Here is a 72,089-nt window from a genome sequence, read left to right as displayed (position 1 = left end):
TGAGGATTCCTTAAAGTGTGTGAAGTAATTAATAGCTATAACTCATGACATACATAAGTTAAATGATGCATGAAAATCTGCTTTAAAGAAACCTTACAGCAAAATCATGTATGTAATTACATGCCTTTACACAAAATACTGACAATTGTAAAAAAAAAAAATTGATTGAAATGGAATAAAAAAATACACTTTATTTGTAACTAAAAGATTAATGTCGAGGGAAAACAAAGAGAGTCTGAATATGGGGTGAATAAAATTTTCTCTGCTATGTGATTTTTGTGCCATAATATATGAACATCATCATATAGCAAAAATAAGAATTTAAATCTCAATGCTTTGCTATTTTTATGTTAAATTATGATTAATTCAAATCCTACCAAACAAAGAAATGGCCCCTTTAAATTCTACAAAAATTTGAGCACATTTTTTTGGCTTAAACTCCACAAGATAACAAAATAATAACTCAATTCGTACAGGAATCTTAAACATTTTTTTTATATATATTATATCCCAAACTCCACCAAATGGAAGAAGTAAATAAATCTTTTCAGACAGCAAAATAATGACTTTGAACATTTTAAATTCACTTATTTTCTCCATTTTACTTTAGATATGCATTCTAGATGGAGAAATATTATTACATTAGCTGGTCAATTGGTGAGATGTACAGTGGCTGTGGCTTAAGGCACAATATCAGGGTAAATAATAGGATATGACTAGGCCGATGGAGGCTAGCTTTGGGCTAAGAGGTTGATAAGATGGAGATTGTTGGGATGTCTCGGGTTGGTGGTGGACTGAGCTGAGTGTGGTATCGTAGAGGGAGTGGCTTGCACTATACCTTGAAAGTTCATGTAGGTTGTTAGAACTTATAGAACTATCCCAAGGCTAACAAAAGGGCGGGGGGGTTGAATTGGTTATTAAAAAAAAACATTTTTTTTAAACAACCTTTTTAGATCTTTTAGAAAACTAAATCACTAATATTAAAATATTCAGTTGTTTATAGAAATGATTATCACAAAGGATTTTTCAACCACAAAAAATTTAAATGTAGAAAATAAAAACATGAGAAAAACTAAAAAAAATATAAGAACATCAAATTTTATAGTAGTTTGGTTCAACTTGACCTATATCCACTCCATTGAGACTCCTTCTCTAAGTATTGCACTAAATAATAGTGACTCTCATTTTTCCCCCACAATAAGGCAGAGAAGATCTTATAAACTCTCTTCTACCCACTCGGTGTGGCAGAGAACCATCAACTTTTACACTCTTAGATTGATGGAAGCATACCTTCATATCCTTTTTTACCCTCCTGATGAAGGAAGAGTACCTAGATCCAATATTAAAGATCTTCTCTCAAGAGCCTTCAAAGAAGTTGGCTAGAAACCTTAAGAAGATAAAGAGATCCTCACTTTCAGCAACCTTGTGAATCTCTCATAACTCACTTTCACTAGATCTCTCACTCTTCACTCAAAAAATTTCTCCCAAACATATTCTTAATGGTCACTCTTAAGACAAATTTCACACAAAAGGATTATTGAGACAATTTGTAGGACTCTTTATATAGAAAAAAAGATGAAAAACTATTCAAAAACTAAAATTTTTAAGAGAACCATTCTAAATTTGTATTATACGATCATGGATTATCTAGTATGAAGAGTTCAAAAAATTAGTGCTTTATTTTGTATGAACTTGGATGAACTCAATTTCATACAGTATCAGTCATTTGTACAAATGTAGATCACACTATATGAACAGTTCAAAACATAAATGTGTTTGATCGATATGATCTAGAATGAACATAGTTTCATACTCTGTTAGTCGTCTGTATAACCTGCCATCGTACAGTATGAACGGTCAAAAAAATTCAAGTCATGGTTTGATTAACTATAGTCTGGAGGAAAACTATGTCAAATCGTACAACACGATTAAATATTGTATAATACAATTAGCCTTAAAAAATAATTTAAATTATATCTCTCTCGCCCTGTGTGTTTGTATGGTTATCCAATTACAATGACACTTACTTAGACTCAAGAAATAAAAATAGAGATATACAGACTCTATTACATGAAATCCTATTCTACCTTATCTTAAAGTCTTCAACAATTTGTAGTATATGATTTCTCTGAAATGTAAATACACACAAAAAAATAGAAATATTTAATATATGCTAGGAGAAATAATAAAATCATCAGAACAGTAATATTTTATTAATCATAAAAAATCACAATCTCAATCTTGATTCCTGAGGTTCAACAATCTCCCCCTTTTTTATGTTGTTAAAACTAATTATTATTTTAATTACAATTTAAAGTTCTTTTCTCCTAAGCTTCCTCTCAATGAATGATAAAATAAAAATCATGGAAAAAAGTAATTTTGTCCTCCCTTTTTTGTTTAATTTTTATAAAAATCTTTTATACCAACTCACAAGAAATACACAAGATAAACACGCAAAAATATAAACATCAAAATAAAAACATAAAGCCAAGAAGACTTCAAACAAACACAAATTATCTCCCCCTTTTGATATCATCAAAAAGAGGAGAGAAAAAAAGTAATATAGAAATCCATTGAATATATAAGATATTATGGACGAATATAAAAGTCGATATAGAAACAATTTTAAAATTTATAAGAACAACATTAAGCTCATTTTGTGCCTCTTTTCAAATTTGACACACTTTATGCATCTTTTGACATTTTGTTCTTTCCATAACCTAAATCAGTAAATCTTAACTTGTATGAACATCTTCCAAACAAAATAAAAACTTCCTTGTATAAGGAAGATTAAACCATTAAATAAAACTCAATAGATAAAAATAAAATCAACGCATTGAACAAGAAAATAAAAGAAAAATAATTCACATTTTTGCAATAGTTATAACTATAAGATAAATATTTATTAGAACATGAAGTTGATCTTTTTATCTAAATCTAATTATAATTTGATTTAAAGTTTGAGAAAAAAAAATTTTACTGAGGAAATAACATTGTAGTGCTAAAAAATTTTAAATTTTTAATTCTTTTGATCAACATTCTTGATTAGTCAATAGTAACTTATAGATGACTTAAGTGGATTAAAAAATAAAACATGTTAACAACATCCACTCTTTTTTATTTTTATTTATATAAACCATTTTCTTAAATGACATGGACTCAAACATAAAGAAAATACAACTAACCCAAAATAAAAGCATCTAAATGCAACATCATAAAAACTAAATTATCAAAACATACATTAAAAATAACCAAACTAAAACTTTGGGGGATCTTTATCTAGAGGAGGCCCTAGAGGGCTGAATTAGGTAAAGTAGTTGTTGATTATAGCTACTTGAGTATTAAGTGGATTAAATTGTTCTCTAATCGAGCTCATATCCTCATTATATCTAAAGTCCTACTGGTCTAAACAAGTCTCAATATGATCAATTCATTGATCTATATGTAACTCGAGGTGATCGAATCTCTAGATCAAATCTTTGTAGAATTGATGCTTAGGTTCAAGAACAAGAGCAGGTGCAGGTACTAGAGTAGTTCCCTCTTCTTCACCAAACTAATCTCCCTTATCCCCTTGATCATGATGGAAACATATATGAAATGAAGCATTAGTAATAAAGATTGGTAGATTATTTAGGGGATTTGGATGAATAAGATTGTATTTATTCTCAAGGATGTAGGCAAACAAGTATCTTAAGGCCATATTCCTCTTCCTTCTAGTGATAGGGATTCTAATGTCAGTAAGGTTATTGATAAAGTCCATAATCAATTGAGCTTCATCAATTGGAGTGATTGACATTATGTAGTATGTTACTATAGTAATCAAAGGAGTGATATTGACTTGATCACCATCTTTAGGAACAATGGAGGTTCTTAAAACATGCTAGATGATTCTGCCATTTTAATTTAAAGTATGAACAAGGGGTAGCTGTTTGATTAAAGGTGTACCCCTAAGAGTTTGATTTATAGTAGACCAATCAAAATATTTTCTTGAAATCATAGAATGTTCCCTTACTCCTTTAGTTTTAAGATGTAAAAATGTGCCTAAATCCTCTTTAGTGATTTTTACTTGTTGGTGAAGACATATGAGGACATTCTGGTGTTATGCTCTCTCATTTTCATATTTAAAATAAAATAATAAAACATGTCAGAGTGAAATGCATAGATCAATATGAGAATTAAAGAAAATGGAGTGGAGTCAAATAGAGGCATAAATGAAAAATTGATGCTTCTTGATAAGAAGACAAGATGGAGTAATTTTTGCTTGAACAAAATGATCATAGACATATTCATTCTCTCTTGAAAGAAAGTGATAATCATGTTAAGTATAAGATGAACTTCCTTTAGAGTGACATACCCTTTTGCTGCTGCCTGATGTTTTAAGAGGAATTAACACAAGAGAATCAGAATGTGAAAGAGATTGTGAACAAATTCAAAGAATAACTTCCAATTTATAAGAATCAGATAATTTTGTATAGTACAAAATTGGATTCATATGTATGACTTTGAACTTCATATAATTCAAATAAAATTTCATACATATGAATATAAACCATCAGGAATAATTATTGCAGTGAAATGACTTTTCATAAAATTACCTTCCTGATGAGTCGTTCCATACAACCCTTGAACAAAATGGATTGTAAAGATGAACAGGGATAATTTATCAATAATGATTGACTTGGTGATTGAATTCAACCTCATACAAACTGACAAGTAGATTTTATAGATGAATAGGTGTTCGTCTAGGATGATTATCAAATAGTATCCGGCCTAAACCCTAAATGAAGTTGTTCTAAAGTGTTTTGCCACATGTTTATACAGACAAAGAATTGATAATTTATATAGATGATGAGGTGTTCATATTGCACAATTACCATAAATAGTTATCAAAAATTCATCTGTCCAACTCAAAAAAGTGATCATGAAAAATATAAAGAATTCAAATAGTCCGAAAGTGGTTTGTACAATACGATTGGAAATGGAATTTTGGATTAGCACATGATGATCAAGATACTTTTTTATAATAAACTAAACAAGACCCATTAAACATAAAAACAATAAAAGGATAAATCAAAGACAAAATAAGATAAACCAAATATAAAAAATAAAATGCAATCATAAATATAGAAAAAATAATATAAATAATCGCATTTTACAGACTTACAATTTTTCAAGCATGAATATTAATAACACCCAATCTAGTTCTTAAGGTACTGAAAGTTTCAAAAACCAGTGTTTTTATGAAAATATCTACAAGTTGATTTTTAATAGCTATATAATGTAGCTTAATTTCTCCTCTGGTGACATGGTCTCTAATGAAGTGATGTCCTATGTCTATATGCTTAGTCCTAGAGTATTGGATTTGATTCTTTAAAATGCAAATGGCGCTTATATTATAACGGAAGATTGAAATATTGCCAATTAAAAAACCTAAATCCATAAGTTACTTTTTAACGAAAGAACCTATGCCATAAAACTTTGAATGATGAGAATGTCATCTCCTACTCTTTTTATGAAGAGAGTTGTGTCCACAGTCCCTTTAACAAAAGATCTTTCTAGTAGCAATGTGCTTTGCCTTTGATACCATTCCCTAGGTGCCTGTTTTAGTTCATACAATATCTTCTTGACACATGATTAGAAAATTATGAATTTTCAAAACCTAGAGGTTACTCAGCATAAACATCCACTTTTATCAACCCATTAAGAAAGGCACTTTTAACATCCAATTAAAATAATTTAAATAGTATAAAACAAACAAAAGTTAGAAGCACCCTTATTTCTACAAGTCTGGATACAAGTGCAAAAGTCTCCTCAAAATCAATTCTTTCTATTTGATTGTATTCTTTGGCCACCAATCTTTCCTTATTTCTAATCACTAAACCTGAATTTTTCATCTTATTTTTGAAAACCCACTAAGTTCCAACAATACTTTGATTTGTATGAGTTTCTGCCAACTCCTAAACATGATTTCTAACAAATTAATTCAACTCTTCTTGCACAACTAGAATAAAAAATTCATCTTAAAGTGCTTGATTTATATTAGTGGGTTCAATCATTAAAATAAATGCTAAGTGGTTCCCTTCTTTGCTAAGTCTAACCTAGTTCTAACATCTTCACTCGAATCTCCTAAAATCAGTTCTTTAGGATAACTTTTAGAATATTTCCATTATCAAGGCAATGTATTTTGTATTCTATCTTTCTTTAAGATTTGTATTTTCAATTCCTTGGGTAATTTCTTCAATATCTTCTTATCAAATTCATAAAAAATAATATGAGTGATTTCCTCTACTACCAAAGTCCTTTTATTAAAAATTCTATAGGATTTTCCAACACTTGAATATCCTAAAAAAATTCTCTTATCAGATTTACGATCAAATTTTCTTAAAAGAGTTTTGCTATTGATATGAATAAACACTTTACATCTAAAGACATATAGATGTGAGAGGTTGGGTATCCTACCCTTAAGAAGTTCATGGGGTGTCTTATTCAACTTTGAGCTAATGTTCACCCTATTTAGAACATAATTGGATGTATTAACTACTTCAGTCCAAAATTATTTATAAAGTGAATATTCAGCCAATATGGCTCTAGCGGCTTCTACCAAAGTTTTATTCTTTATTTCAATAATCCCATTATGTTAAGGGGTCCTAGAAGCTAAAAAGTTGTGATCTATCCCTTGCTTTTTCCAAAAAACTTCAAATTTATTTATTTTCAAATTCTCCATAATGGTCAGTAAGAATTATAAGAATTTTCTAACCTATTTTCCTCTAAATCCAAGTAGAAAAGTTTTTAAACTCATCAAATTATTCAATCTTATGTGATAAGAATCTAATCTAAGTGAACCTAGAATAATCATCAACAATCACATACCGAAAAGCTTTCCGTCCTAGACTTATAGTCCTAATAGGTCCAAAGAGAACCATGTAGAACTTCTAAGGGTTTGCTAATTCTAAGATCTTTAATGTAATGAAAGGAGGACTTGACTTATTTCCCTAATTAACATGCATCATACATGTGATCCTTAGTGAAGTCTATTTTGGGTAAGCATCTAACCAATTCTTATTAGGTAATATTCCTAAGATTTTTTATGCTTGCATGATAAAGTCTTCTATTCCATAATCAAGATTCATCAGTAATAGTTTTTAGATAAAAAGTATGACAAGATTTAACACAATTTAAATCAAGCATGTAAAAATTATTTACCATATATCCATGCAGCACATCAACTCTATTTTAGCTTATAATATAGCTTGTAGGAAAAAAATTATATTAAAGCTCTTATCACAAAGCTGACTAATACTTGGCAAGTTATCTTTTAATCCTTATACCAATAATATATTTTTAATATGAAAATTCATCATGAAATTCATCATGTTACCAATCATAACTGAGCCTACCACTCTCATAGTGGTGTTATCTACAAGTGTCACTTAGACTCCGGTCATGGCCTCTAGTGATATAAATTAATTTGCATCTCCAGTCATATATTTTGAACATCTACTGTCCATATACCAAATGCTCTCATGAGGGCTTATATGAGAGCATTTCTACAAAATTATCAAACATTAGACTAAGGAGCCCAAATCTATTTAGGTTAACCTCTTAACAATGATAATTTAGATGCATGTTTGATATGCTCTGATTGATGCATCTTAGGTCTCCATACAAAATGTGTTTTATTATGAATAGTGCACGTGTGGGAAATATACCCCAACATGCCACATAAAAAAACATTTAACACTAGGAAAAAGATTTATTAATTTATGTGAGTTAAAATATTTTTTTTGAGGTTTTAAACATATAAGCTTTTGGTTAGGACTGTGAAATTATTCAAGTGTGGGAGATGACTTATTTTCGTTAATATCTTTCAATTTTATTTGAAGATATGAGTTTGCACTTTCCAAAATCAAATTTTTAATCTTCAAATCAGGTTCCCTTCGATTAGATTCATCCATAAATTCTTTAAAATCATTTTCAAGCTCAATATAAGATGGTTTCCATAGTCCATATTTCTTATTCAAATTATCAAATTCATCTAACAAAATCATGTGATTGCTATCTATCTATGCATGATCATTCCTTAGATTTTCATTCTCTTTTTATAAATTAAAATACATTATACTAAGATTAGCATTAAATTTTTAACTTTCCTATATGTATTATAAATTTTCTTTGAAACTTCAAATAAATTATCGTAGGATAGGTCACATACCTTCTTTTCAACTGAATGATCAAGTTTATCTTCCATTAAGCACAAATTTATAATCTTCTCTTCTGTTTCTATTTTTGAAGAGTCTGAAGCTGAGTTAACCTAGAAAGTTCTTCATATTCTTTTCTTGCCCTTCGTAATATTAGTTTTCTCCTCAACTTTCTCCTTGTTAGGATTAGCTTTGATATTTTGGCACTCAGTCTTTTCATAACAAATGATTCATTAGAAACTTCTGGATTTTTATTGAACATACCATTGTTCTAAGGCTGACATCATCATTGCTTTTTCTTAAGAAAACTTTTGAATTTCTTAGTCATAAGTATAATTAAAAGTTCATCAGGGATGTTAAGCCCTTATGAACTAGTCTCGAGGCTAACCCAGAGGTGGGGGGTGAATTGGTTTTTAAAAATGTTTCTAAACAAAAACATAATTTTAAATCAAACCAAGATTCACTACAAGAGAAACGAAGTGCAAAAATTAAATGCTAAAGAATAATAAGAAAGAACACACCATATTTTATAGTGATTCGGTCAAATTAACCCATGTCCACTCTCCGGAGCCTCTTTTCCAGGTATTACACTAAACTCAGTATCTCTCCTTTTGCCCTCATAGCAAGGTGGAGAAGCGCAGACAAAAACTTCTTTCCACCTACCCCGGTTAGGCAGAGAACCTAACTCCTTTTGCTTCCTCAAGAAGCAAGCAGAGAACCCAACTCATTTTATTTCCTCCAGAAACAGACAAATAACTCAACTCCTTTTGCTTCCTTCAGAAGCAGGAAGAGAACCCAACTCCTTTTATTTCCTCCAAAAGCAGGTAGAGACCCTTGATCAGTTGCTAAAGTAGACCTCTCTTGAACATCTAAGGAACTAGGGACAATGACCGAAGAAGACGACTCAGATCCTTTCTTGGAGCAACCTTTGTGAAACCCCTCACAAACTCCCCCTCACAAGATCTTCTCTCTCTCTCTCCCTTAATCTCCCTCTCCTCTTAGCTCTCTTAGGTCAGAACAGTAGCAAAAGATTTTCTCTTGAGAAAATAAGAGATCTTTTAAACAAGGGCTCCAAATTAGCCCTAATTAGCAACTAATAGTTAAATATCATCTAAGACAATCTACCAATTATCTTGTACAATCAATTCAAATTTAGCTCAATCAGCCATGATGATTTGGAAGAGTCTGGACGGTTAGAAGGTTATTTTATTTAGATCATCCAGGATGATAATATATCATTATGTATGATTTATTCAAGTCATCGAATATCGTCCAGCCCATCGCCTTGGATGGATGTCTGGATAATAGAAAAATAACTAGATCGTCCGAGTTGATTAGTACAAAATGACAAATATCATCCAGAACTTCGCCCTAAATAGATGTTTGGATAATAAAAAAATAACTTAATTATCCAAGCTGATCTCATGATCATCCCAAATGATTAGTTCAATTAAGTACATATCACCTAGAGTATCATCCTGAATGGAGCCAGGCTGATTATTGATCGTCCAGAATAAACTAAGGTTTGTGAACTTAATGTCCCATACGATCCTGTGATCGTCCAAGATGATATGATAGAGCAATAAAATATTAATTACTTTTCTTAATTACCAGATTAATTTAGACATAATTATACTGCATCATCTAAGATAATATCTTGGATGATGTCTAAAAATAAAATATTCCTAAATAGATCTGGCAGCTGATTCTTTCTAATTTAAGCATATCTTCTTGGACGATGCTAATATCATCCATGATGATTCACTTAATTGCAGCTTCCTTAACTAGGATACCCTAATTAGGGTTTATATTTTTAATTGATCATCTAGGATGCATTTTGGATCATCCTGGATGATGTGATCAAAACAGAAAATACTAACAAAAAGATATAAATTTTCCCCCAAATGTGTGTGTGCAAGGTTACTTAGCATCAAGACCCACAATATTATAATGGACTCAAGAAAGATAAAAGACACTTGACGTACATCTTGGCCTGGTTCGATTTATAATTTGATCTTGTGGACCTGAAATGTTAGTAGGCAAGGCAGTCATAGAAAAATAAAAATGTTTGCTATCATCAAAATTATATTCTATGGAATCATATTCGCAATAATCTCCCCCTTTTTTATGATGATAAATAATCAAATAACACAAACAGAAGTAAAATGGTACAACAAAATAACTCAACCACTGCCCACAACTCTCCCTTTTGACATTACAAAAAGGAGGAGGAAAACCAGAAAAGAAAAAAAGCAGAATAGAAGATGAAAAAAGAAGAACAAAAGCAAAGTTTTTTTTTTATCAAGGCATGAATATAATAAAGTCTCCATGTGATTAAATTAAAAAATTATAAGAACAATTAGTTAACATCGTCAAAATATGAAAAACGGTAGAATAGCCGATCATGTTAGCCCTTGCTTAGACTTCTCTTAGGGTAGAATCATCTTTGAAAATAAAAGACCTAACTTAGAAAACCTAATTGGATAAGAAAAAGAGATCCATTCAAAAGTTGATTTCAGAAAAATATATTATAGAATAATATACTAAAGTAATTTGTCATAATTACAAAATTTGAAATTAAGCCTTTGACAATATCAAGTGACACATAAATTCTTCTAAGAATTAAAGGTTTGAAAGAGAAGGAAGCTTGTCTTTTGTGGGCTCATTTTATGCCTCTTGTGAATTGATTGGTGCATTTAGCACATCTTTTGATTTTTGATACACTTTGTGTATCTTTTAATTTTTTTGATGGTCATTATGCATCTTTTCAATTTTTCTTCTTTTTGGGGATCATTTTATGCCCTTATAATTTTTGCAAGCTAGATCCCTTTTTAAAACTCTTAAATACTCTCAGTTGTAAGCATATCTTCCACGTATTAAAGAAGAAAAACTCACTCTTTAATATAAGGATTATTAAGTCATAAAATAGAATCAAATTCATATGATAAATGCAACGACAAGATTTCAAAAAAATTGAAAGTAATATAAAGACTTTGAACATTATATATATAAGATAGATTATTGTAGCAAGATAGAAAAATCTCAATCGCAAAGTCAGGTTATTAATTTGAGATAGACTTTTGTTTAGAAAAGAAATTACACTACTAAAGGAGGTTAGAGGAAATGAAACAATCAACGACATTTCTCCCTTTAACTAATTTAGATATTAAAATAGAGGAAATGAAACAATTAACGGTGTTTCTCCCTTTAACTGATTTAGAGATATAAAACATTGACTACAAATTTTCAAAATAAAAAACAAGGCATAAAATATCATTTCAATAGTGATCACAAAGAAAAGAAGTAAACCTAAAATAATACAAAAAAACATAGAAAACAAAAGCAAGTAAAAAGTAAAATAAATAAATCTGAAATAAACGAAAGTGTAGAAAAATAATAATAAGTAATAAAACAGAAAATTTAGAATTCAGTGAACATCAAGCTGATGCATTTATGTCTATCTCATTATTTTAGAAAAATTATCATATAGCTTTTTATCAGAAGATCCAAAAAATATATCATCAACATAAATCTGAATAATGAGTAACTCATCTCCTACTTTCCTTAAAAAAGGGTGGTGTCTATGCTCCCCTTAACAAACACCCTCTTTAGTAAAAATGTGCTAAGCCTCTCATACCAAGCTTTTGGTGCCTGTTTTAATCCATATAAAGCTTTTTCTAATTTTAAAACATGATTTGGAAATTGGGAATTCTCAAAACCTCAGGGTTGTTCTACAAACATATTCTCTTTTATTACCCCATTTAAAAAGGCACTCATAAGATCTATTTGATAAAGCTTAAATCCCTTATAACAGGCAAAGGCTAGTAGCACTATAATGGCTTCCAATCTAGCTATAGGGACAAAGGTCTCCTCAAGATCAATTCCTTCTATTTGGTTGTACCCATAGCCACCAATCTCACCTTATTTCTATTCACCACACTAGAATCATTCATCTTATTCTTAAAGACCCATTTGGTTTCAATTATACTTTGTCCCTTTGGTCTTTCTACAAGCTCCCAAACATCATTCCTAATAAATTGGTTTAATTCCTCTTGCATGGCTAAGATCTAAAACTCATCAGACAAGGCTTGATTAATGTTTGTGGGTTCAATCATTGAGATAAAGACAGAGTGTTTCACTTCCTTCCTAAGTCCATACCTAGTTCTAACTCTTTCAAAAGGGTCTACTAAGATCAGTTCTTTAAGATGACTCAAAGGATATCTCCAATTTCTAGGCAAAGTATGTATAGGTTCAATCCTTTCCTCTAGATTTACATTCTCTACTCCTTGGGTAATCTCACCTACTCCTTCAGTGTTTTAGGACTCTACCCTCTTCTCCAAATTTTTAATTCCTTTCAAAATCTCTCCAACACTATCTTAATCTTCAACTCTAGACTCATTAGGATCATATTCATTAAACACTACATGAGTAGTATCCTCCACCAATGTCCTCTTATTAAACACCATAAAGGGATTTGTCAATACTTGAATATCCTAAGAACACTCCATCAAATTTTTGGTCAAATTTCCTTAAGTGTGACTTCCCATTATTAAGAATGAAAACCTTACAGTCAAAGACATAGAGGTGGGAAATATTGGGTGTCCTACCCTTAAGGATCTCATTGGGTGTCTTATAAACTTTGACTCTAACATTCACCCTATTCAACACATAACAAGTTGAATTTACTGCTTCAGCCCAAAAGTATTTTGGAAGTGAATACTCAATAAGCATGACTCTAGCTGCTTCTACTAAGGTCCAGTTCTTCCTTTCAGCTACCCTGTTCTACTGAGGGGTCCTAGGAGCTGAGAAATTGTGGATAATCTGCTTTTTCTCACAAAACTCTCCAAATCTCTCATTTTCAAACTCTCTCCCATGGTCACGATGGATGGTCAAGATCTCACAACCTAACTTTTTCTGAATCCAAGTAGAGAATGATCTAAACTCATCAAAAGATTCACTCTTATGAGACAGAAATTTAATTCAAGTGAACCTCGAGTAGTCATCGACAATCATAAAACCATAGACTTTCCCCTCTAAGCTTGTAGTGCTAATGGGTCTAAACAAATCCATGTGAAGGACTTCTAAAGGTCTAGAGGTGCTAATGTTCTTAATGGAATGAAAAGAGGATTGGACTTGCTTCTCTAGTTTGCAGGCATCACACAGGTGGTATTTGATGAACTTAACCTTGGGGACACCTCTAACTAGGTCCTTTTGGGCCAGTCTTCTAAGGGTTTTCATACTGGCATGATATAACCTCATGTGCCACAACCAAGAATCATCAGCAATAGTTTTTAAACAAAATGAAGTAGCACATTCAATATTATTTAAATCAAGCATATAAATATTGTCGATCCACTTTTCCATCAAAATAGTGTTGTTATTCAAGCTAATAATGCATGTATTTGCTAAAATTTTTATGATAAAGTCATTGTCACACAATAGACTGATGCTTAGCAAGTTGTATTTCAGTCCATCTACAAGCAAAACATTTTTGATTAAAAGGTTCTTGGAGTTTCCAATTATACATGCACCCATCACTTTCCTTGTGGTATTGTCTCTAAGAGTGACCTTGCCTCCAGCTCTGGCCTCTAGCAAAATGAATTTGTTGGCATCTCTAGTCATGTGTCACGAGCATTCACAAGTACCACATGCTCTCATGAGGTCTTTTATTAGAGCAAGCCTGTAAATTTATCAAACATCAGATTCTGGAACCCAAATAGGTTTGAGTCCCTTCTTATGGAAAGAAGAATATAATGCATGTGTGTTATGATGTGAATCATGCAATTTGGGTCTCCACACCCAATGTGTACTATGATGAACAATGCAAGTGTGTGAACGTGCCCTAGCAGGCCACATGAAAAACTTCTAACTCCAGGAATAGGATTTAATAATCTACTCAGGTGGTGATGCTTCTTCTTAATATTATGAGATGCCATACAAAGTTAGTTTATCATTTTCAAGAGCTTTGAGTTTTTCTAACTTCTTAAACTCCTTTTCTAACTCAACATGAGATGATTTCTAGGAATCATGTTTATCAGTTAATTCAATATCCTTTTTATTTAATACATCAAACTCATCAAGTAAAGATATATGATTGCTATAAATTTGGATATGATCTTTACGTAAAACTTCATGCTCTTTTTATAAATTTAAAAACTCCAATTTCAAACAAGCATGCAATTTTTTAAGTTTCATATATTATTTTTTTCAGAAACTTCAAGTAATTGATCATAGGTTAGTTCACACACCTCTTCTTGGTCAGACTGACCAAGATGATCACTGAACATTAAGCAAAGTTTGTTGTCTCCTCCTCAGTTTCAATCTCAGAGGACTTAGATGCAGAATTCGCCTAGAATATCTTTTGGAACCACTTCTTATCCTTCCTGAACTTGGGTTTCTCCACATCCTTCTCCTTGCTTGAGTGATCCTTAAGTTTAGGACAATTATCTTTGATATGTTCAGGCTTCCTATATTCAAAATAGATCACATCAGAAGAACTTTTAAAATTTTTTCTATCCTTACCTTTTTTCCACTTCTGATAATGCTTGTGATTTTTCCTTAGAAAGCTTTTGAATTTTCTAATAATAAAGGCAAAATCATCGCTTTCAAACCTGGAAGAATTTATATGCGTATCATTAGCCTTTAGGGCCATAGTTTTTCCTTCTTCTTCTCACCTGCATCAAGTTATCTTTGGTTCACTCCTTGCTCAGAGGTAATGAGTGATCAAAGTAAGTTATCAATAGAATAAGTATTCAAATCTTTAGATTCAGAAATTGTAGTAATCTTCGCATCAAAGGAAGAATGCAAGCATCTTAAAATTTTATTGATTCTTTCATAGTTAGTTAGCTCTCTTCCTAAGGCATACAATGAGGTGACAATTTGAGTAAACCTAGTATATATATCGTAAATCAATTGAATAGGTTTCATATAAAAAAGTTTGTAGTCATACAATAAAATATTCAACCTAGATTGCTTAACTTCATTTGTTCCTTCAAAATAATACACAATATATCCCAAAATTCTTTACCAGAAACACATGTTGAAACACACATATAATCTTTCAATTTCAAAGCACAAAAAAATAGTTTAAACCTTTTGCATTCAGTTGTACTAAATCCCTATCATCAAAAGTTCATTCAGTAAAAGGAAGTTCAATTTTAATTCCAATAATTTCATGTAACGAAGGTGAATAACCTTCTTTAATAAGCATCCACATGCGATAGTCATTCGATTATAAAAATGTAGACATGCGAGTTTTTCAAAAATCAAAATGAATATTATCAAATAAAGATGGTCGGGTAATAGAATACCCTTTTATAGTATTACGATTACCAAAGTTAGCTATTAATCAAAATTCAAAAGTTTTCAAAAAACTCATTTTTATGAATCATGCTCTGATATCACTTAAAAGTTTGTCAGGGATGTTAAGCCCTTATAAACTAGTCTTGAGGCTAACTAAGTGGGGGGTGAATTGGTATTTAAAAATTTCTTCAAACAAAAACATAATCTTAAATCAAACCAAAATTTACCATAAGAGAAATGAAGTGCAGAAATTAAATGCGAAAGAATAATAAGAAAGAATACATCAAATTTTATAGTGGTTCGGTCAAATTGACCTATGTCCACTCCCTGGAGCCTCTCCTCTAGGTATTGCACTAAACTCAATGTCTCTCTTTTTGCCCCCACAGTAAGGAGAAAAATCTCATACAAAAACTCTTTTCCACCAACCCCGGTGAGGTAGAGAACCCAACTCCTTTTGTATCCTCCAAAAACAGGCGAAGAACCCAACTCCTTTTACTTCCTCTAGAAGCAGGCAAAGAACCCAACTCCTTTTGCTTCCTACAAAAGAAGAAAAAGAATCTAACTCCTTTTTCTTCCTCCAGAAGCAGGTAGAGAACCCAACTTTTTTTTCTTCCTCCAAAAATAGGTAGAGAACTTGATCAGTTGTTGAAGTAGACCACTCTTGAAGCTCCAAGGAACCATGGATGATGACTGGAGAAGATGACTCAAATCCTTTCTTGGGGAAATGTTTTGACCTGAGAGAGCCAAGAGGAGAGGGAGAGCAAAGGTGAGAGAGAGAGAAAGAATCTTGTGAGGGGGAGTTTGTGAGGGATTTCATAAAGGTTTGATGTTTAAGAAGATATTCTCTTGAGAAAATAAGTGATCTTTTAAACAAGGGCTCCAAATTAGCTCTAATTAGCAACTAATCGTTAAATATCATCTAGGATGATCTATCGATCGCCCTGAACAATCAGTTCAAATTTAGTTCAATCAGCTAGGATGATTTGGAAGAGTCTGAACTATTAAAAGGTTACTTTATTCAAATAGTCCATGATGATAAGATATCATACTGTACAATTATTTCAAGTCATCAAATATCATCCAGATCATCACCCTGGATGGATGTCTTGATGATGGAAAAATAAGTAGATCGTCTAGGACGATCTCACGATCGTCTGGGCTGATTAGTACAAAATAGCCAATATCATCCAGAATATCACCCTGAATAGATGAAAAAATAACTTGATCATCCAGGCTGATCTCATGATCATCCTGGATGATTAGTTCAATTCAGTCATCCAAAGCACCCTGGATGGAGCCAGGCTATTTATTGACCGTCCAATATGAACTAAGATTTATGAAATAATCATCCCGAACAATCCTGTGATCATCTAGAATTATATGATTAAGCAATCAAACCTTAATTACTTTCCTTAAATTTAGTAGATTAATTTAGGCATAATTGTATTGCATTGACTAGGATGATGACCTAGATGATGTCCAAAAATAAACAATGCCTAAATAGATATGGCAGCTGATTCTTTCTGATTTGAGCCTATCATCCTGGATGATACTAATATCCTCGAGGATGATTTGCTTAATTGTGACTACCTTAATTAAGATGCCCTAATTAGGGTTTTTATTTTTAACTGATCTTCCAAGATAATTTTTGGATCGTCCCAAATGATGTGATCAAAATAGAAAACACTAACCAATAGATAGAATTTTTCCCCAAGTGTGTGTGTGTAAGGTTACTTAGCATCAGGACCCATAATGTTACAATGGACTCAAGAAAAGGTAAAAGACACTTGACATACATTACAAGATGACTCAGTCCTAATCTACCTAATATTGAGCTAGTTCGATTTGTAATTTGATCTTGTGGACTTGAAATATTAGTAGGCAAGGCAGTCGCAGAAAAATAGAAATATTTGCTATCATCGTAATTATATTTCCTGAAATTAAATTCACAATAATAATAGCTTCATAATTATCTGGTATTGATTGATCACTCTCTAAATCATAAACTTTCAAAACTATATTTCTCTTTCCTTTTGTTACCTGCATTGATCTATCTTTGATTCACTCCTTGCTCGTAAGTTAAAAGTGATCCAAGCAAATTGTTAATAGAATATACATTCAGATCTTTAGACTCAATTATGGCAATTATCTTTACATCATAAGAAGTAGGTAAATAATGTAAAATTTTAATAACTTTTTTTTAATCTATAAGTTCTCTACCTAAAGTATGCAATGAGATAACAATCTGAGTAAACCTTATATACATATCAGAAATTAGCTCATTTAGTTTCATGCAAAATTGTTCAGATTCATGTAATAAAAATTTCAACCCAAATTATTTTACCTCAATTTTTTCCCTTCATAAGTTATGCAAAATCTATCCCAAATTTCTTTTCCAATTTTGCAAGTATAAACAAGCATATAACCCTCAGATTTTAAAGCATAAAAAAATGTTTAAACATTTTACATTTAATTGCGCTAATTCTCTTTCTTCTAAATACTTTTCTATAAATGGTGTTTCAATTCTAATGCCATCAAAAATTCTAGTAGGTCTAGTATAACCTTCTTATACTAATACTCACATGTGATAGTCAAGTGATTGTAAAAAAGTAGATATGTGAGTTTTTCAAAAGTCAAAAGGAATGTTATTGAATAAAGGTGGTCTAGTGATTTAATATCCTTTAGTAGTATTTTGATTCTTAAATTAGCCATGATCGTTTTTAAAATAGTAGTCTAAACCTTAATTTTTTAAATTGGCTCTAATACCACTTAAAAATTTATGTAGGTTGTTAGACCTTATAGAGTTATCCCAAGCCTAACCAAGAGGGGGAGGGGTGAATTGGTTATAAGAAAATGAATTTTCTTAGATTTTTTAAAACTTTTTTAGATCTTTTAGAAAATTAAATCACTGATACTAAAACAAGCATTTATTTATAGAGATAATTATCACATAGGATTTTTCAATAAAAAAAATTAGTTGGAGAAAATAAAAATGCAAAAATATTTTGAACTAACAGAAGAACACAAAATTTAATAGCGTTTCAATCCAACTTGAACTATACCCACTCCTGGAGACTCCTTCTCATGGTATTGCACTAAATAATTGTGACTCCCATTTTTGCCCCCACAGCAGGGCGGAGAATCCCTTACAAACTCTCTTCACCAACCCGGTGTGATTGAGAACCATCGCCTTTTATACTCTCCAAGTGATGGCAATGTAATGTCATATCCTTTTTCACCCTCCTAGTCAAGGTAAAGTACCTAGATCCTGTCTCAAGAGCCTCTAAAGAAGTTAGGCATAAACTTGAAGAAGATAAAGAGATCCTCACTTTGGACAACCTTATGAATCCCTCACTAGATCTCTCACTCTTCACTCACAAAATTTCTCCCAAATATACTCTCAATGGTCACTCTTAAAAGAAATTCACAACAAAGGATTTTTGAGACAGTTTTTGGGATTCTTTATATAAAAAATACATGAAAAACAATCCAAAAACTAAAATTTTCAAGAGAATCATCCTAAATTCATATTGTATAATTGTATATCAATTGTTATGAGTAGTTCAAAAAATTAGTGCTTCATTTGATAGGAACTTCGACGAACTCAATTTCATATAATGTTAGTCATCTGTATGAAAGTAGATTATATTGTACAAATAGTTTAAAAATGAATATGTTCATTCAATATGATCTGGAATGAACTGAATTTTGTACTCTATTAGTCGTCTATACGACTTGACATCATACAGTACGAATAGTTAAAAAATTTTCAAGCCAAGGTTTGATTAATTATATTCTTGAGAAAAACTATGTCAGATAGTATAGTTTGATTAGATATTATACAATATGATTTGTTTAAAAAAAATAATTTAAATTATATATCTCTGCCCCTATATGTCTACGCATGATTATCCAATTACAATCACACTTTCTTAGACACAAAAAATAAAATAGAGATATACAGACTCTATTACAGGAAATCCAATTCTACCTTGTTTTAAAGTCTTCAGTAATCTCGAGTCTACTGAAATCTAGCTCAGTTCAACACGAGAAAAAGCATGGGAAGGAGCTTGGGTATATCTAGTTTCTACTAAGCACATCTAAATCTTCACCAAAATTGGCAAATCATGCAATTGATTCCCTAGCCAATGACAGCCTTTGAATTTCAATGAAAATAACACCATCAAATGTAGTTCTTAATTTAGGAACATACCAAAATAGTATGGAAAGTCAATGAGGCTTCAATTGGAAATAAATTTTACCTATTGGAATGAAATCAAGCTTACAGTAGGTTCAATTTGGCTCGATTTAGGTGAGGTCGGGTTCAATTCATTTCAACTGAATTAAATTAATAAAATTAAACCTAAATTGGGGTGGATTCAAGTTGAATTCAGCTCGACATGGCTAAAATGAACTGATCTAGCATAATTGAATACACTCGAGTCTAATTTAACTTAATTTCATGTCGATTCTAATTCAATTAGGTTGTATTAGTCAATTTAATGAAATTGAACTTGAATCAATGCAATTGAACCCAAATTGACGTTGATTTAAACCGAATTAGGGCGATAAGGCTCAATTAGCTTACTCAAATGCACTCGAGCAAAAATATATGAAAAAGGGGGCAACAATATGGTGTTGTTTTGCATCAACTACCAAATGTCTTGCATCTAACTATTGATTCATTGCCTTTTAAAAGTTGGGGTATGGATATTATCAGTCTAATTAATCTATTGTATTATATAGGTCATAAATTTATATTACCTGCTATATACTACTTCTCAAAATAGGTAGAAGCAGTTTCATTAAGAGATGTCAAAGCACATCAGTTAAAAAATTTTTAAAGACTAAATCATATATCAATTTGGTGTTCCTCATTGAATAATATCAGATAATGGTTCTTCATTCAGAAGAACTAAAATAATCAATTTCATTAGACATCACAATATTGATTAGAGATACTCAACCCTTGGGCAAATAGATTTGTTGGACCTTTGATAAATTATTGGTTTAAATTATAAAGAAGACTTTAGATGATAATAAGTTTAAGAGGCATGAAAGATTGGTTGAAGCTTTATGGGCATATCAAACCATTTGTAGAACTCTTTATTATACATCACAATATTGATTGGATATACTTAACCCTTGGGTAAATAGATTGGTTGAGGCCTTTGATAAATTACTGGTTCAAATTATAAAAAATATTTTAGGTGATAATAAGTATAAAAGGCATGAAAGGTTGGTTGAAGCTTTATTGGCATATCAAACCACTTGTAGAACTCTAACTCAATATATGCCATGTACTTTTTTCTTTGATGCAGAAGCTATCATTCTATTAGAGGTACATCTACCCTTTCTTTTAATTATAACAAACTATAATATAATTTAAAAACCAAACACCAAACTGCAACCAAAACAGCTGCAAGGTTTAAAAGAGAAGTAATTGCAAGCTCAATAAAATCTCGAGTTATATAAATCCAAGTTGATTCAAGCCTATGATAAATTAGTTCACCCAAGGACTTTCAAAGTGAGAGACTTGGTCATTGTGTTACAAAGACCCATTTTATCGCATAAAAATAGGAGGTAAATTTGATTTAACATGGGAAGGTCCATTCAAGGTAAATAAAGTCTATCAAGGAGGTTCTTATCGATTGATAGATTGTAAAGGAGATCTTCCTATGTTAACCATCAATGGGTAATATATTAAGAAGTATCATGACAGTTGATGTATTAGAAGAAAAAATTTTATATAATAAATTTTGAAATTTAAATCACTAAAGTTGTAAAATTTATAAAACAAATAAGGTAAAAAGTGATGAAGTTGGGTATTTAGTCGTATGCTAAACTTTAAAGATCTCAAAATGTTCAACTTTTGATTAAAACTATCATCAGTAAAATTCTTCTAATTCACCATTTTTATATGGTCAAGTGAATGATTGATTCAATCTTAAATTCTCCTCTGTCACTATTTTTATATGGTCAAGTAATTGTAGGATACCTTTTATTTTGATATGATCAATTGAGTATTGTGTTGCATTCCACATTCATCATTTTGATATGGTCAAGTGGATGTTGGATTCATCATTAAATCTTCCACATCCATCATTTTGATATGATCAAGCGAATGTTGAATACTTAAATCTTTATTTCTTACCATTTTGATATGGCCAAGCAAACACTAAAACCTTTTGAGGTCTCTTTGTTCATTATTTCATTATTGTCAAATGAGTATCTAAATATTTCTACTCATCATTTCAATATGGTCAAGTGAGTATCTAAATCTTTCATATTCACCATTTCGATATGGTCAAGTGAATGTTGGATTCATCCTAAAATTATCATCTTTTGTTATTTTGATTTGGTCAAGCGATTGTGGGATCCCTTTCATCTCTATTACTCTACATTTTAATATGTTCAAGTGAGTATTGAGTTGCATTCCACATTCCCTATTTTAATACTGTCATGTGAAAGATGGATTCATCATTAAATCTTCCACATTTGACATTTTTATATGGTCAAGCAAAAGTTGGATCCTTAAATCTTTGTGTCTTACCCTTTATATATGGTTAAACATTCATTAAATCCTTTAAGATCTCATTATTCATTGCTTTAATATGGTCAAATGAATATAAAATCTTTTTGCTAACTATTTTTATTGGGTTAAGTGAGTATCCAAATCTTTAAATCTTCCTTAACTTTTTTGATATCATTAATTAAATGGAAGATATCTTTCATAATTCTATTTAGATCTTTTTGTTTAGGAATTCATTTATCATCTAAGATCAAATCTTTCATTCTTAGGATTGGTATAGGTTTTGGAAGCCATTATTTTGAATCCTAGTTGATTAGAGATATTATTCCAGGTATCCTTCAGGTCTAACCACTCAATTCTACTTGTGATGGACCAATTTCTTTCAAGTCTTTATCTAAATTTAAACTCAAATAATGTCTAAATCAAATTTTAAATCAAATCCAAATACTAGATAATCTTTGATATTCAGTCGATTGCCTCAGCCAACACCAACACGTGCGATTTACTTTTCAAGTTCATCGCACTTATTGAGGGTCCATTTATTGACCTCATTTTTATCTGGGGTCAAACAAATCATAACCATTAAGCTACATTCATCTCTAATAATCAGTATCAATTAATCCAGTGCACTACCCTATATAGTGCACTAACTCCATGACACTAATCATTATCCAAATAACTTCATTAGGATCTTTAAATATCAAAGCCTTCATCATTGGGCCCATCAACAATTGATTGACCTATTTGACCTAAGTGAGCTAACCCAATCTAGCTCAATTCGTTAATCACCGATTCACTATAATGATACCTCAATATGCATCTGAACTTCACCAAAGTTTTTTGAACTTAACTCCTAATGAATTGGATATGAATAGTCACTTCAGCTCAGTAAATAATTGACTTGGTCAATTGAAACCAAATCTAGTCAAGCCCAAGACAATTTGGGTAAAACCTATATCCTTAATTAAATGAGCTTCTTTAACCATTCAAATTTATTCCATAGCTTGCTCAAAGGGGTCTACCCTCTTTATGAGTCAAGCCATCATGAGTTTGACTTGATGAACTCATCAAGAATAGTCAAAAATAAATATACATTCAATCCTTCACTCAAACACAAATACCTTTGTTTAAAGTTCTTTTGAATTAACCATAATAACATGCAAAGATTCCCTAAAGTCTATCCTAGTTAGCCTTGACCTATTGACTGGTCAAAATAGTCAATTAAACTCAAAATACTTTAATATATTTAAACCACTATAAACATTCTATTTCCCTCCAAACCATTCTATCTAAGCCATTTAAATTAACCCTAAAACTTCCTTAAACACTTCCTAAGCCCATCACAACCATTGATTTTGCCTAAATTAGTTTGGTGGTACCCCCTACCCATAAGGAATGATCCAAGGTCATTTTACCCTTTTTTTAGGTTGTCTCACTATTCCCTAATCATTTGGGATAGGTGCAAATAATCTAAGGAACTATCCTGATCATTTAGCTTGAATAGGATAAAGATAGCAATCGCTTCATTCCATTCTCATCCCTGAACTAGTCTAGGTTCAGCCACATTTTCTTTTTATTTTTCTATCCTAGAGTGTTCTCTTCACTTCCCAAGTGTTTTCTAAATATTTGGAGCTTACCACCAGCGAAAGGAGGAGGTGACCAATGATATTCCATCCAAGGCTTTCAAAATCCTCATCCAAATTTCCTTCGAGCCTAACCCTTCATTAAAGTTGCTCCAAATATCTCAAGGATCAAATCTTATCACTAAACTCTTCTTGAGATCACTTATGTAGAGGTAAAACATAAACCCTAGATCTTTACTAGGGATTTTAAATAGGTTTTAAAATAATGCATGAAAATCTATAGGAAATATCTCCCTCTCATTCTTTAGTCATACTATATATATGTTTATTATTTTGTGTCATTTGAACCATTGTATGAATAGTTAGGAGTGAAAGATGGATTTAGGGTTTTTAATTATCTCATAGGGATGACATAATCATAATCATCTATTCCCTCTATTTGATTTGAATGGTTTTGATCTTGCCATCCTTAAGATCCATCCAATCTCCCATATAGTGATCCCAACTTTGTGAGCTAATCCCAGCGACGGGATCTAATGACAACTATGTGACCCTCCCCCATGTGTGATCAAATGGCTCTTGTGATTGTCGTTCTAGTTAAGTGAGTTTGCTTAGTTGACTGCCGCCATTTGTGTCTATCAGCCGCTTGAAAAAGCATCGACGACATTGGAAATAGCCTTAAACTATTTATTAAATGCATTTAAAGAGCCAGAACTTCAAAAAATAAAAACTAATTAATTACTAAACTATAATAAACATATAAGTACTCTATGGTTTCAAAATAAAAATCCATACATTTCAAAAGTAAAATGGAGTTAAAAAATATATAAAATGTCATTTCATTACAAGTGTTTATTGAATTTTATTAAATTTTCTCTAGATATTTATTTGGTTAAAATCAAAATTGGGTAAGATAGATTAGGGAACATTCCTTACATCCAGTAATTTTATGGACCCTTGATCAATCATGCAATCCCTGTAATTTAATTTCTAGAGTTTTGAGACATGATTTGACTCAGAATTTTAAAAATTCAATACATTCAATCTATTTGATTTCAATAAACCAATTTTTTATGGTTTGTTTATTTATATGCAATGTTTAGAATGACCCTAATGTCACCTCAATTTGAACACTAGATTATCCTAATTAAATCCTCAAAAGTATAGTTATATTTAGTTTTGGAGATCAAGTTTGAAATCTTGGAGGACTTTCATGGTTCTAAACTTGGTGGGTTTGAAGAAAATGTTAAACTCAACATTTATTTTAGGGGAAACCCACCAACGAGCCTACATGTTAATATCAGGAAAAAAGTGCAAGGTCCTTAAAGGGAACTCAAGCTCACTAATGCTCTAAGGAGCTATAAAAAGAAACAAAAAAACCCCTAGGAGCTCAAGTTCCCTACTAATCAAAATTATAAAATAACCTAGGTACAATCTACAGTGCACAAGAGAGGGCACCCAAAAAAGGAGAAGAGACAAAATCCAACATCATACTTCATCTTCCCATCCCACGCAAAAGAGCACCAATGCCTGCACAAAAAAAATCCCCTATAAACAGAGATGGCAACAAAAGAAAATAGTGCACGAGGAGTAGCCAAATAAAGTGTAAAGATAATCTAAAAAATTAACCATCGTATAATTGGAAAAATATTTAGAGTACTCATTCAGGATCCATATTCTCCAACTATAAAGAAAAGTAATAGTAAACCACCACATAGCCACATAACCACCATAATGCAATATGAAAGAAGCCAAACAACTAACCCAAGCAATGATAGCATGACTAAGGTAAAGACCATCAATAACAACTCTCCCAGGTAACATGATGTAGATCATAATATCCTGATATAAAAAAAGGCTACTGTGATAGCACAAGAAGGCAAGAGTAGCAACCCAAGAAAGCCCATTACCCCCAAGCTAGAGAAAACCCAATGAAGGATCTAACCAACTAATTCCAAAAAAACATAGAAACAACAGCAGGGGAAAACATAGCTAAAATACAAGGACAATAATACCAGAAGAAAGGGGTCACCCCCCAAAGCACCATTTAGTTACCCACAAAAACTATTCTCCCACGAATAGATAAAATCCCCAGACAGAAGAAACTAGTGACACCAGATAATAAAATTGAACAGCAAGCCAAAAAATTCCATGGACTCAAAACCTTTATAAGCTCTGGGTAGGCCTGATGAAAACCAGACATAACAGAACCAAACTTCAAGAAGTAACCAGAAAAAAACCAAAACAGCAGCACAAAGGGTGGACATAGGAAAAAGCCCAACCACAAGAAAGAATTATGTATTACCACATAAGGCATACCAATCTCATCCAACCTTAATAGACCCCTCAGAAGAGCAGGTAAATTAGAAATAGTAAAATCAATCATCTTATGCAGATCTTTCTCCCAATTGGCAAGCCAATTAGCACACGCATTACCAATCTTCAGAATAAAGGATGTAGAAAAAATCAAGAAAAGTAGTAAATTCTTAACTTCCCTAACCAGATAAAACAGAGAAGAGTTACACACATAATCCTCAACAAATTTTAAAAGATGAAGACAAAACGTAGAGTCTGATTCTATAATAAGGTTAGTTAAATCCAAAGAGAGATAAATCCTTAAGCTGTAGAGCAAAGCCATAATAACAGGTTTGTTAGCATCACAATTGTGTAAGGGACCCCGCATAGGCTATGATGACATTACCAGCAGCACCTCTGATAACCCCAGCACAACCTGATAAAGGCCCAAGGTTCACACCATCAATATTTAGCTTATATTGATTAACAGGAGGCTTGGTCCAATAAATGAGTCTAGGATTATTAGGATGATGAACATCCTCCAAATTATCACCAAAAGCCAAGGCAACAGAAACACAATTCTTAAAAATCTTAATAACAAATAAATTAGTCGAGTAAAGAGCAACCACCTTGTCTTTCACATTCAGAATAATTCTATGGTGATTCATTCGAATACCATTAAAGATATAATTGTTTTTATCCAAACATAAAAACCATAAAATGAGAGAAGGAATAAGATTTTTAATATGACCTTTGGACTTGATGAACGAACAATTAAGCAAAGCATGAATAGACATATGAGATTTGAAACAGTTCAATTGAAAAGCATCATCAAAGTAAATCCAAGTTTTAATAACAATAGGACCCGATAAAAAAACATGATGCATGGTCTCAAGGTGATAGCAACATTGACATTTGGAAGGCATAATGAAACCTCTTCTAACTAAATTATCTTCCGTAGGAATAAATTAATGTAAGATTCTCTAAACAAGGATAGCCATAGTAACAGGGATACTTTTATGCCAGATCAAAGTAAAAATATTAGTAACCTCATTATTAGTTCTAATGGTATGCCAAGCATCCTTGAGTCTAAAAGCACCATCTTTAGATAAAGCACATAAAAGAATATCTTAAGTTTTAGTATTAAGAGGGAGATTCAAAATTTGTGTAATAATAGAAACAGGAATCACATTAACAAGCTTGTCATAATTCCAACAATTATCAGAGAAGAAGAAATTCACCTTAACTGCCAAATTGGAATAAGAGTTAATTAGGGAATTAATAGAATAGCCCTCCTCCCACCGTTCCTGCCAAAAGAAAATGTCACCAATACCAAGCCCCATAAAAGGTAGGGCTCCACAACCCATTTAATTTTACACAATCTTTTCCATAAAATAGAATCACCATAGTTAAAGCATTAATTAGTCAAATGTTTACCAACACAATACTTAGCAAACATAAATCTAGCCCAAAAATCAACTTTAGCATGAAAATTGAACCATAACTTGAAGGCGAAGGCATGAGCCAAATCCACCATACTCTTGAAACCCAAGGAACCTTCATTCAAAACACCACAACATTTATCGCAAGAAAGCCAAATAATTTTGGAGTTGAAGATAACTCCTTTCCAAAAAAAATTTGTTGAAAAGTTTATCAATCTTAGTGCATACAGCATGAGTAGGGAGAAGGTGTTGTAATATATGACCCCTAGTCTGAGATTTTGATGATGACAAATAATGTCGTTTGAATTACTATCCATTGAATACTTTTGATTTCTGCTCTTGTCTGTGAGTACTAACAGTTCTAGGAGATCACAAGTTACTTAGGACAATAATAAGACTGAAGACTGGGTAGAGTAGGAGTTGGAGTTTATAACATTATAAATTTTCATTTATTATTATTTTTTTGCTTGAGTCTGGCCACAAATTGTATGCAAGATTGAGAAACCATGCACACATAAAGGGGGAGAGGATTTAAAATTGAAGAATTTTTTTCTCTGTTGATCGTACTATATGAGTTTAAATAATACTGTATGATCTGATATAGCTGAAATGGCTATATGTAAACAAGTCATACTGTACAATTGATATCATACTATACGAAGTGTTTCTAATTTAAAAACCCTAGCCGCCAGATTAATTTAAGTAAGTTTAATAACTAATCATATTGTACAATCTTATTCGAATTATATAATATATTTCGAATACTTACTTAAATTAACCCTGAGATTAGTGCATAAATCAAGGATTAATTTATGATTGGTTATCGTACTGTATGACTATGATCATACGGTATGATCAACCGAGGCTGCTTTTGATCATCTCGGACTTCATATCAGATGATCCCTTGATTTTGACCTAATCATACGATACGAAGTGGTTCGTATTATATAATGTATAGAGATGATTTTTCATCATCCTAACATTTATCCTGTACGAATAGAAGGATTTTATATATCATATTGTATAGGTTTATACCATAATGTATGAAAATATTCAAAATTTTGTTCTATTTGTAAACCTTTATACTAGGATGAAGGCTATTATATACTGATTGTACAGTATGATATATGATCATACTATATGATCATAACAGCTAAATTAAAAATTTTTAGGGTTTCTTGGAGCCTATTTTTAAGTATCAAATTTTTTGTTTTTGATAAGTGACTGTGAGAGAGAAACGTGGTTAGAGATGGATTCCTTGGGAGAGAGCTCTTGAGAAGATTTTAGGGTTTGTGAGAGGAAGAAAAATGTGGTCTTTGTGAGGGAGATAACACGGTTGCTTCAAGCTTTTTGTACTTTGCTCCTTCTATGGCCCGAGAAGATCTTATGGGAGGCTTTTTAAGGGGGACATTCTTCTACATCCATGTCCTCTAAGGTACTCTGCCTTCTCCATGAGGGAGAAAAATGAGATGGTACACTGCCGTCGCTAGGAGGGTGATAAAGTGCTTGGCACTCCGCCATGCTGGGTTGGTGAAAGTGAGGTTTTTAAGGGCTTCTCCTCCTTGCTGTGGGGGGAAAAGGAGAATTATTTTTTAGTAGTGAAATTCTCAGAGTGGAGGACTCTGGGGAGTAGACATAGGTTAATTAATTAAACCACTATAAAATCTCTGGTGTGATTTTTCCTTTACTGTTTTTTATTTTCGCTTGTATTTTATTTTCATTAAAATTACTTGGTGAAAAATCATAATGAAATTTGTTGTAGCAAGTTATGTTTTAAGCATTCGCTTTCGTATTATTTAACTTTTATGCTTAAGTTTTAAAAACACAAAAATTAGAACTCCTGCTTAGGAATATCTTTTATTGCAACAATTTTCCAATTCACCACCCCTCTTGGCGCATCTCGTAATTTCAATTGATATCAGAGCGGGGTTTCAAAAATAGTGTTTAAGAAAATCTTGAAAAATTTATCATGTCTCATTTTGGTAATCCTAATACTATGGAGGGTTATTCAATAAACCTTTCACCTCTTTTGACAATATCTCATTTGATTTTTGGAAAATTATAAATTTTTTTATAGTCTATAGGCTATCGTATGTGGATGTTGGTTAATGATGGTTATGTTGCACCATTTAAACTTGTGAATGGATTAAAAACTCAAGTACCTTTTAATGAATGGAGCAATGATGATAGGGATTTGGTTCAATTAAATGTGAAGTGCTTAAATTATTTCTTTTATGCATTAAAATCTGAGGACTACATGAGAGTATTTACCTGTGCTACTGATAAGGAGATTTGGGATAGACTGTGCATCACGTACGAAGGAACTAGCGAAGTTAAATAGTCTAGACTTAACATCCTAATGCAAGAGTATGAACTCTTCCATATGAAACCTATCGAAACAATATCTGACATATACACTAGGTTTACCCAAATAGTGTCATCCTTGCATGCATTAGGTAGAGAAATTTTAAATTCTGAAAAAGTTAACAATATTCTTAGATGCTTACCTAGTTCCTATGATGTTAAAATTACTATAATCACTGAATCTAAAGATCTTAATATTTATTATATTGACAATTTGCTTGGGTCACTCATTGGGAACGAGCAAGCAGTGAGTCAAAGGCAAATTGATGTAGGTGAAAAGAAGGAGCGGACGATGGCATTGAAAGTAAATAACTCAGAAAGTGAAAGTTCTACAGCGGAGGAAGAAGATGAGCCTTGATGAAATTTCAAGAGTTTTTTGAAAAGAAAACAAAGGCATCATCAGAATAACTGGAATAAAGGTAAAAGCTCGAGAACTACTAAAGTGTCATCTGATACAATTTATTTTGAGTGTAGGAAATCAAATCACCTCCGAGCTGATTGCCCCAACTTAAAGAGTCAACCAAAGAAAAAGTTGAGGATAAAGCTAAATATTAGAAAGGGAAGATGAAGAAACAAAAGGTATTTTGGGCCGACTCTACCTCAAAAGTAGAGGAGGTGGTAACAAATTTGTGTGTAATGACTAATGATAATCTTAATTAATCGAATCAAGATGAGGTATGTCAACTTTCAGATGAAGATCTACTGCTTATTTCTGAGAAAATTCATGACTTGTATAGGAAGTTGAAAAAAAATGCATGCTAGTCTTAATATTGATTTTAGTACTTTATAAAATGAGCATGCTAACTTAATTAAAGAAAATTCTAATTTAGATAGAGATCACATGTTCCTGCTTGATGAGTATGATGCATTAAATAAGAAGCATATTGAATTAACAGAAGCACATGAATCCTTAAAAATAATGCATATTGAACTAGAAAAGGATTTTGACAGACTAGACAAACTTTCATTGGAGTTAGATCACAATGAACATCAATTAAAATGGGAAGTTGCATGAGTGACATATCAAAATAACACATTTAAAGAAAAAATTCTAGAACTAGAAAAAGAGAAGACATCACCCACATTAGCCCAATCTAGCAAACCCCCATCATTGCATGCATCACATAACTTTAGGAAGAGGCTTCACCACCCCTATAGGATAGTAAACCCATTTCATGGTGTTAGGTGTTTCTCTTATGGCATGCTAGGTCACATAGCCCACACATGCATGATTCACCATAGGACACACCTAGTATGGAGACCTAAATTGCATCCATCACAGCATAGCATGCATACATCTTATTCATGCAATCATAAGGAGGAACCCAAACTCACTTGGGTTCCTAAATCTAACCATTGAATGAAATTATACGGATGGTCTCACAAAAAGACCTAGTGAGAGCATGTGGTACCTGGACAATGGCTGCTCGCGACACATGACTGGAGACATGAAGAAGTTCATTTTACAAGAGACCAGGATCAGAGACAAAGTAACATTGGGAGACAACACCACCAGGAAAGTGGTGGTCTCAGGTATTGTTGGAAATGCAAAGAATTTTTTAATTGAGAATATTTTATTAGTTGATGATCTAAAGCATAACTTACTAAGCATTAGTTAATTATGTGATAAAGGTTTTGACATAAACTCACAAATGTCTGATTAGTTTAAATGACAAACTTATTTTAGAAGGAAAATGAATGAATAATGTTTACATGTTAGATCTTGATTGCATTAACAATTCAAATTCATTTTACTTAAAAATAATAGTAGATGACTCGTGGCTATGGCATAGGAGACTATGTCATGCTACTATGAAAACACTTAGAAACATCACTCAAAAAAACCTAGTTAGAGGCGTACCTAAGTTAGACTTCACTAAGGACCATTTATGCGATGCCTGCTAACTAGGAAAACAAAAAAATTATTATTTTATTCAATTAATAATGTAAATACATCTAGGCCACTAGAAATCCTTCACATGGATTTATATTTCAAATTGATTTAGAGATTAATTAGAAAATAATTGATAATTTAAAATAAATATTTCGAGTTAATTTTAAAATAGAAATAATTTTGAAATACTAATTTTATCTCATTTACAATGATTTTTAAATTTGATTGAGTCGAGGTGAATTGATTTGAGCCTAATGATGTATCAATTTGATCGAAAAATAAATTCGATCATATCAAATTGAGTCGATCAAGATCGACGAATTATAAATCGAGCTTGATTTGAGTTCGTTTGGAGTTGAATTAAAATTGGATTGAATTGATTTTGGTTCGAGTTGAGTGATAGGTTCGAGTCGATTCTACGTCAGTGGGTGTCCACCTAAGGGAAATCCTGTGGGGGCGTCTAAACTAGTCTATGAAGACCTAGGTGCTAGAGTCAATTCCAGGGAAATTGACCTCGAATAATGAGGTCAACAGATAGAACCTTAGGAAGATTTGTCTAGAGAATGTAGATACACTTCTAGTCATTCTAAAGAATTAATTTTAGGAGACCCATCGGAAAGTGTGAGAACTAGGCACAGACTTAGGAAGGAGGTTAGTCATTCAGCATTCATCTTTATGATAGAACTCACTAGTATAGATTAAGCTTTAGGAGATGAATTTTGGATCCTAGCAATGCAAGAAGAATTCAATCAATTCACCAGGAATGATGTTTGGGAGTTAGTCAAGAGACCTAAAGAATAAAGTATAGTTGGAACAAAATGGGTCTTTAAACTAAGGTGAATGACTTAGGAACCATAATAAGAAATATGGTCATACTAGTAGCTAAGGGGTACAACCAAATTGAGGGAATAGACTTTGAAGAAACCTTTGCCTCGGTAGCAAGACTAGAAGCCATAAGGGCACTCTTAGCTTTTTCTTACTTCAAAAGTTTCAAACTATATCAAATGAACGTAAAGAGTACTTTTCTGAACAGGGTAATCAAGGAGGATGTTTATATTAAGCAACCCCCAGGATTTGAAAGTTCACAATTCCCAAACCATGTATTCAAATTAAAAAGACATTATATGGGCTAAATCAAGCACCTAGAGCAGGGTATGAAATACTTAGCTCATTCTTACTGGATAGAGGAATTATTAAGGGTTGTGTAGACACTACACTCTTTTCACAAATGGTTAAAGATGAAATTCTCATTGTTCAGATTTATGTGGATGACATTCTGTTTGGATCTTCAGATAAAAATTTATGTGATGAATTTTCAAAAATAATGAGTAATGCGTTTGAAATGAGCTTGATGGGAGAGCTAAATTACTTTCTTGGCTTTAGTATAAAATAAATGGATAATGGAACATTTCTTAACCAAATGAAATACATTAAGGATATTATGAAAAAATATGAAATAGATAGTGCTAAGCCCTTGAACACTCCAATGAGCTCTACGATTCAACTAGATAAAGAGTTGAATGGAAACTCAGTAGACAAGAAAAAATATAGAGGAATAATCGGATCACTCCTCTAGCTGACTGCCAGTAGACTGGATATAATGATTAGTGTGTGCCTCTGTGCCCATTTTCAAGCTAATCCTAAAGAGCCTCACTTAACTGCGGTCAAGAGAATCCTTAAATATCTACTAGGCTCCCTGAACTTAGAAATTTGGTATCCTAGGCACAACACTTCTTTCGAAATATTAGGATACTTAGATTCTGATTTTGCAAGATATAGGGTAGATAAAAAAAGTACATTGGTACCTACCAATTCATAAGACATTCTATAGTTTCTTGGTCCAGTATAAAGCAAAATTCAATAGCCCTTTCCACGACCGAGGCAGAATATATTGTAGTATGAAGTTGTATTGCACAAGTACTATGGTTGAAACAACAACTTCTTGATCTTGGATTACTTATAGGAACCATCTCAATCATATGCGATAACACAAGTGCAATTTGCATTTCTAAAAATCTAATTCACCACTCTTGAAAAAAACACATATACATTAGACATCATTTCATAAGAGATCATGTTGCTAAAGGAGATATAGAATTACATCACATAGCTACAGGACATAAATTAGCAGAAATCTTTACAAAACCACTAACCTACGACGCCTTTAGTACTTTGAGGACAAGACTTTGTATCATAGACATTAATGCATAATTCAAAACCAAAAAATGAAAAAAAAAAATCTTCTAAGGATGTTCCTGATCATCACACACTCACCACACAAAACTCAAAAATTGACATTTTCTTTATCGTACTGAATGATCCACGTTCATACTGTATGATATAGCAAAAATAACACAAATCACAACCTAGACTCAAATTTCATCTTTGTAGATCGTACTATACGATCCTCTTCGTATTGTATGATATATATGGCTATTCATTCAATTCATTTGGTACAACATTATTGCACATCCTACCGTATGATATTTTCTCTTTGTACTGTATAATCCACATCAACAATGGATTGGGATGAATTTACTTCATTTGGTATGATATTATTTCTCATCATACAGTACAATATCTCCTCTTCGTACTGTACAATCCACATAAGTGAAATGTATGAGGATGACTTTAAGGGGTCAGTATGATATAATACTTTTTCATATTGTACAAATACATGTTCCTACTGTATGACTCTTTCCATCAAAAGTCGTACCGGTGACCCTCGGGATGATTGAAATCCTTCTGATCATACTGTATGATACAGATTGTAATGTACGAGTTGACCACCTTTTCCCAATCAATCATCCAAATGATATTATTTCCCATCCTTATGTACGATCCTAGATCATACTACACGATAGTTCCTAGACTCCATAAATTGGCTGAATTTGAAGCTCTTTTTACTCACTCTTCCTTCACCTTATTTGGTATCACCTGTCCTCACGAAATGTCAAGCTCTAGTAAGCGCGATAGTCTTGTCATTGGAAGCTCGTCTTCCTCTATCCATTCTAATGATTGTTTCCTTACTCCCCAAAATGAAGAAGACTACCATAAATACAAGGCATGCAAGATTACACCATCTCATAAGCTAAATTAACCTGCCTTAAATTTTGAGGTAATGAACCTCTTTACATCCACTACTCTCCAATTCCTCCTTACCCTGGCCTTCCCGTTCAATTCTCAACTCTTATTTGAATTCATGGCCAACCTAACCTTCATTGTCGAAACCCTAACCTTCAACTATTTTATCTACCGACAACACATAGAAATCAGTAAGGCAGATATCGCCTAATACATTGGGTTATCTACTGAAGGCCCTAGAGCTCATTCCTTCCTCTCAAATGAATTCGACTGGAGTGATACAAATTTAGTCCTTAGGAATGTAGCTTTCTATCAACACTAGCCTCTTGTTCAATCCTTAACCTGAAATGCCTGAATTATTCAGCACGTCCTTCGCACTTCAATCATATCCAAAGCTGGCGACCGAATCTGTATGACCCCAATATTATCAGTCGTTACCTACCTTATCATGTCAAACACAGAATTTGATGAGGCAAATTTAATAATTGATTATATCTGAAACATGACCTTCGTTCGCCTCCCTACCACCCGTAGAAAATAAAATTTAGCCCTTGGCCACCTTATAAGTTACATCCTTTAAAACAAATACCAATTAACCAATCCTGGTGAACTCGATAATCTACCAATCTTCTATACAGATGCCTCATTTCGTATTCTATTTCATCGGGGGAAAGAGCCTAAAGAATAAGACTTTGATGAAGAAGAAGGAGAAGCTACTCCAGTAGGAGCCCCTATTCCACAAAGACGGCATGCACCACCCAGAAGACTTGCACCAGCCTACCCTCACGATAACTTAGTCAAACATTTTGACCAACTCCAGAGCTGTCTTAACACTCACATTCAAGAACAGCATCAACAATACGAGGATTACATGCAGTGGTTTGGGGAATGCTTTTCCTCAATTGATCAAAAATTCACGTCCATCCACTAGTACTTCCACCCACCTCCACCTCCAGCTAATCAGGATCCTCCTTTTTGAAGTGTATTTGTTTTTTTCTATTTGTCTTAGTGTTGTTTGTGACTCCTCTTTTTGTTGATGTCAAAAGGGGGAGAAGTATGTTGTAGTTAGTATATCCTATTTATATCTTTTAGTCAGTATGTCCTACTTATGTATTTTATGTTTATGTTTAAGTTTAATAAAATGCATTTTTTTTTCTTGAGTCTGTCCACAAATTGTATGCAAGATTGATCAACCATGCACACATAAAGGGGGAGAGGGTTTAAAAAATGAAGAAAAAATTTTTCTATGTTGATCATACTATATGAGTTTAAATAATACTATACGATCAGAGCTGGCTAAAATGGCTATTTGTAAATAAGTCGTACTGTACGATTGATATCACATTGTACAAAGTGTTTCTAATTTAAAAACCCTAGCTGACAGGTTAATTTAATTTTAATAACTAATCATATTGTACGATCTTTTTTATACTGTACGATATATTTTGAATACTTACTTAAATTAACCTCGAGATTAGTGCATAAATAAAGGATTAATTACTGATTGGTTATCGTACTATATGACTACGATCATATGGTACGATCAATCGAGGCTATTTTTGATCATCTTAGACTTCGTACTAGATGATCCCTTGATTTTGACCTAACTGTACGGTATGAAGTGGTTCATATCATACAATGTATAGAGATGAGTTTTTGTCATCCCTGCAATCATCCTGTTGATCAGAAGGATTTTACATACGTACTGTACAGGTTTATACCATACTGTATAAAAATATTCAAAATTTTTTCTGTTTATAAACCTTCATACTAGGACGAAAGCTATTCTATATTGATCGTATTGTATGATATATGATCATATTGTACGATCATAATGGCTAAATTAATATTTTTTAGGGTTTCTTGGAGCCTATTTTTAAGTATCAAAATTTTTATTTTTGATAAGTGACTGTGAGAGGAAGGAGAAGGTGGGCTTTGTGAAGGAGAAGGAGTGTGAGGGAGATCATACAGTTGCTCCAAGCTTGTTGCATTTTGCTCCTCCTATGGCCTGAGAAGATTATATGCGAGGCTCTCTGAGAGGGAGATTCTTCTACATCTGTCCACTAAGGTACTCTGCCTTCTCCATGAGGGAGAAAATGAGAAGGTACGCTACCGTCGCCAGGAGGGTGACAAAGCGCTTATCACTCCGCCATGCCGGGTTGGTGTAAGTGAGGTTTGTAAGGGCTTCTCTGCCTTGCTGTGGGGGCAAAAGGAGAACTATTATTTAGTAGTGGAATTCCTGGAGTTGAGGACTCCGGGGAGTGGATGTAGGTCAAGTGACCGAGCCACTATAAATTCTCTAGTGTGATTTTTCCTTTACTGCTTTTTATTTACCCTTGCATTTTATTTTCATTAAAATTGATTTGTAAAAAATCGTAGTAAAATTTGTTGTAGTAAGTTGTGTTGTAAGCATTCGCTTATGTATTATTTAATTTTCTTACTTAAGTTTTAAAAACACAAAAATTAGAACTCCTACTTAGGATTATCTTTTATTGTGATTTTTTTTTTAAAAGAAAATACAAATTCACCCCCCCCCCCTCTTGGCGCATCTCTTAGTTTTAGAATGGTTTGCAAAATATAAATCGGTAAGGAACACAAGACACTATGAATAAGAATAAGGTGACCCTCAAAACTTAGAAAATTAGAATCCCATGAATGAAGCTTATTTTGTATATTAGTAATCAAGTTATCAAAAAGAACTTATTTTAACCTTTAGAAAGAGGCACCACAAGGTAATTGATAGGCAAATTACCATGCTCAAAACTAGTAGCATTCTTAATAGCCAAAATAAGATCATTAGACACATGCTTAGATAGAATAAAACAACACTTATGCTTATTTAGAGAGATACCACAAACTTTTTTAAAATGAGTAAAGAATTGATTGAGTTTATTAATCCTATTAACAAACACATTAGTAAAAATCATAAAATCATTGGCAAAACAAAGATGAGAAATAGGAAAACCCCCTAAAGATCTAAAATAGAGACTATGAGAGTTTTCAAAAAGGAGCACAATACCTCTAGATAAGTAATCAACAACTATAATAAAAATGGCTGGGGAAATCGGATCACCCTGCTTAAGACCATGAGAAGATTTGAAAAACCCATTACTTTTGACATTAACAATGATAGAAAAATAAGAGTCTTTAATACAATTCTTAATAAGATTAATAAAGATCATATCAAAACCAAATAAGTGCATAATATTGTAGAGAAAACTCTAATAAATATTATCATAATCCTTAGCAATATCAAGCTTTAAAATCATATTACCACCTCTCACCTTAACATCTAGATCTTTGCAGAATTCTTGAGCAAGAAGAATTTTCTCAGTAATGCTCCACCCCTTAACAAACCCCATTTGATAAGGCAAGATAATCTTAGGTAATAAAGAAGTTAAACTCTTCAAAAGGATTTTGGAAAGCAATTTATTAAAAAAAGTGCATGGGCTAATAGGTCTAAAATAATTCAAATCACTGACATGGTTATTCTTTAGAATAAGCGCAATAGAGGTAGAGGTAAAGTACTTAGGAATAGAAGTACCAGCAAAAAAAATCATTAACAACATAGAAAGTATCACTACTAATAATGTCCCAAGAATGTTGAAAGAAATTAGTGGTGAAGCCATCCGTACATGCCACGGAGTCCCCATTCATACCTTAAACCACCTCTTTGACTTCCTCAAAAGAAGGGGGTTTAGAGAGAAGCTCATTATCTTCAAACAAAATTTGATTAAGAATAATGTCAGGATATTAATAATAAAAGGACTAAAATCTTTATTAAGCTGTTTGTGAAAATGGGAAACAGCAAGGTTAACAATTTTTATCTCATCCTCACAAACAAAGCCATGTTTATGATTGATCCTATGAATAGAGTTTTTAGCCCATTTACTCTTAACCAAGGCATGAAAATACATAGTATTATTATCACCTTTAATAAGGTGCTTGATATTCGCTTTTGTTTCTAAAAGATTTCCTCCTGAGCTTATAATTTAAAAAGACTGTCCTTAGCATCTCTCAAAAGATTGAAATTATCAACAGAAGGAGTAAGCTGACATTGAGACTTCATAGTATTCATAGTATCTTCAGCAACTAAAATATTAAAAAAAATATTTTTAAAAACATGATGATTCCACCAATTTAAAACCTACTTAAGCCATTTCAGCTTAAACCATAGTCTCCTCATACTAATAATAGAGTTAGCATGATGTAAAGAAGCATGCCAATTATCTTGAATTAAAGCCAAAAAGGAATCATGGAGTTACCACATGTTTTAAAATCTAAATTGAGAAGGTAAGTTAATGTGCCTAGTCTTAAATGAAACCAATAAAGGAGAGTGATCAGACAGGGTTTTGCTCAGATGATAAATAAAAGTAGAGTTAAAAAATTTTAGCCAACAATCATTAAATAGAGCTTGATCCAACCTCTGACATAAATGGTCAAGATTTTAAGTGAAGTTATTACCAAAAAAACCAATATCCACTAAATTACAATCCATAATCATGTTATTAAAATCTTCCATAGACTGATAAATAGGAGTAGATCCCCCAAAATGCTCAGAAGGAGAAGAAATAGTATTAAAATCTCCTCCAACAAGCCAAGGCACAGTACAATTACTATGAAACTGAATAAGTTGCTCCCATAACACTTTCCTCACAAAATGGGAGAAAGCAGCAAAAAAAAAAAGAGGCAAAGCATAGAGAATTAAAAACCTCAATATTACAATGTAACACTTGAGTGAAATCCCCAACCACATCAATATGAATAGGATCCTTCCAAAGAAACCAAATCTTGTTAGCAATATTAGAAATAGCATATTTAAAACCGAAAATTCTAGCCGTAACACTTAACTTAGAGGAAGAAATAAGAGGTTCTAACAAAACAAGAATAGAAACATTATAAATGAGACATAAAATCTAAACACATAACTTAGAGGAAGGGTACCCAATGCCCCAAATAATATAGTTAAACATAAAAATAGGGTTAATGACTAGTATGTGAGCAAGCAATTCTAGGAGTTTTTATAGTTATGTTCTTTTTTGCTCCCCCTCTTACTCTGGAACTTAATAAAACTAGTGTCATTGTCATCTTTCGTAAAACATTTAGCCATCATATCTATTTCTTTAGAATCAGTAAAAGTATCACTATGATAATGTGTGTTAATAGAAAAATTACCCTCATTTTTCAAACCTACCTAGTCGGCCACTTCAAAAAGGGCCTCTTCTCCTTCCGCATTATTGTAACTAAGCTCATTACCAACATTCATCTCTCCCTCCTTTTTTGATCAGCCACCTAATCATTCACACGATTATGAGATTGAAGCTTATTAGTACAAGTAGTATCTAATAAAACCACTACTAAATCAGACAAATTTTGATTAGTAATGCAAGGATTAGAAGAATAAGAAGGCACGTCAATGATATTAGAAGTGTTAGCCAACATATACTCCTCCAAGATTTGAGGGTCTTCAGATAAAGTAGCATTTGAGGTAAGATTCGCATTTTGATCAATTATAGGATCAACTCCCAAAGAAGAAGACAATTAAAGCAGAGGTAAAATTGGCTGCAAGGTATCCACAGTAAAACCCTATACTTTAGTACCAATATCCTCCGAAATAGGAGGATTCGAAATAATATTTTCATGATCAGTTGAAATACCATCCTTCACAATGGATTGTGGCCAAGTCTTTCTCCGTCCTAAGATGAGGATGAAGTTTAAAACAATCACTTAAGCCATGCCTATGCATCTTACAATGAGAATAAAAGATAGGTAAGTTTTCAAATTCAGCTTTCTAAAAATAGCCATTCAATTTCGAACCAATCCAAATTTTAGTGGGGTGTTTTTTCAAGATATCCAACTCAACTAAAATACGGGCCATAGACTGATAGAAATCGAAGTCGTAGCTTGATCTGTTTGTAATGGTCTACCAAGAATAGAAGCTAAGCTAAAAAGAATTTACGTGTTAAAACATGAAGCTTCATATTAGGGAAAGAAATCAACACAGGGGCAATCGGAGATTCCTCACTGACATAAAAATTGGTGTCCATTTGAGTAACCTCATTTGACAAGCTTGAATATAATAATATCTTCTATAAAAAATATAGCTATAATCCAAATCATTGCTAAGTTGAATTGCAACATACCTCGAATTAAGTAAGCCAATATGGAAAGAGCCCGTAAGATTCAGATTGACAAAAAACTTGCGAATAACATTCAGGTTCGGACGCCTCAAAAGAAATTTTTTGAAAAAAGTCAGAGTAAAGGGAGAGCCAAGTTGCGAAACAATTAAATTATCAAACATTAAAATGGGGCAACCCTTAAATGAAGTATGCATAAACTAAAGCTGAGGAGAAGAAGAGGCAGAGCCAGCAAGCACATCCTTAAAGGAACGATACTTGGTAGTTGGAACCCCAACAATCCAAGGGAAAGATGACGATGGAGTTGTCATCTCTCGGACCATGAAAACAAAAGAAAACTACCAAAACAAAATGAAAAACCAATACAGGAGAAAAGGAATGAAAGAAACACAGAAAAAAAAAACCCACAAAACCACGCTAGAAGCAGCAAGAAGAGAGCTCAAATAGGGGAACCATATATTACCAAAAAATTTCCCAAGAGCACCAGAGCAGAGAGATGTTGCGATAAATTACATGTTGAACTCAACATGTGATTCAAATTTTATTGAAATTAGGGTCCATTTGGTCTATCAATTAGTGAACCATAAACATTTGTTCATAATTAACATTTGATCTTAAATAATTCATAATTAATTCAAATTAAATAAAAAAATACATTCTAAAGCTTAATCCATTTAGTATTAAACCTTAATAAAGGAAAATCAAAAGCCCTCTCAAAATTTAAATAAATAACAAATACTTAATAATTAAGGGAATTCATTCATTAATTAAATAAAATATTTAAAAATTATTTAAAAATCCTAATTTTTTTTAAACACTTATAATCACCTCTAAAAGTCATTATTAACATTTGGGTGAGATATCAAGAGGTTTGGAAGTGATTTAGATTATAAATCAAAATTTTCCTAATTACATGAATTAATTAATTCATTTAATTAGGTTGATTTTATAGAATTCATAACTAGTTCTAGAAATTCTCAAATAACACATACTCAATGGCATTGAACTTATAATTGGATATAATATTTATTAAAAATATAAAATTTATAAATTTAAAATTAAATTAAAAAAATATAAATTTGGCTAAACCCTTTAATCAATAAAATGTTAAATAACTCATAAATTTTATAAAAAATCTAAAAATTTTAGCAAACATTTAAATCAATAAAATATGCCAAATCATTAATAAAAAACAACAATCAAAGATAAATAATATAATAATTTCCACTTCCTCAATAAAGTTTATAGGCTAAAATAGCTCGAGATGTGGGGCTACATATCCTAAGGAGGCTTTGATCTCTGTGCCCATTGTGACAATGCCACAAACTAGTTTACAGAATCTTGGTGCTAAATTCCAAAGTTTATAAAATAGTAATTATTGAATTAAATTAAATGAAAATCATCAACCAATAATTAAACTTAAATAAAAAGGTGATTGCTTAGTAACCCGGGTTTATAATGTTATTAGCTTAGCTCAAATAAGGGTGAAATAAATCTTATAGCCCTTGTTAAACAAAGAGGATTGCTATTTAACTTAAATAACCATTGAGAAATTAGCAATAAAGTAATTTAAAATTTAAGCTTTCATACCCTCATGCTGAACTCCTGTTAGGAAGCCCAAACTATATTGGATTGGAAAACTTAAAGACTAAAACACTTAATCAAAATCCAAGGACTTTATGCAACCTATCTATCCCAATTTTAGAGGATTTGTAGCATTACAATTATGATCCTAGGACTTGCTAATCAATGACCTCTTGTACTTGGAAGTCATTGAGTGATATGTTCTTTAAAATCTAAAATTAAACAACTTCAATAATCAAAACACCCTTAAAATAAATCCAAAATATCTAAAACATTAAAACTTGAATTCAAACTAACCTTTAATGAATTAAACAAATAAATTCTATTGTAGATAACATTAAATAAATAAAGCCTTCGATTTATTTAAGTTACACAATTTTATTCACACTTTAGATGATTAGTTTGGATAATTAACTTTAGCCTAAGCTAGGCTGGTGGTTTGGTGTGGTTTGTTTGGAGTGCCTTACCTAGATGGTGCTCCTGATTAGAGTGTTTACTTTTTGTTGTCATATTTAAATTTATGTTAGTACACATTTAGAGTAGGTTCTTTGGTCATTTTATATTTACTTGTATACACAAACACACACACACACACACACACACACACACACACACACACACACACACATATATATATATATATGTGTGTGTGTGTGTGTGTGTGTGTGTGTTGCTATTTGATATTCTTATAAAAATAGAATTTATTTATCTAATGATGTAAATGTGAAGACAATGTTATAAATATAAATATTTTACATACTTGTATAGCTAGATTGAGTTGTACAGTATCAAGAGTTATAAAAGATTTGAAAATGATTGATTATATACATGTTTAGATTTCAAATATAAAAGTTTCTTCTTCCTTTGTAAATCATTATATTTTTATAATTTTATTGAAGATTTAGAACCCAAGAAATTCCAAAACCATAATAAAAAATCATATTCAAAATTACATTGCATAGGAATAAAAATACATACTTCTTATTGGTGGATCCTATCCACCTTTAGTTTATAGCTGACCCTAGTTTGTACTTTGAGAAATTATCAATGAATAAAAGATTTGTATTTAAATATTAGTGTTCATGCATCATTTCATGGCTCGATCATGTACATATTATAAAATCATTGATTAAGCTCCTCTAAAATATAACTCCATGTTAGGATAGAGACATTCAGTCCTTCACATTGAAATCTTGAAAGCGTATACATTGAAATTAGAAAATTACAATCTAAAGCTTGAACATTAAAATCTTGATAGCCCAAGCCTTTCTTTAAATCTATATGAATTTTAAAATCCTTAGTCCTCACTTTAATAGAGGGTATTTTCTTTGGTGATGTAATTTAACTATCAGGGCTTGCCTCTATAGGAAGTATAGAATCTAGTGTTGAAATAAACTATACCTTAATTCCTTTCTTTGGTAGTGGAAGAACTTGTGGACATAGACTTAACTTTTAAAGTTTGTCTTTATTTCATACTCAAAATGATAGGTGAATATTCCTTTTATCCTTTAGAATAAATTGAATATTCATTATGCTACCTTTGATTATGAAAATAAGTTGAGTTTCTCTTTTCGAATTGATAGTAAAACATTAGTCTATTCTTGAGGATTGGCATAATGTTAATCTTTGCATATTCATCAAAAAATACATTTTTAAAGAAAATGATGTGGATAATGAAACAAAAGTAAAATTTGTCCACAAAACATATTTAACAAATTTACTTGAAAAGCTACTCTCAAATGAATATATTTAGGCAATTAGATCAGGACAATACTAGAGATCATATTTCCTGATTGACCACAGTCCAAGAATGGAGTATGCCACTAGGGAAACATATACTTATCTTCAAAGACACGTTTAATCAAACATTGATAATTTTTAAAATTTATAAACTTTAGTATATTATTTCGGACCCAATTTTATCATCTGGATATAATTCATTATAAAAACTTTGAGGAAATTTATAAAAATATTAGAAATTATTTTTTGATTTAATATTCATCATATCCAAATACTACATACAATAGTATTTCTTGAGATATCATCCATTTATAAGTAACATTAGATGATCTCATTTATAATTAATGAGCTGATATAAACCTCAATGGCAGACCTTCTCCACCACGAATGGACCTTCCCAGGTTGTCTCATATTTTCCATCCATTCTTTGTTGGGCTAATATGGATCTTTTTAGAACAAGGACCAAATCTCCTATTTGGTAGGTTCTCAAATGAACCATCTTATCATATGCTTAAATCATTTTAGCTTTATATAACTTGAAATTCTATTGAGTATACCAATGCTTCTCTTCTAGACCTTTGAGTTATTCTACTATGATTTTAGCATTTTATTCTTCTTTAATTTTGTAACTCAATACAATGCACAATGAAGGTAGGTGTACCTCTAATGGGAGTGCAACCTCTTCTACAAAGACTAAAGCAAAAAAACATAAACTGAGTAAGAGTTTTGTATGTGGTTCAATATACCTACAAAGCTTCTCCTAACTTTTCATTCCACTAATGTTTATTTTTTATTTAAGATTTTTTTATGGTATGCACCAAGGTTTTATTGAAGGGCTTATCTAATCCATTTGCTAGAGGGAAATATATAGTTAAGTATCTCTAATCTATTTTATTTTACCTGGTGGAATTATTTATTTTGGTGCTTCTATAGGATGGACCATTTTCATATATGATTCAGTGAGGAACACTAAATTGATATACAATATGGTCTTTATGTAAATTTAACACTTGCTAAGCTCTAACTTCTCTCAAGGGAACTGCTTCTACCCATTTTAAGTAGTCAGTAGTTGTTAATATAAATCTATGACCATTAGAAGTTGGCAGATCAATTAGACCAATAATATTCATGCCCCAGCTTTTAAATGGACATAACATAAATATCATATATATCATATTTAGTTGTTGATGTAGAACTACGCTATACACCAGAAATTATGATAATGACATGCAACATTCATGCAGTCATCTATTATTGATGGCCAATAGTATTCCATCCTTTTAATCTTCGTTTTCATTTTAGGACCATATTTGTGAGCACCACCCAATCTAGTATGAACTTCTTTTATGATATCTTTTAGTTCTTATTTACCAAGGTAATGCAACCTCATCTAATCAAATAAATTATGAAGAGGTTTGTTGATTAGGGTATAAGATAGGGATATTTTTTAATCAGATTTGCAATTGATTTATCTAGAGGGGGCTTTATTTCTTTCAAAAAGTTAATGAAAGCTTTTCAACAATCTAGCACTTCAACCTCTATAATGGATCTTAATTGTATGAGACATTAGGTGGAAACATCACAAAGATTATTTTATTTTTAAAAGGTTCTATTTCTATTTTGCGGTATCAAGCCACAAAACTTAAAAATTTTTTTGAAGTAACATTGAAGACACACTTTTGAGGGTTCATTTTTTTATTATGTTGATGTAATATTTTGAAAATAATTTTTAGATCACTTAAATGACTATTTTATATTTTGAAATAAATTTTAGATCACTTAAATGACTATTTTTATAAAAAATTTAACAACTAAGTCATCGACATAACATTTCACTTGTTATTGGAATTCTTTGAAAATTCTCATCATTGCCCACTTATTTTGTTGCACCATCATTCTTTAGTCTAAACACATTACATTAGAATAATAAAATTTTATTACTATTCGTAAAGTTGTAAACTTATCATCTTTAAGAGCTATCTTTCTTTGATTGTACCCAGATGAATCATTCATAAAGTATAATGTTGCATATGATGAAACAATGTATATTATGAGTTTCAGCATCGGGAGTGAAAACTCATCTTTAGGATAGGTTTTATTCAGATCTTTAAAGCCAATGTAGAGGCCAATTAAAATGCTTTGCTTCTTTGTTGGAAAACCTTTGGCTAACCAACTTGGATATTTTCTTCATTGATAAAACAAGCCTCTAAAAGTTTCTTAATTTTAGTAATGACTTATTGCATAACTTCTAGTCGCATACGCCGGGGTGCTTGTTTTATGGGAACCACATCTGGTTGTATATCTGGTTTATGAACCATAATGTCTGGTGGTAATTTGGGCATTTCTTAATAACTCCAAGCTAATCAATCTTTGAATTTTAAGAGCAACTTAATTATTTTATTTTCCTCATACTTATTCTTTTTTTTTTTTTGAGAAAATGCAAAGTTGCATTAATTAAAAATGAAAGGACAACCTAATACAAACTAGGTAAAAGAAACTAATGGTTCCTTTTTTAATATTAAAAAGGAACCTTATTGAACTTAAATTTGCTAACTTAAACTTAATATAAATGATATGAAACCCACTATTTCCTATTTTGAAACTGTTGAGATGCAGGGGATACCAAAGAATTAAACAACCCGAAGGTTGATTAGTATCCCAGAGTTCCAATCCAGTTAGAAAATAAGACTTAGTAAAGATCTCAAAATCAAATAGAATAAGTTTAAAATGATAAATTTTAAGAAAAAAGAAGCAACAAAATCTAAAAGGGAAATTACATTCCAATGGTGAATTCCAAAAATCACTTAAGAACATTTTTTATAAATATTCTATAAGCTTCTTCCATCTTCCGAAGTCAGAAATTTATGATGGCATTAATACAAACCTTTTGATAATTTGTCTCAACTTCAAGTAACTATCCACTTTGTTGTTGTCACCTGGATTATCATCAAGCATGTTAATGGGGCAAAAGGGATGAAGAACCTTTTAAGTCGTTCTTCACTTTGTTTTCTGTTATCTTCCTTCTAGGTAGATCTTTGACCGGTCCTAATGCTTGAAGTTCTTTGAATAATGTATGCTTTGATCCCGGGGACTTACACTCCTTGGCAACTTTTTTAAGAGAAGTTCTCTTAAAATTTAAACAAACATCCGACAATGGAGAAGAGTCTCTTAATAAGCCAATATTGTTCTTTACTTCAATTTTTGTAGCTGAAATAACATCAGTACTAATGCTAGAAATATCCTCCAAAACTTCCTCATGAGCATCTGAATTTTTGAATTCAAATTCAGGTTTGTTAGAACCCTGAAGTTCAGCAAACTGATATGGAATGGTTGGGACAGCATCTATTGAATCTTTAAAACCTCCTTCCTTATTACCTTCCACACTATTAGGTATTTTGAATACAGGATTTGAATTCAAATTACTAACTGATACATTGATTCCCAAAAAAATAAAAGGAAAATTCTCCATGAATCCTATTTTTCTCTCACGGGAACAGCCATAGCATCCTATTTTTCAGTATTTTGAGTTGAATTAACAACTTCAGCTCTTACTTCCACACTTTCCTCCACAATTACCTGAATTTTGAATTCAGAATTTGAATTCAAATTGATGTTGGGCTTCAAGTTACTGCTATCTCCATCCACGGGATCAGCCAACCGTAATTCAGAATCTAAAATCTGAATTTCTTGATTCTGTACAGCAGGAAAATTCTCCTCCCTTTGTGGGATTTGAATTTGTAAATTTTCAGAAATAGCATGATTGACGGTTAGATATTCACCTCCTTTTATAACTGCCTTTCCATCTTCTTCCTTGTTTTCAACAACAACTTTAGCTGTGAATTGAATTTTAGAAGCAGCAGAATTTGTTTTCCCATCTCCTTCAACATCTTCCATGGCAATACTATTAATAGCACAACCATCTTTTAGTTTATCCATGGTTGAGACCTTTTTAAAAAACTTTTTCGCTGGAATCAATCTTCTCTTATTTTTGAACTTCACATGCATCCATGGTCCCAAAGTATTATCAGATTTCAATGAACTTATAGGGATCTCTTTGATAATAGGATTTTGATTTTGTGTTGAATTGGGACACACATAATCAATATGCCCGATTTTTTCACATTTGAAGCAAAAAGATGATAGATTTTCATACTCAAACTTTTGAAAAAATCTACCATGAATCCCTTCCATCCAAATTTCAGCAGGGAGTTTAGAATTCAAATTAACTCTGATGCAAGCTCTAGCAAATGCTCTCCTCCCCCATCTAAACATGTTACCATCCAATAAAAGTGGAGTTCCAATTCTTGAAACAATAATAGTGATGTTGGATTCATCCCAACAATGTAATGGCAAATGAGGAAGACGAACCCAAATTAGAGAAGAAATTCCATTCAAAGAATAAGGAGAGAAGGTAGGAGACCAAATGTCTAAGCCTACCATAAAACCCTCTACAAGCCAAGGCCCCCCATTAAGGACTTCCTCCATGGCTTCATGAGTTTGAAATGAACAAAGGAGCCAATCTAGACCAAACAATGTAATATGAAATCCTCCAAATTTTGACCATTTCTTTCTTAATTCAAAAGAACACTTAGAAAAAGGGTAGTTCTTCCTAAGAATTTTAACAACCAAGGAATCGTTCAAAATTTGAACATTTGATTTTTCCTTATCCTTGTCAAGAATGACAACATTTTCATCTCCAATATCATCATGTATTTCATTAAGGTTTATTTTAATGTGAGGTTTTTTAATCCACACATTAGGGGTATCCAATTTTGAAGAAGTAATAGGATCCTTCTTCAAAATTTTAGCAAAACTTCCTCCAGATGAAGATGCTTCCTTATCATTTGCTCTAGCAATGATAGCCGACCAAGTTTTTGGCTTATCATTCAAAAAAGAAACAATTTCCTTACCTTTGCCTGAAATCGGCAATGGTTTCTTCAAAGCATTTAAACCTCCTTCTTTTATGAATAAAGGAGATTCCAAAAACCGAAAAGAAGAAGTTCGTTTAAAGGAGAATCTACCTTTTGAATCCAACATGATTGGACTTGCGGTAGAAAGCAGATTTTTTGTGTTCCGGTCATCCTTGGATGACCGGCCACCTTCTTCCATCTCCAACAATGGAACCCAAGATCTTCAAAATCTTCTTCCAAATCCTTCCTTAATTTATGGAGCTTCTCTCTCTTCGTTCAACCGTCTCATTCCCCTTCAAGCTAATCGTTAATAAGACACCTCATACTTATTCAATAATGAGCTAATGAAGATCGAATGAGGGTCTTCTATACTACACAAATTCATTTCTTTAAGATAGTTTACCATTAATTTAATTTCCTCTTTAAACTTGAGAGGTGCATCTTTAATTTGAGAGTCATCCAAATCATCTAAAGTCACTAAACAAAATAAATTAAAATATGATTTAACATTAGTTGAAAAGAAACTTTTAGACACTAGATTTTTAGTTATAACTAAATATTATTCATCATCATCAAAAGGATAAAGAGTATTGAAACCAACACTTAATTTTGATTTACATTTGTAAAATTTAGTATTCGATAGATTTTTAAACTTTTGGGCTTTACCTCTAGTCCAAGTTGACAATGTAAAACCTTGTTTAGCAAATCAATTTACACAATTAGAATACCAATCAAAAGGTAACTAAATGATTTCATATGTAAATAGATTATCAAATGTTGCATCAGTATTTACCATTTTGGTGGTCGAAGGTAACAACATTGGTTTTAGACTCTAGATTAAGAGTAGGAGAGACCTTAGTTACCCAAATTATATTATTTTGAGGTAATGGGGTTAGAGTCACAATCTCTACATACTTCTTTAATCTTTATAGGGTTTACATTTTTATCATTTCTTTCTCAGCAACATGGACCCTATCCTCGTCTATATTTTCTTATATAAAAATTTAAAACTTTAGTTGTTAACAAAATAATCATATGTGCTTTAGCTTGTTTATTTTTCATAAACACATATGATTCATCCTCCAAACAAGATTCTAAGTCAATATGTATTACAAACAACTTGATTGACATACTTTCATTTTCTTTATTTTATTTTTTTTTTCATTTTTCCATCCTCGACCACTCCCTTGAGATCATTGAGTCATTCTATCACCTCTTTGTGAGGGAGGGGTAGGTGACCAGCGAACCTTATGTTCAATGTCGAAATGCATTTCTTTCTCTTTTCATACTTTTTTTATCTCTATTTCGTCAACTTCCTTTTCTTTATTAACAATTGGTCTAACATTTCAAGAGATGATGATATGACTTTTATGAAGATAATAGTTTGCATCTTTGTATAAATTGACTTAGTTAATTGAAAATGTTATAAATCTACCCTAATGTAATGTTCATTACGCTCATAGGAATATTTAATAAATTGATGTATGGAGAAGGCACAATTCTATATTCATGAAGCTAGGGTCTACCCAGGAAGGCATTAAACAAAGCATCTAAATCTAGTATATGAAACTTGGTTTTGATTCCAAGGAGATATATATTTGTTAGTAAGGTTATAGAACCCAAAGCCATCTTGCCTTATTCATAGAATTCTCATAACAACGTTTAATTATAACTTGACTTTGGTAGTATATACTTTTAAATGGGTAAGAGTTCTGAGATTTATTATGTTGATTGACACACACAAATCAATAAGGACACAAGACAACGTGAAGTTATCTATATTTTTGAAATATATAATGGGGATTATTATTTGTAGTTCCCAATAATAAGTCATTGTCAGAGAATGTTACTCCTAGAACCTCTTTAAAGTACAAAGCATCCTCAGACTGCGTTGATGCTAACTTAGCCATATAGATTTTTGGATTGAGTAAAGCTTTAGTCAAAGCCTCTCTCATTTCTTTGGAAAGAATCAGAGCATCATAAATACTCAATTTTTCATGTAATTTTCTGAGATGAACAAAAATATTATAATCCACCTTTGGATCATCTGAATTAACTGAATCTTAATCTAGTTGAGGCTGTGTTGAAGTTTTTAAATTATCGACTTATTTTCCTTTATTAGCTGTAGGAATTTACAGTTTTAAAACGTAACCATTATAGAAGTTTACTTAAACTACCTCTTCCAGGGAAGAATTCATTGGCTCGTTTACATCTTTATCAGTATTTATCTTTATGTTTTCAATCAATAATTTTTATGTATCATACATCTTAATCTCTATACTTATAGGATCACCTTAAACATCAATAATAGGGGAATCACTAAAAAAAAAGCACTGATCAGATTCTTTTAATTCATTTAAAAATTCTAAGAATTATTTTCATTTTAAGTGTTTAAGCAAGTAGTAATATAATCATCATTAGATATTGATGGGATATACACTAAATCTTTCTTCATTAGTTATTTAGTCCTAGGAGAGATAAAATAAAAATCATATAGTGTAATATGTATAAGAGCTTTAGATCCACCATCAATAGAGATTATAATTTTATTATTTATATTTGAACTTTTATTTATAGGAACCTCCTTCTAAACTTTTAGAGACAGATATGCTACCTTCTTATTGAGTTCTTCAATAAGAATTTTATTATGGACTTCTTCCTCGAGAGCTACCAAATCAACTTGGATAAGACTTTGAACTCTTAAAGATCTTTGAGTAGATGAATGATATAACTTGTTTAGAAATTTTTTAGAAGATAGGGATAATGCCATATCCCAAATGTCATCAGGGTTTTAAATTGACATGAATTATGCATTTAGCTGATACTTGACCTTGCTCAACTAAATACTCCTTAGATATGTCAACCACCCCAGATTTGATATTAATTTCAAGCCATTCCTTAAAAGTTATATAATACTCAAGGTTATGACCTAATATCCAGTGATATGGGATATAGTTAGGTTGCTCTGATTTACACATGTTACTCGACCTCTTGGGATCAAAAAGATTGATCTCAGATTTCTTTGAGAGACTCTTGAAGATTTTTTTAATGACTTTCCTTTCAAATGAGTAGGATATACTTTTAAGAGCTTTCAACTTCTCTCTAATTTCTTCTAGAGTGAGATTAGAATGCGTCATGAGTTCTTCATTCTAAAATTTATTTAACTAGTTATATTGGGAAGGATGTCAAAGATTTTTTGCTGGAATGTTTATAACATTTTTTCCTTTATAAACATTGACTCTAACCTGTGCTTCTTCTTAAAAAATATTTGAGATTTTATTTTCTTTATCCTTATTGTAGACTTGGCTATAAAGAGGAATAACTGAGAAGCTTCCTCCTAGAGATTTGAGGCTTTACCTAATAGTTTTTCAATTGTTCTTATAGTGAATCCTTTTAATAAAAAGGCTATCAGGACATAGTTATTCTTGAGTAATATCTCTATAGTATGCTACTCTTTATTTTGAGACTCGCACTTCATACTAAGATTCCTCCATCTTAGAGTTTATTCTACCAAAATTTTATTAGGTTTCTATTTTCAATCACTAGATCCTTGACTGTCATGATGACATGCTCTAGCAAAATTTTTTACAAATAATTGTTCTAATTCATAAAGGTATGGATTGACCCATTTTGACAACTCCACTTACTAGTCAAAAGTTACCCCATATAAACTAATGATAAATTACCTAAATAACAATGCATCATTGCCTCCTACATTACAACAACTATCTCTTGAATGTGCTAACTGCTACTTAGGGTTACCAGTACCATTGAAAATTTTGAATATAGGTGGAATGAATCCTATAGGATAAGGAACTAAATCATATTCTTTTTAGTAAGGTCTACCAGTTGAAACATATGAAGTGCCTTGGGAATGTACCAAAGCTAGTTTTACTGGCTGCTCTGCCAATTGCTTTATGTCTATTAATTGTGTAGACTCTTTCTCTAGATTTATAACTTTAGTTTGATTTTCCTTCCCTATTTTCCTATTTTGAGTGCAGTACTGAACAAGCTCTGCATGTATTGATTCTGACTATACTTTAGATGAAGAAGTTTCTTTACTATGTAAAATAATAATTGTGGCAATTAACTCCTACACCTTCTTTTCTGTTCTAGCGAGTTGCTCATCTTTAGAATTTTACTGGTCTAGCAACTTCTAAGTTAAATCTAGTGTATCTTCCTCTTCCAAATTAGCTTATATAGTATTCACTTTACAATTACTTTTTTTTCTTTTTGAATGTCTACCATGAGAATATTTCTAGACATCTCTTCTTAATGAAATTCCCTTATAGCCCTTTTAATGGCTTCTTCCTCATCAATTTTTTTATGCTAACTTTAAGATGGTTCTTCATATCCTATATCAATCTTCCCACAACATTGTGTGGGTCAAACAGAGTATATACTTTAACTGAAGAGGGTTGCATTAGAGCTTTATCTTTATATATATTTTCCTTTATTGCACGATCTTTAGTGGCAATAAATGCAATCAAAGTGGCTACCATCTTAGGTTCTTAAATCTTCTTTCCATTTGATATTAAGGTGCTGATTTATAGATTTAAACCCCCTTATATTAGAACATGAAGAAGATTGGCTTCCATCAAGGTGGTGACGATCAACTCTTGGAGATTTGTGGACCAATGAGTGATGAGTGACTCTAAGAGATTTATTTGTAGAACCATAAAAACTAGGTTGAGTGATTAGATTATAAGCTTTTCAGGATAGAGCACCAGTTTGATAATTTTGATCACTGGTAGGAACATGAACATATTTACCTTTAGAGGTAGAGAACTTCTTCAGTTCTCTTCTATAATAAGTAGCAACAATTAACTTTGTAAACTATGTATCTAAAAACTGCACTTTTCTTTTAGCAGGAAAATGAATTATTTTCTCTCTAAGTGGCTCAAGCTCAGCCTGGGTAGAGATAACATCTTTCGTGGTTTTCATAAATTTAATTTTTTACTATCCATTTTTGGTTGCACTATAATGAATTAGTCCATTTAACAATGTTTTAAAATTCATCTTCCTTTCAAACAAGGAAGGAGGGATATTAGTTCTATCGAATACAGAAGATGAAGAATTTGCTAATTAAAGAACATCTTCTTCTTTGGTGACAGATGATAAAGGATGGAAGCAGCTTCCACCCAACATTGGGGAATCTTTTCAGATTTCAGAATCAGTAGCACCAAACTCTGCAGGAACTTCAGGTAATTTCTTTATGGTTGCCTTAGTTGTAGCATTTAATAGGCTTCCTTCTTGTAAGATTTTAGCCTTCTTGGCCCTCCACCTCAAACGACAGTTTTTATTCCATTTTTGTTATTTTTTTTATTTCATTGACCGTTGATGAAGCACCAAGTTCAAATTGGTTGAAGACAGGGAATTTAGGATTCATAGTAGCCTTTCCCTTCTGGCTAGCAGTAAACATTGGGAAGGTGAGGCGAGAGAACATAGATGGTTTAATAAATACGAGAGCATTAACGTACCCATCCTTAATAGTGAACTAAATAGCTAATTGTTTAACCAAAATTATTCACCTTAGACTGTAGTCCAATAAAGGAGAATTGCATGTTGAAAAATCTATCACCAAAATTGCTCAGAGAGCCCTCAACAGAAAAGGCCTGATTAATATTGATGCTGACATCATTGGAGAACAAGAAAATTAGCTTTCCTAGCAATTTTCATAACTGACCAAAATTCAAAATAAGTTTTTGCATTTACTAGTTTTAATTAGGATGTTTTGATCACTGAATATAATACTGATCTGAATTGACTGAATCCCTAACATAAGTTTAAATTAGAACATATATGGAATTTAATTCTGACTTTAAGAAAATTTAGATTTAAAATTGGTAAGAGTAATCTCCAATTAAGTTATATTTTAAGTTTATAAAATCTATATTAATTTTATTTTTACTTTTTGGGCTCCAATCTATATTTATTTAGTTGATTTATTTTTGAATGTTTAGGGTTTAATTGAATATTCTTTATTATATAATTTCCTTTATTAAATGAGCTGACTAAAATTTGACTTTTATTTTTATTTATGTTTTTTTTTTTTAATAAATTCTAGATTTAATTTAGAATCCAATGTAATATAGTTTGTAATTTTTTAATTTTTTAATTTTTTTATTTATTTATGATTTTCATAAAATCAACATAATTAATTGGATTAAAAATTTAGGTAAATAGACTATTTTGATATTTTTATCCAATTTAATTCTAAACCACTTGAAATGTCCTCAGAGGTCAAGAATGACCTCTAAAGTTGATTACAAGGTTTTGGGACCATTTGGAAATTAATTTATTTTTAATTATTTTATTTATTTATTTAATAGATTTTCTTGACTGGACATAATGGCGAAGAAGGATTCATGTAGCTGACCCCATGTAGTTGGACAAAAACTTGATGTTGTTGTTATTGTATTTAATAGATTTTCTTTAATTTTAATTTTATTTTATTAAGATTTTTATGGGGATTTTATTTTTCCTTTAAAGTTCTTTGAATTTTGGGTTAAATGAAATTTATTTATATTTTTTATTTAATTTGAATTTTTATTGATTTATTTAATTTTTTTTTAGTTAAAACCCATAAAAGGACCTAAAAGTTAACACACAAAAATTACAAGTCCTTAAAAGACTCAAATGATCTCTAATGCTCAAAGAGCTATACTAAAAAAGAGAAAGAAAAAAAAAACTATTGAGCCAATGAACCCTACTACTTATAATATATCAAAAATTTTATAAAAGCTAACTAACGGGCAAGAAGCTACCATCCAAAAAGGTCCAATATGGAAGAGAGGATGGTGAAGAGAGAGAAGCTCCACAAAATTAGGAAGAATCTCGAAGAAGAATTTGAAGATTTCGGGTGGCATTGTTGGAGATGGAAGAAGGTGGTCGGTCATCTAAGGATGACTGGAACACCAAAACTTTGCTATCTACCGCGAGTCCAATTATGTTGGATTCAAGAGGTAGATTCTCCTTCAAACGCATCTCCCCTTTTCGAATTTTGGAATCTCCTCTTGTTATCAAAGAGGGAGGTTTGATTGCAAAGCACATGCCTTTGCTGATTTCATGCAAAGGGAAAGAAGTAATTTCATTCTTGAATGATAAGCCAAAAACCTTTATCGGCTATCATCTCTGGAGCAAATGATAAGGAGGCTTCTTCATCAGGATGCAGTTTTGCTGATATATTGAAGAAGGATATTGATATTGACAAAGGTAATGTTAATATCAAAAATCCAAGTACTTCTTCAAGATTGGAATTTTCTAATGTGTGGATCAAAAAACCTCACATTAAAATAAATTTTACTGAATTGCATGATGATATTGGAGATGCAAATGTAGTCAAACTTGACATAGAAAAGGAAAAATCTAATGTTCAAGTTTTGAGCAATTCATTGGTTGTTAAAATTCTTAGAAAAAACTTTCATTTTTCTAAGTGTTCAATTGAATTAAGAAAGCAATGGATGAAATATGGAGGGTATCATATAACATTGCTTGATCTAGATTGGCTCCTTTGTTCATTTCAGCCACATGAAGTCATGGAAGAAGTTCTTAACGGAGGTCATTGGTTTGTAGGGGGCTTTGTTGTAGGTTTAGACAAATGGTCTCCTACCTTTTCTCCTTATTCCTTGGATGGGATTTCTTCTCCGATTTGGGTTCGTCTTCCTCATTTGCCTTTACATTGCTGGGATGAATCCAATATCACTAGAATTGTTTCTAGAATTGGAACTCCTTTATTATTGGATGGTAACATGTTTAGATGGGGGAGAAGGGAATTTGCTAGAGCTTGCATTCGAGTAAATTTGAATTCTAAACTACCCCATGGTATTTGGGTGGAAGGCATTAATGGTAGATTTTTTTAAAAGTTTGAATATGAAAATCTATCATCATTTTGTTATAAATGTGGAAAGATTGGACATATTGATTCTGTTTGTCCAAATTCAACACTTAATCAAAATCTACTTGTTAAAGATATCCCTTTTAGTTCTTTTCAAACTGAAAATAATCCATTTGGACCTATGCATGTGAAGTATAAAAACAAAAGAAGGATAAATCATGAGAAAAAGCATTTTAAAGTTTTCTCAGCCGAAGAAAAATTGGATGATGTTTATGTTAATATCAATAATGCATCCTTGGAAGAAATTGAAGAAGATGTTAGTGCTGGTTCAGAAATTCTTGTTTATCCTTTGACAACTCGAGATGATGCTGAAATTAAGGAAGGAGATGAAAAGGCTATTAGACATGGAGCAGGTTCTTCTGTCAATCATCCAGCAATTGCTGAAAATTTGCAAATTCAAATCCTACAAATTCTGGAGGAAGTTAAGGAGACTAATAAGTCTTCTGATTTAATTGTGGAACAAACTCAAGCCGTTGAGAATTTAAATTCTGAATTCGCTATTTTGGTGGCTGATCCCTTGGGAGCTGATTACAATGTTCCTATTGTAGATGTTGATCTAATGGGAGATTATAAATCAGTTAATAAATTCAGCAATAATTCGAATTCAAATCCTGAATTCAGAATTGCTGAAATTGTGGAAGTAATTAAGGAAGGAGTTTGTATAGAAGAGGATTCTCGTGAAGCAGCTTCTACCGATTCAACTCATATTGCTGAAATGTTGGGAGCTCACAAACCAGATTTTGAATTCAAAATTTCTGATTTTTAGGAGAAAGGAAATGATGCTATTAATTTTGAAACATAATTGGTATTAGTAACTGTTTCTGAAAAAAAAAAAATAGTATGGACAGATAAAGAGATTCTTCCCCTCCTTCGACAATTAGTTTGAATTTTAAAAAAACTATTCTTAAGAAAGAAAAAAGTTTTTTTGCTAAGAAGAGTGATTCCCCGGACTCTAAACACACATTGTTCAAGGAACTTCAAGCCTTAGGACCGGTGAAAGATCTACCTACAAGGAAGATGGCTAAACTCAAAGTGAAGAACGGTATGAGAGGTTCTTCTTCTCTATTATCTCACTAATATGCAAGATGGTTCTCCCTTTGATAGCAACGAAGTGGATAAATACTTGAAGATGGAGCAAATTATCAAAAAGTTTGGCATAATACTATCATTGAATTCCGACTTTGGAAGTTGGAAAAAGCTTATGGAATATCTATCAGTGATATTCTTAAGTGATTTTTGGAAATCATTGTTAAATTGTATTTTACTTTTTAGCTTTTGTTTCTTCTTTTTTCATTTAGTTTGTCATTTTAAACGTTTTCTAATTGTTTATGGGATCATCACTAAGTCTTATTCTCTAACTGGATAGGAACTCTGGGATACTAACCAACCCTCGGGTTGTTTAAAACTTTGGTATCCCGTGCATCTCAATAATTTCAAAATAGAAAATAGTGGGTTTCATATCAATTATAATAAGTTTAATTTAACAAATTTGTTTTCAATAAGGTCCCTTTTTCATGTTGAGAAAGGAACCATTAGCTTCTTTTACCTCGTTTGTATTAGGTTTTCCTTTCATTTATTTTAATGCACTTTTGCATTTCATCAAAAAAAAAAAGATCCAATATAATCCAACATTGAAGCTCAGTATGCACTAAGTGGTAGACCTACAAACGCAATCAAAACAATAAAAATGAACTAGCCCAAAAACTGACCTAAGGAGCCTCATCATATCCATATTTAACATGCAACTTATAGAAGACATGGACATAAAATACTGCATAATAATATGATTATAATATGGGAAGTTAAAAAGAATAAAGAATTCTGTTCACCCACATTTCAAACTCAGAATAATATCAATGAAATATCAAATAATGTAAGAAGTGCACATAAAAAAAAAATCCACCTAGCCAACCTAACCAACCCAACCAAAATCACCAGAATATTAAAAAGGAGAATAGAAACAAGATAGAGCCCCTCCAGACTAAACAAAACCCACTGAAACAAAAGTATCAAGAAATATAGACAACAGTTGATGCTCATAAAAATGAAAAATAACTCCAGAAGCTAGGTACATATAAAAAAATAGAAACAAGAGTACAATAAAGAACACCTGGACATCCTAGCCAAACCATGGCAAGAAAGGAAAATAAAATTGGAAAATGTTGCAGCAGAATTACCCCTAAAGCCAATGAAAGAAACAGATAAAAGCCCATAGGCCAACCATCAAGCTACCACTTAAAACAAAGACCTGAATCAATAAGCAAATAACAAGGCCATCACAATAAGAAATAAAAACTAAAAGAAATAACCCCCACCGAGCAGTAGAACAAAACCAAGACATAACAAGCCCAAATAAAGCAATCAACTAATAAAGGAATTATAAACATCCTTAAGTAAGACAAACCATAATGATCTACATAAGTTAAACCTTTCAATATATGAGGTAGATAATAACAGTAAATTCAAAAATGACCACCAAATTACAGTTAAAATTAGCTAGCCAACCGACATTATTATTTCCTTCATGAAATATTTGAGATATGAAGTATCAAGGAAAAAGCATATAGAAAACGGAGAGAAGAGTGAAGAGAGAGAAGCTCCATAAATCAAGGAAGAATTTGGAAGAAAATTTCTTGAAGATTTTGGGTTTCATTGTTGGAGATGGGGGAAGGTGGCCGGTCATCCAAGGATGACTGGAACACCAAAAATCCGCTTTCTACTGCGAGTCCAATCATGTTGGATTCAAAAGGTAGATTCTCCTTCAAACGAAATTCATCCTTTCGGTTTTTGGAATCTCCTTTAGTCATAAAAGAAGGAGGCTTAAATGCTATGAAGAAGCCATTGCCGATTTCAGGCAAAGGTAAGGAAATCGTTTCCTTTTTGAACAATAAGCCAAAGACTTCGTCGGCTATCATTGCTGGAGCAAATGATAAGGAAGCATCTTCATCTGGAGGAAGTTTTGCTGAAATTTTGAAGAAGGATCCTATTACTTCTTAAAAATTGGATACCCCAAATGTGTGGATTAAAAAACCTCACATTAAAATAAATCCTTGTGAAATAAAAGATGATATTGGAGATGAAAATGTTGTCTTTCTTGACAAGGATAAGGAAAATTCTAATGTTCAAATTTTGAACAATTCCTTGGTTGTTAAAATTCTTAGGAAAGATTACCCTTTGTCTAAGTGTTCTTTTGAATTAAGAAAGTAATGGTCAAAATTTGGTGGTTTTCATATTACATTTCTTGGTCTAAATTGGCTTCTTTGTTCATTTCAAACTCACGAAGCCATGGAAGAAGTCCTTAATGGGGAGGGGGATTTGTGGTTGGCTTAGACATTTGGTCTCCAACCTTCTCTCCTTATTCTTTGAATGGAATTTCTTCTCCAATTTGGGTTCGTCTTCCTCATTTGCCCTTACATTGTTGGGATGAATCCAATATCACTAGAATTGTTTCAAAATTGGAACTCCTCTTTTATTGGATGGTAATATGTTTAAATGGGGAAGATGAGAGTTTGCTAGAGCTTGCATCTGAGTTAATTTGAATTCTAAACTCCCTGTTGGAATTTGGGTGGAAGGGATTCATGGTAGATTTTTTCAAAAGTTCAAATATGAAAATCTATCTTCTTTTTTGCTTCAAATGTGGGAAAATTGGGCATATTGATTCTATTTATCCCAATTCAACACAGAATCAAAATCATATTGTCAAAGATATTCCTTTAAATCCATTACAATCTGATAATACTTTGGGACCTTGGATGCATGTGAAGTTAAAAAATAAGAGAAGAATTATTCCTGAGAAAAATTATTTCAAAAAGGTTTCAACCATGGAGAAACCAATAGATGGTTGTGTTGGCATGATAGATGTTGAAGGAGATGGGAAAACAGATTCTGCTGGTTCTGAATTTCAGTTTGCTGAAAACAAGGTAGAAGATGGAAAGGAAGTTAGAGGTGAACTTCCAACCGACCTTCATGCTAATTCTGATACAAAAAAAATTCAAATCCCTCAAAGGGAGGAGAATTTTCATGAAGAATTAAATCAGGAAATTCAGATTTTAATACCTGAATTAAATTTGTCTCACGGGGATGGAGGTAACTTGAAGACCATCTGCAATTTGAATTCAAAATCTGAATTCAAAAATCCGGGTATGGTGGAGGAAAGACGGGTAGTAAGAGCTGAAGGTGTTTATTCAACACATAATGCTAAAAATCAGGATGACTTGGCTGAAACCGTGAAAGAAAACTGCTCCATTTCAGGAATTCAAAATTCTATTTTTGAAATAACACAAAGTATGGAGGCAGATAAGGTTGTTGAGGAGTTAAATCTAGATTTTTCTACATCAAATACAGATGAACTAAATGTTGTTGGTCCATTGTATATGGCTAAGATAGCTGAGGATTTGATCATTCAAAATCCTCAAACGATGGAGGCGGTTAGGGAGAAGTTTGAGAAGGAGCAAATTTCAGTTTTGACTCCTTCTAAGGCTGCAATTACTTCTGATCAGGTTGCTGGATGTCAGGAATCTAACAAACCAGAATTCATTTTCAACAATTAAGATTCTCAAAAGGAAATAATGGCGGCTGCTTCCAGCAATTATACTGAATTTATTTCAGCTTCTAAACCTGAAATAAAAAACGGTATAGCCTTATTAAGAAATTCTTCTCCATTGTCGGCAATTAATTTGAAATTTAAGAAATCTTCTCTTAAAAAAGTTGCCAAGGAGAGTAAGTCCCCGGGATCTAAGCACATTTTGTTCAAAGAACTACAAGCATTAGAACCGGTGAAAGAGCTACCTAGAAGGAAGATGGCTGAACTCAAAGTGAAGAACGGTATAAGGGGTTCTTCTTCTCTTTTATCTAATGAAATATGATTGATAGTTATCTAGTTGGCAACATCAAAGTGGAGAGATACTTGAAGATGGAGCAAATTATCAAAAGGTTTGGAGTTATGCTTTCATTGATTTCTGACTTTGGATATTGGGAAAAGCTTGTGGAATATCTTTCTATGATATTCTTAAGTGATTTTTGGATTTCTTTGATAAAATGTAATTTCCTTTTTAGATTTTGTTGCTTCTTTTTTCTTCAAATTTGTTTTTTTAGACTTCTTATAATTGATTATGGGATCATTACGAAGTCTTATTCTCCAACTGGATGAAAACTCTAGGATACTAATCAACCCTCGGGTTGTTTAATTCTTTGGTATCCCCTACATCTCAACAATTTCAAAATAGGAAATAGTGGATTTCAAATCATTTATAATAAGTTTAGATTAACAAATTTATTTTCAATAAGGTTCCTTTTTATATTAAAAAAGGAACCATTAACTTCTTCTAGCTAGTTTGTATTAGGTTGTACTTTCTTTTTTAATTAATGCAAAATTGCATTTTCTCAAAAAAAAAAAAAAGTAAAATTAACGAGGGAAAGATTCAGCTAAATCTCCCTAACCAAATAAAATTTCTCAGAATTGTAGTTAAAACTTCCAGTAATATAATGAATAAGGAGTCTAGTATAAACCTCATTCCAAATGTTAGTAATACCTAAAAAATTGTAGAGATTAATACCATAATTAAGAGATTGAAGCTCACTCATTATAGCGAGGCGACTAGTAAGGGACCAGGAAAAGTACAAACTACACTGTCCTCATGATCAGTAATAAGACGGCCCTGGCCAACAACTAAATTACTAAAAAACCCATCAATATTCGGTTTAAATCAGCCCTAAATAGGTTTAAACCACCTAATAATGCTCTCCATACCAATTTGAGAAGGGGATTGAAGAGAGATTACAAAAACCACCAACAACATTATTGAAACCTGTAAAAACAACCAACATTGATTAGCTTAAAAACATAACATTATTAAATTTATCTTTAATTTTAGAAATAATACACAAAGCATTCATATTGATATACTCATGTTTGGACTCATTCCTAGCCCTCCTAAGATACTAGATTATGATTTATTTAAAATCCTAGTTCATTTATATAGGGTAAATTATGGTTCACAAATAAAGAGACCAAATGAACTACAAACTTCTTGAAATTTAAACCCTAGATCCATCAAAATATAAAGATCGAAAACAAGAAGTTTCCATTCATCAAAAAACTTCTAGGTTTCAAATTTAATGTCTAAAATAAATGCATTTATACATTAAAAAATTTATATCCAGAAATCTAGACCATGTATAGGTTGAAATTAGTGGAAAACTAACACTTGTACACTAAGCTAGCACACCACCAGAAATCATGAACTAGTGATCAATAGAGTGTGATTTATGAATTTCCAAAGATCTCGATCAAGAAATGTCCTATGCCCTTTAAAATTCAATTCATGTAAATTTACTCATTAAATATGCCTAGGAAAATTAGGGTAGGTTAAGGACATGCTCTAATATAATCTAGCCAAATTTAAGATTTATTACATGAGCTTGTAAGGAGAATTTAACAAAAATTAATGGATAATTAAAGTTAAATTACTCTATATCCACTCATCAAATTATCTTGATCTTATTTTTAAATTGAATCCCATCTCATGCTGGTTCTATAGAGTTGCTTATAATTTTTTGTTAAGTGTATGATTTATAGTAATTTTTGAAGTTTTTTTATATTTTTTTTAGTTAAATAAATGTATAATTCATTTTTTTTGCCATCGAACCGCAACCTCAACCATGCCACATCATCCTCATATGAGGATACGGGTCAGATCATGATTGGCTACCTTCGAAGGGCAATAGTTACTCACTTAACCACATCAATGTGTGATCCAGGCTATCATATTTTACATAATTTGTGTGGATGGATTTAATCGAGCCGAACAGACGTGTTGTGTGTCATACGATTTGATTTGGTATGATGGATCACATTGTCTGAGCAGATCAAGGTCTTCCAATCTAATACATGCATAATTTAATGCCAAGAAATTATACCATCTTCTTAAGTTAAAAAATGAACTATGTGGAAGAGTGCGTTAAACTTTTTATTTACTCAACCAAATTGAGTGAAATTTTAGGTCAAAATTCTTAGCTATTTAATATCCTATTCCAAGAAGTTTGGGGCTCCATACATATGATAGTAATGTTTTTTAAATCCTAAATCTAGACCTAAGGCTTGGTATTTACTCAAACTAGTGATAAAGTTGCTTGATTTATTTGTCTTTGGACTCCTTTAGAGCTTATCTTGATCTTCCTTGAAGACCTCAAGCTTGGATGAGCTCTGGATTATATGTTTTGAAGCCTTGGAGGATTACACCATTGATTACCCTTGAAACTCACTATCGAAAAAATTTTGGAGTTTGAAAAGGTTTAGGTAGACTATACGGAGCTTTTGGGAGGTAATTCAATCAAACAATCTAAAGTAAGGTGGTATTTATAGGATACATAAAATAAAGAATTACTTAAATTCTTTGCACCTCTTCTCCCACCCAACCACCATTTTAGTTTGGGACTATCCAATAGGAGGTAAAAAATTCATCGAGGAAGTTAGAGCCAATGTGATTTTATTTTGTAGGAAGTTATAATTGAATCAATGATTACACATAGGTTATTTTGAGGAATCTTGCCTCATTAGCCATCCATATGCATGGAGCTGATTAGGATAAGTATAATGAAAATTTTAGAATGCTTTTTAAATGTTTATGAAATTTAGTTTAGGTTAGGTATTCAATGGACCTAAGAATTTAAATTTTTAATTATTTGGGTGAACCCAATTGTTTAACCCTAGTAATCCTATGTGTTGGGCTGGTTGGGTTTGGTGCAAAGGGTCCTTGGAAACCTGATGTAAGTATTTGTGCAATTTAATTTTATAAGGTTTGGGATTTGGTTCGATTAAACCCTTTGGGTTAAGTTGGGTCAACCCATGTGGCTAGCCTAAGTGCGCCCATGGGCTAAAAATTTTTTAACATACACTGGGGATCCAATGAATTGTCCCCATGTGTTTGGGCATATATGTTTGGTCTAAATACAATAATTTATATTTTAGAGGCTTTAAGTTAGTTTGGTCAACCATAATTGACTTGGTTAACCAAGTCTAACTAGGGGGTTGGGTTGAGTTAAACTAATTTGAAATGATATTTAGAACTTATTGGAGGAGGTTTTATGTCATGTTAAGGTCTAGATGCATGAACTGTAATTTCTAGGGTTAAATGGGTTTTTTTATCAACCTAGGTAGACTTGGTCAACTAGGCATGACCCGGGTATGGGTTTACATTCAATCCACTTAAAATGTGATTTAAGAATTGTTGGGAGTGGTCTTAGGTCATGGAAAGGTTGATTTAAGAAGGAATTATACAAAAGGTTTATTTTAGGATTTCTAGAATTTATAGGTTTCTTGGTCAACCATGTTCGACGAAGGGTTCAAGAGAATTCAGATCAATATGACTATGAACATTTTCAATGAGGTTGAAAAGGTTTTAAAGGTAGTTTGGAACAAGAAGCCATATCCAGTAGTATGAACTATAAATATTTGGAGGTTTTACATGCATGCTTGGAATATGCTTTATGTTTTAGGGTTTAGATGGACATAAAGGCCTCCAAAGCAGTTAAGTAGACTCTAGGGACACACCTAATCAATATGAAAATAGGAAAACACCATTCCAATACCTTCACCGAAGGAAAAGTCCAAAGGTTTTAGGATTTAAACACTAGATTTTAGGGTTTTGAGTTTTAAATTAGATTTGGATTTGATTTAGGGTTCAAATTTATCATTGATTGAAGAATTTAAGATTTAAAACACCAAGATCATTTATAGCTATTGGTGATTATCAATAATTGAGTGGTTGATCAAGTGATCTTCAAGGGTGATTATTAAATGATTGATTTAAAAGTTCAATGATTGAATCACCATGCAAAAGGATAATGGAGAACTAAATTTAAGCTTTGAAGTGTAGTTGAAGGAATTCAAAACTAAGTCTGAAGCTTTGATTTTGGGATATAACCTCAGAAAAAATGAGGTTAACAGTAGCTAACATCTGAAGTCCTAACCAAGCCTTATTAATTAAAGAGAAGATAGCTTTATACATTAGGAATATAGGAGATTTAGTTCAGAAACTTTAATCAAGACTCTTTAATATTCAAATTCATCTAAATAGTGGAATGTATTGCTATATAAAAGCATTGTATAAATAAAATTGTATTCTTTTATAATGTATGTATTGTATATCGTAGGATCTATTGTAAAGTAAAAATGTCTAGGTTACCTAGATTTTTACTCTTATACAATATAAATATACATATGGTTTCTTACTTTAGTCTATAAATCTTCAAGCTCCTAGGTCTTTAAGATATTCTAAAAAATAATGATCTTCAAAGGAAGAGGAATCATTTCCTTTTGAAACTTCTGAATTAATTTATATAGTCTTCTTTAAATCTTTTTACTACTCTTTATAATTTACAACTAGATCTATCTATACAAAAAGTTTACAACTTTACATTTTAAGTTTATACTGCATTTGTACTTAGATGCACTCTACTTTCTATAGGAAAATAAAAGAGTAATATATAATGAATGCATGCATAAGTGCAATGCAGGTGTATAAAGTATAACGCGGCCTAAAAGCCTAATGCGACCTTGAGAGCCTAAGGTGCACACCAATAGGAATAATAAAAATGATATAAAGAGTATAGAAATTTAACATACCAAACATGAATACCCTCTAGGGAAGGTGCTCTTAATAATAAAAAATAAACCACCAGCCAAGCCTAAGCTAGAGTTAGTTACCCTATCAAGCCATCTAAAGTGTGTGTAAAAATTTATGTGGTTTAGATAGGTCTTTAGTTTATTGTATTTAAATTTATCTACTAATCTATTCTTAATTTGTTAAATGTTAAATGGTTTTTATTTAATTTAAGTGTTAATATATTTTAGAATTTTATGATTTATTTAAAGCAATTATTTTGGATTATTTGGTTTAAGTTTTAATAAACATAGCTCTCAATAACTCTTAAGTGTTATGAGTCATATATTAGTAAGTCCTAGGCTCGTATTTGTAATGCATTTTATTCTCTTTAAGGATCAAATCTAATTCATAATCCTTTATTTTTTTTAGTGGAAACCCATGGAGGAGCCTACTCTTTAATTAAAGGGAAAAAGTACAAAATCCTTAAAGGGACCTCAAGCTCTCAACTGCTCAAAAGAGCTACAAGAAAAAAGTCAAAAAACCTATGAGCTCAAAATCCCTGCTAAAAAAAATACAATAATCCCTAGGTACATTCTACGGTGCATAAGCATAAGCACCCAAAAAGAAGGAAGGCGGCAACCATCAGCATTCAGAGCGAGCTTCCTGTCCAAAAAACCAGTAGCACAATGACCTGTACAAAAGAGATCCTGCAAAAAAAAGTACAAGGCACAAAAAAGTAGGCACAAACTAATAAAATAAGGAAGGGGTTGAAAATACCACCAGTGAGTCATATTACAGTTAGTTATAGCCCAATAAAAAAGTAAAACCAGAGTCCTTCCAAGAATAATACATGCATCTGAGCAACTATCATAAAACCAATGGATAGGCAAAACAAAGCCACAAATACAGTTGGAATGCACTTTAAGATAACCCTAGAAATCAACCATATGAATATAATTCCAGCTCGACCACCATAAATTCAGATAAATAAAGCATCCCTGATAGCAGGCCATGAGAAGGAGTAGACCAAAACCAACCACAGCACAATAGCTAAACATAGTACCCAAGACACACAAAAATAGAGTGGTGTGGATCCAAAAAACATCAACCAAGCCAAAAGGATGACAGTCAAGGCGAGAGGGGTTCAGGCAGAAAGAGCTCATGAAAGAATGGATCACACAAAAATCACAAGGGACAGAGCAACCACCCATTCCCAAGAATAAGCCAGCCAAAACAATCCAAGGAATTCCAATCCAGGCTCTAGAAAAATAATGTCAGCCCAACAGATAGGCCCCAATAGTCACGTAAGGATAGAGCAACCCAGCACAACACACCTAGTTGGCCAAGCCAAATCCCACTGATGGCCCAACAAACACCACAAGAAAAGAACAACCAACCAAAGAGAACCCTACTAGCCACTAGGAAAGAAACAATCGCCCAATAAAATAGGCCCATCAGCCTTGGCAAAATAAGACCATCCAAAAGGCCAGCCAACAACCACATCTAGATATCCGTAAACCCAAAAGACCCACAAACCGACAAAGCCAAAACCTAAGGAAGGAGACCAACAAATAGGATACCCATCAAGAAAAGCTTGCAATCATCGCTCTGCCCCAGGAACCCAAAATAATACCAGATAAAAAACACCATGACAGAGTAATAGGAAGTAAGGTACCCATTAAGAATAATCACAAGAACAATCCCAAACCTGGGATAAAACCTGGCAAACAAAAAAATACCAGCAGGAAAAGGCATCACACACAAAATAGATAAACAAGCAGGGACCAAATTAACTCCAAACATAAGGTAAGCAAATTTTGTTAAATCTTAAGAGGCCTTTAAAAGGAGTAGGGACATTGGCTTCCAAGAAGTCAATGAAGCAATCAATCCCATAAAAAAAATGAGCCAACCAATTGGCATATGCATTACCTTCCTTAAGCACTTGAGAAACAGAAATAGTGATAAAAACCATCAAGTGTTTAATATCCATAATAATATAAAACACCTCAGAATTGCAAACCGAGTCCACATCATAAAAAATGCACTGAATATTATGAGAGGACTCAACCTCAATACCAATATTAGTAATGTCAAGGGACATACAAATTCTCAACCCATAAAGAATCGTAGTAAGAGAAGTCATATGAAGATTACCATTAAGCAAAGGGCTTGCAAATGTAATAATAACATTACCATGGAAATCTCTAATGATACCACCACACCCCATGTTGTTAATCTCATTAGCAATACCAACATTCAGCTTGAAATAACCCAAAGCTGGTTTAACCCAAGAAACAAACTGAGGTAGAGAGGGAAGCAAAGGGGCATCCAACCTTATACCTAAATCAGGAGCAACATCATTACAATTGTTGAAACTTTTATTAGAAAGCAAGTTAACAGAAAAATAACTTAGCAATTTATCTTTCACATTCTTAATAACCCTCTGAGAGTCCATTTTAATGCCATTAAAAATAGAATTATTCCTTTCCATCCAAAGAAACCACAAAATCAGGGAAGGGATAACATTTCTAATATGGCCTTTAGAATTAACAAACCAAGCATTAAGAAGAACATGAATAGACAAATTCACATTAAAATAGTTTAATTTGAAGATATCATCAAAATAACACCAAATTTTAATAGCTAAAGGACCAAAAACAAAAACATGATGCATACTCTCCACATGATAACAACATTGACACTTGGACGAAAGAATAAAACCTCTTTCGATCAAATTATCATCTGTAGGAATGAATCTATGTAAAATTCTCCAAATAAAAGTAGAAACAATATAGGGAATACTTTTATGCCAAATCATCGAAAAAATGGTTGTGACAGCATTCTTAGGTCTAAACACATGCCAATCATCTTTTAATCTAAAAATCCCACCAACTTATATAATAACACATCCTTCGACTCCAATTTCAGAGGGAGATTGAGAATTATTTTAGTAATAAAGTTTGGAATAACATTAGCAAGCTTGTCATAATTCCAAATGTGATCATTAATGAAAACATTTACTTTAACCGCAGCAGTAGAAGTGGAATTAATGAGGGAATCAATAGAGTGATTACTTAACCATTGATACTGCCAAAAAAAAAAAAATGCTGCCACCCCCAAGACCCCAAGAAAGATGACTCTCCACCTCCCACTTAACCTTGCACAGCCTCTGCCAAACTTTAAAATCACTAATATTAAAAAAAAAAATAGTAGTATGCTTCCTCACTCAGTATTAGGAAAACATAAAATCAGTCCACAAAGACAACTTGGCACAAAAAGTAAACCATAATTTGAAGGAAAAAGTATGGGCCAAGTCAGCCATGCTTTTACAACCTAGGCCACCCTCTTTTAAAACCCCAGAACACTTATCTCAGCAAGCCCAAGCAATTTTAGTGTTACTACTAGTGCCTTTCCAAAAAAAACTTGTTAAGGATTTTATCAATTATATTACACACCATTTTAGTGGGAAGCAAAGTTTGAAAAGAATATACAGGGAGAGAACAAAAAACACTTCTAAAGAGAGTAAGCCTACCCCCAAATGCTCAAGAAATTAGAATCTCAAAACTGAAGTTTATTTTGCACAGATGTAATTAAATCATCAAACAAAAAAGATTTCTTTCTACCTTTAAAAAGAGGAATGGCAAGATACTAAATAGGTAACTAGCCATGCACAAAACCAGTAAGGTCTTTAATAGCCGAGATACGATCATTATGCATAATGTTAGAAACAATGAAACAATATTTCTAATTGTTCAAAGAAAGGCCACTAACAGTTTCAAAATAGTTAAAGAAATCCATAAGCTTATTAATCTTATTACTAGAAGCATTCATAAAGATGATAAAGTCATCAGCAAAGAATAAGTGAGATATAGGAAAACCCCCCTAGTTCTAAAATAAAAAGTGGGATGATTTTCAAAAAGGTTAGCTGGACTTCTAGATAGATAATCAACCGTAATAATAAAAAGAGCCGGAGACATAGGGTCTCTCTGCCTAAAGCCATGAGAAGATTTAAAGAAACCAGAGCTCTTATCATTGATAATAATAGAGAAAAAAGAACCTTCAATGTAATTTCTAATAAGGTTAATGAAAACTAACATAATACCAAATAATTGCTTGATGTTATAAATGAATTGCCAACTAACGTTATCATAAACTTTGAAGATATCAAGCTTGAGGATAGAGTTACCACCCCTCACTTTGACATCCAAATCATGGCAGAATTCTTGGGCCAATAAAATATTATCAGAGATAGCATGACCTTTAACAAAGCCCATTTAGAAAGGAGAAATAATCATAGGAAGAACAGTAGTTAACCGAGTCATAAAAATTTTTGAAATCAATTTACTAAAGAAAGTGCAAAGACTAATCGGTATAAAATCATTCCAATTACTAGCATCATTATTCTTAGGGATAAGAACAATAGAAGTAGAAGAAAAAAAATTAGGCATAGCATGACCAGCAAAAAAATCCAAAACTGCAGCATAAAGATATTGAACCCATTCGGACCAGCAATAGAGTCACCATTCATATCAAAAACAATATCTTTTAATTCATCTAAAGAGGGAATTGTAGAAAGAAAATCATTACCCTCCGACGAGATGAAATTGGGGATAATAATAGCATTATTAATATTATTAGGGATAAATATCTTGTTGAGCCTATCCTGAAAGTGTTGAATAGCCAACAAAGCAATTTCCTCAGCATCCTCAGTAATCGAACCTTCCTCGCATTTGATTTTATTAATGGAATTATTGGACGTTTCCTTTTGACCAAAGCATGAAAATATTTGGTATTATTATCACCTTCCACCAGATGCTTAGCAGCAGCTTTTTGTTTCCAAAAGGTTTCCTATTGGGCATGTAATTTAAAGAGACACACCTTAGCCTCTCTAAGTAACGCAAAACTAACATCAGAAAGAGAGATTTGACAATTAAGATCAACATTATTAACGGCCTCTTTAGCATTTAAAATATTAGTAAAGATGCTTTTAAAGACTTTATGATTCCACCAATTTAAAAGTTGTTTAAGTCTTTTAAACTTGAGCCAAAGTCTTTTCATGCCCATAGTAGATTTATTAGGATGCAAATGAGCATCATAATTATTCTGAACAACACTCAGAAAAGAGTCATGCTAAAGCCACATATTTTGAAATCTAAATTGAAGAAAATAATTAACATGTCTAGTATTAAGAGCAAGGAGTAAAGGAGAATGATCAGAAAGAGGATGACTAAGATGCTCAATAGAAATAAAACTAAAAGAGTTAAGCCAGTTATCATTAAATAAAATATGATCTAGCCCTTGCCATAATTGCCCCCAATTCCAAGTAAACTTGTTCCTAGAAAAACCAATATCAATAAGACTACAATCCATAATCATATTATTAAAATCCTCCATAGAATGCAAAATAGGGGAGGGCCCCCCAATACGCTCCAAAGGATTAGAGATGGTGTTAAAATCACCACCCACCAACTAAAGTAATTAGAAAATGCTATGAAAGGCAAATAACTGCTCCCAAAGAATTT

The sequence above is a fragment of the Dendrobium catenatum genome, unplaced genomic scaffold, assembly GCF_001605985.2.
Source record: "Dendrobium catenatum unplaced genomic scaffold, ASM160598v2 fragScaff_scaffold_315, whole genome shotgun sequence".
NCBI classification, from domain to species: Eukaryota; Viridiplantae; Streptophyta; class Magnoliopsida; order Asparagales; family Orchidaceae; genus Dendrobium; species Dendrobium catenatum.
The sequence above is the reverse complement of the archived record's forward strand: the minus strand, read 5'-3'. Positions refer to the sequence as shown.